The sequence below is a fragment of the Humulus lupulus genome, chromosome 6 (genome assembly GCF_963169125.1).
Source record: "Humulus lupulus chromosome 6, drHumLupu1.1, whole genome shotgun sequence".
In the NCBI taxonomy this organism is placed as follows: Eukaryota; Viridiplantae; Streptophyta; class Magnoliopsida; order Rosales; family Cannabaceae; genus Humulus; species Humulus lupulus.
In genome coordinates this window covers 96184148-96256236 of record NC_084798.1, presented here as the reverse complement: position 1 = coordinate 96256236, position 72089 = coordinate 96184148, and the positions used below count along the sequence as shown (strand labels likewise).

The 72089-nt window shown below is 39.0% G+C and overlaps 1 protein-coding gene and 1 non-coding gene across 2 annotated transcripts; both read left to right on the top strand.

Moving 5' to 3' along the window:
* Positions 1–23002: 23002 nt before the first annotated feature.
* On the top strand, positions 23003–55912 carry LOC133785314 (uncharacterized). The gene is made up of 5 exons (XM_062224562.1): positions 23003–23201; positions 23291–23876; positions 24084–25860; positions 25961–26014; positions 55796–55912. The coding sequence occupies exons 1-5, from the start codon at positions 23003–23005 to the stop codon at positions 55910–55912; spliced, it is 2733 nt and encodes a 910-aa protein (XP_062080546.1).
* An 8772-nt stretch (positions 55913–64684) lies between these two features.
* Positions 64685–64791, top strand: LOC133787494 (small nucleolar RNA R71). Its single transcript, XR_009872513.1, has one exon. It is a non-coding gene; the product is annotated as a small nucleolar RNA R71 (small nucleolar RNA).
* Positions 64792–72089: the final 7298 nt, after the last annotated feature.

Below are 72089 nucleotides of genomic sequence, written 5' to 3'. Positions count from 1 at the left end.
TTACTTCCCGAGTGTTTATTAAGCTTAAAAGGATAAAGCTTATATTCTCAACCCAAGTGTTTAAGCACTCAAAATAACCTAGCAGCTTGCAGACTCTGAACTTAGCTTGATGAATGAATAAATGGCTGGGTACTAGGTCCTATTTATAGAGTTCAAGGATGAAAATATCTTCATTTAACTTGAATAAAATAATGGCTTTTTAATTGAAAAATATTTGAATTATCGTTCAGCAGAGGCTGAAGACTCGGTCAGAAAGATGCTGGACTTATCAAGAGGTTAAAGATTAAAATGAGCTCGGTTTCAAAAACATTCAAAAATCATACAAAGGAGTCGATATATCACCCCTAGTAGGCGATATATCACCTGGGCTAATATGCCCGAGGCTCGTCGAGGTGATCGTGGGAAGTTACGTATTTTTCATATCCCCGTATGGCGATATATCGCCCCCTATAGCTGTGATATATCGGCATACGCTGAAATATTAAACACGAAATTGCACATTTTTAGCCTAATTTGAATTGAGTAAATAGCCTTGACTAAGTCCTCTAACGATTTCAAAGATGCTGACAGACCCTAGGATATTCAAATATTAATCTTAATAAACTTATTCCTAAAAAATACTCAATTATCATTAAACATACATATGACAAGTGTTACTATCTTATTGGGTCTATCTAAACCTTATAATATAATAAATATCACCATCAATATCAGTCATATTAATCAAACCTTAGGTTAAAATTAATATTCTTAAACTATAGGTTAAACTTAGAAAATCTACAAGTGTTACTAAGAGTGTCCAATTAAATCTCAGTCTGAATTAAAATCCACAGTCTTAAAAATACTACAATTATTACTATTGCTACTACTATCTAACTAGCTAAGTAAAGTTCTTGGACTCTACAATAAGACCGGGTATATTTGTAACATCGGACAAGACCGATATTGACAGTTGATAAGATAAGTAAACATACCGTTATTATCTATTCTAGTCATATCATATAGTTTACCATAGGTCAATTCAATCTCAATTCTGAGTGGTTAGTATTCTAATTGATTGTATTATTTGAGTTATTTGACTTGTTCGTGACCAGCTTACCCTACGGACTAGCCCATACTTACATCTTGCGAATTTGGTAGTATAATTGAGTGGGAGTGTTAATCATAGATATGAACATCTATTGCTTCTGATGAAGAAGTGAAACGATGGTTTCCGTTTAGTTTGGTTCAAGGTGTTAAATGATAGAGATCTCATTTCAGTAATTAAAATAGTTTACTAAAATATCATTTACAAGGAACTAAGTCTTTTAAGGATAAAATACAATGAGGGGTAAAACGGTATTTTAGTACTATCTCATTGTAGACCATCTATAGAGGATTGAGTAACAATTTTGGTTGTAACAATAGATAATTAATAGCGTATCTATATTTGTTATAGAGCGTTCTATGAATTCAAGAGTGCAATTCCGAGTCTATAGTGGAGTCTCAAGGAATTAATAAGTTAGCAAATTTATTTGTTAGATTTATGATAACTTATTGGAGCTTGATTTCATAGGCCCATGGTCCCATTGTACCTTAGATAAAATCATCTAGATAGTCTCAATTAATTGATTTAATTATCAATTAGAATTATCAAAGTTGACTAGGTGAATTTGGATAGTTTCACAGAGTTGTATAATTTTGAGAAGAAAAGAGAAATTATGGCAGATTTATTAATTAAGATAAATTGGTATCTAAATTAATAAATAAGTTTAAATTAAGGTTAAAATTATAAATAATTAATTTTATAAAGAATTTAAATAATTATTTAATTAATTAAATCAATAGAAAATAATACAGGCCTTGATTTTAAGTCCAACAGACTTGTAATCAAATGGAAAATTTCACGGGCCTAAAGCCCATGATAATTTCGACATAGGCCTTCAAATTGGCTATTATTTTATTGATTTTTAAATTAAATTAAATGGCCTAATTGAGTTTATAAAAAGAGTGCTTAGAGAGAAGTGAAGACAGACGACATACAAGTTTTATCACTGGTTTTCTGATAGTTTTAGATTCTCTCTAAACACAACTCCTTTTCTAAGCCTCTTATTATTATTTTCTCTTCTTCTCTCTGTATCTATCTCATGTGTTGAAATTTCCCACCCTAGTCTAGGTGATTCTAAGGATACACTGGATGACTGTGAAGAAATTAGAAGAACGGTTCAGTTTCTTGATAATACTTTGCGACAGAAAGGATACAAGAGTTAGAGAAACTGAAGGAAGGACTCTTTCATTCTGCTGCGTATACTGTAAGTATTCTTATCTTTGTTTATCTTTGAATTCAATTTTAGAAACATGTTCTAGGTTATCTCATATTAATTTGTTTAATATTAGATCTACATGAAAATAAATAAAGATCCTCTATAAGTTTTTTCAACAGTGAGGACCTTTGGTTGAGCGTGAGGCGCTTGATAGACGCAAGGCCCTTCGATTGAAGGTGAGGTGCCACCGAGAGTCAAGGTGCCACCCAAGTCATGAGATAAGCGTCTCACTAGGTGTGAGACGTGGGCATGTTCGAGACCACCTTTGGAATGTGTCACCTGAGGACTATAGGCTATGCGCTTTTGGCAATTTTCCTATATTAATACTTGGTGTGGAGCTTTTGCATCAACAGCCTCTTGGTAGCACATAGTAGCCTTTTGCCTCCAACATTTACTTGATGCCTTCGGTGACCCTTAGCCATTTAGTTCAATAAGGGACTAGACCTTTTTTCCTTGGCGGATTTTTTGCATCCACACTTGCCCCCCAGTCTATGAGGAGTTCTTTAGGCCTCCTTGTAGACTTATTATGATGCTACACTTACTATGCTTTGGTGGTAGTGTTGTGTGCCTTCTTTTAAACCAAGTTGTTGACAGTGAGAACTCGTCAATGAAGTTCGCAATGCTAGTGACAATGGTAGCATACTCCAGACTGTCATGGTCACGTGAGTGCATTACCTCCATAGGGGAGTTGTCGAGCATCATGGCATGGTGTTATTGTTTCGTGAGACCTCACAGGATGACTAGGCATAGGTGAAGTGTATGGCACTTGAGAACACACTTTGGAGGGTATGATCAAGCGCTGGGTGAAAATAACTAAGCATGGACTTGCAAGGCCACAAACAAAGTTATTCGGGGGCATCGGGCTGAGGGTTACCTTCCTCCATGCCTTCGAGTCTTCAAGTTTCATCCGTCAACATATAAGGCAACAAAGGATGTCATACAACACTATTAGGTGATGAAGACTTTGCTATGCAAGATGGTCTCACACAGCGAGACCCTCTCACATGGTGAGGCTTGCCTCCTTCTCTTCGCGCATCATCTGTTGACATCTCGGGACCTTCATCGACCTTCCTTTCAAGGATAAGGGTTATATGATGCTTAGGGGTACGTTAAACACTTAGACAAGAATGTTTGGAAGCACTAGGCTATAGTTGGTCTCGTTATGCGAGGGCCCTCTCACTATTTGAGGTCTCTTAGCCTCGTTTTGTGTCTTCGTGACTTCATTCTTCATTAATGTCTGCAAGGTGGCATTTAGGTAGATGTCCAATGAAGGAGTGGAGCTCGATTAAGTTATAAGGTTGAGGGAAACCTTGCCAAGGGAGGGTGCCTTTGCTATGCGAGACCCTCTTACAAGGTGTGAGGTTTCTCGTCCCTTTGTCTACTTGAGCTATTCATTTTGGGCATCTTTACTTGGTGACGCTATAAGGAATGTCTAAGGTAGGAAGTGAACTCAATTGGGAGCCAAGGTCGAGGGAGGATTTCCATTGTTCACACTTGGTAAAGTATGAGTTGAAATGCCTCTCGTTTTGTGAGATGGATATTACTAAAGAGATATCCATAAGTTAACTTTCATTGGGACCTCAAGATGCGGGCACATCGAGATATCCATAAGCTGACTTGCATTGCGTCCTCGCAATGCGGGCGCATCTGAGCTAGGAGATGAATACACAAGGGCATCTTATTGCAACCTCACATTGCGGAAGCATCTCGCATAGCAAGGGCATCTCTCATAGTGAGGGTATCTCGCATTGCGAGCGCATTCCATTTGAAGGCTACTAAATTGCAGCCTCGCATTGCAAGTGCATTCCATTAAAGGCTACTGAATTGCAGCCTCACATTGCAGGCGCATTTTTCCAAGGGCCTACGGCACAAGGACCTCTTATCTCACAACTCTTTCAGATGTACCAATTCACAAGATAATTTTACATGTTCACATAAGTGTAAGGGGAGTGTAAATCCCTTTCTCTTTCTCTCATTGGTGTGAGACTTTGAGAAGCCCACTTTTTTCTTTAGTATGGGACTCTAAGGAGCCTTGTTTTCTTTGATTTGGGACTCTGAGAAGCTGTTCTTTTATCTTTTTTTTGTGAGGAACTTCTGCAAGTCCTCATGGTCATAGTTCCAATAGCTTTATTTTGAAAGGGTTCCATTTGGGACCTCTCTACTGCGTGTGATTCATGTCTGTTGGTGCACCTTGATTACTTGTAAGGATATGTTGACCCTTTGGGTTCTCGCTATCCTTTTATATATTTTTGCGCTCGCGTTTTATTTTGTGCGAGAAATGTCCTTCTCGTCATTATGCATAGTACTATTTTTGCAAGCGTCTTCTTCAAGACCCTTTTTCCCAGCATCTTCTTTGAGATCCTTTTCACAAGTGTCTTCTTTGAGACCTTTTTCACAAGTGTCTTCTTTGAGACCCTTTTCACAAGTGTCTTCTTTGAGACCCTTTTTAGGCTAGGTGACCTTGGGTGACCTAGGATTGTTATGAGGACCTTTTTTGGTCTTTGAGGTGATCTCCCCTTGGGTTGGGACCCTTATAGGGAGATAGTACTTGTGAAACCTCTCAAGCGCCTATTTTCAAGGCCCTTCTTCCCTTGGTAAGGCGACTCAGTCGATATAGACTTAGGGATCTCTTTGGGCTCCCCTTTTGTCTTCTACGACGTGGTCCCTTTGTAGGGTGGGCGTGTTTATGAAGATGACACTTTTGAGGGACCTTTTCACTTCCTTAGATTTTATAAGGGTAGCTAGTCTTTATAGATTCAGATGTTGTCTTATAAGGTTCACCGCTCACACATATATACATTATAAGTATTTTTATATATATTTCACAAGGCTAGACACCTGTTTTGCACTTGGCCAGGCAGTTATTGAGGCTCGCAAGGCTATGCACCTATTTTGCACATGGCTAGGTGCCTATTGAGGCTCGCGAGGTTTGACGCCTATTTTGCACAAGGTTGGGTGCTTGTTGAGGCTCACAAGGCTAGGCACCTATTTTTCACATGGCTACCTGCCTGTTGAGGCTCACGAGGTTGGACACTTCCTAAGTGGTTGATGGGGTCTATCTTGCCAAGCACTTTGTTTTTTGTTCTCTCTAATATTCTTTGATAATTTCATCTAACAATGGTAATATGTGTGTCTTATAAGTGTCCTTGGAAACGAGATATGTAATATATAAGATAGGTGCTTGACATTAGTCATAGTAGACAACGTGAAAGGGTAGTATAATGTCATTGTCATATTATCTCTCTGGAGTCAGCTTGGCGACCTCTTTGAATCTTTATGGGGGGCGATTGCATTGGCTTCTTTGGTTCCTAAGCAACTCAAATAAAGGGAGTCTTATCGGAGGTTATCCTTGATGAATCCCGCTAGCTTCTTCCTTGAAGCCTTCTTGTAGACCTCTTCCAATCTTCAACTTGATCAGTGAGTCCTCTATCACAACGATCTCGTCTATGCAGAATCTTCAGACGTATTGGTAGAAGGGTGATTGGAGGAAGGTTTGCTTTCCTCAAAATGCAAGTTGTTATGATCGTCTTCCACATGTATATACTTTTGGGCTCTTTCGAAGAAGTCGTCTAAGTTTGTAATCTCCTTCTTCAGCATGTTATCCCATAACTTGCTTCCAGAATGAACTCCAGCTGTGATTGCCATCTTGAGCTATGCTTTAGTCCCACTTCCCATCTTAGTTGCTTCCATATTGAATCTGTGGATATAGCTCTTCAACCTTTCACTCTCTCCTTATTTTATGTTAGCAAGGTTGGTACTTGACATAACATAGTCACGGATCGCATGGTGTTGCTGAAGAAATTCACCAGAAAAATTGGTGCCATGACCTGATTGTTCCTAGCCTTAATCTCTTGAACCACTTATACATCGCCCCTTGAGTGTAACAACGAAGCAATGGAAATTTTCTCTGCTTTTGACCCCCCCCCCCTTAACTTCATTAGGTTATTGAAGGTGTCTAAGTGATATTTTGGGTCCGTAGTGCCCTCGTATGGAGTCATACGAGGCTTTTTGAAGCTGGTGGGGAGTTGCTCAACCTAGATCTCCCTTGTGAAGGGCGACTCAAGGTCAAATTCTTCGTCATCTCTGTGCCCCCCAGGTGCAGTGCTAATCTTGCTTCGAGGGCTTTGCATTTTAGTGTTTAATTCCTTCATCTTTTTGTTTAAGGAGTTCCGTGGGTTCTTAGGGTGAATCCTTGCTTTGGTTGCGTCCATTAGGGGAGCTGCAGGGGGTATGGTTTTCACTTCGGATCCTCTTTGGTTAAGTTTATTCCTCAGGTCGGGTGAGGCTCTTTTGGACGCTATCTTGGGTTCACACCTGTCATAGGCGGGGTTCGCGCCAGGTTGCTTCGTTGGTGTAGAATCTTCCTTGCATCCTGGGCGAGGGGTATTGTTGAGTCTAGTTTTTGTCATGTTTAGGTGATGTTTTTAGTAGTCTTTTATTTCGTTTTTCATTCATTTAGTGCGGGTTTATGCTTTGTTTTTTTGTCTTTGTGAATATCAGGAAGAATTGAGCACTTGGAAGAAAATGTCAAAGAAAGGGAAGAAATAACCAAGTTTTTCAGCATATTTCGAGAAAGAATGGATCTCAACATAATTTGGAAGTGTTGGTGAATTTTTGGGATGAAAACTTGAAAAATTGAGAAATCCCTTAAGAGCCACGGCATGAGCAAAGTAGAGTCGCGGCTAGGTGGTGAAACAGAACCACTATTTTAAAGGAGATCCTCGGGCCGCAGCATGGCTAGAGAAGGCCGCGTCATTGATGGGCATCAACCCAGAATTCGTCGACGCGGGCCGCAGCATGGAAAGAGCATTTCGCCCAGAATTTTTGACACGGGCCGCGGCATGGTGAAAGTAGAGCCGCGGCCCGCCTCTTTTAAAAAATTGAATCTTAGGTTTTAATATGGCGAAAAACACAAAACAAAAGGGGACGTACGGACGAGGAAGAGATTCTTGGCTTGAAGATTGAAGGCTTGGAGTATTTTTACATGTTTTTCTTCTTCTTCCTGATGTTATCTTTAATTTTTGTTGTGATTAGCATTATGATTATGAACTAGTTTTCTGTTTAGGATGTTTAATTGAATCACTTGAACTCCTATTATGAACTAATAAAATTTCAATTTTCTTCTTCTTCAATATTATTCAATTCCATATAACATGTTCTTATAGACTGATTATTGATTGGCCATCTATAGTCAGACATACATGTTTTTAAGTCAAAATCTGAGAAGTGAGATTTAAATCTGCTGTGGTTATATTGGACATAATTCTAATTTAGAACGAAAGTATATGAGTTAATTGTGTAACTGTTTATTAAGTTTTCAAGATCAATGCTACCTTTATGGTTCAATTTACCATAGAAATATAGGAAATTGTCACCTAGGTTGAGTTTATAATTCATAGTATGATTATAGGCTGCTGTATCAACTTGTTAATTGAATTAGGTAAAAAGAAGAAGAACTCATACTTTGCATTCGGGAATAATAGGGAGGATAGTTGATGAGATTAAATATCCTAATTGTTTCTTCAGTGGTTAAAATAAAAGTTTTACTATTAGTTGTTATTCCATTTAATTTTCAATTATTGTTTCTGCACTTTATAGTTTCTTTTGCTGTGTTTACAAAAAAATCAAGAATTCTAATTTATCAAATAGAACAAGAAATTAACTAACTGGTAATTGATAAATCAGTCCTTGAGGACGATACTTGGTTTTTACCATTTTATTACAAATTGCGACTGTGTGCACTTGCATAGCAAAAATATCGCAACAGGTATGACTAGTAGAGAATTGCATTTTTTTGTCTTCCATGGGCATGGTGGTTTCTCCATGTACATGTTCCCTCTCTTTATGCTTAGATAGGGGAGCATTAGAGTTTTCGTGTAACAGATCGTTGAGTACCCCTTTCATGTTCTCCACGGCGGCCTGCAAACTTTGGTTTTTCAAGTGTAGGTCACATATTTCCTCTTTGTAGCGACGAGATCGGGAACTTGAACTCACTGAGTGTACTCGTTGGCATTTACCATGTCTCTGTTTAGAGGGACCCAGGTCCTGATGGTTCAGACATGGGGCCACCGGTGGCGATGGCGGAGGGTGAGTTGTACAATCCTTCGTTCGAGTGGTTGTATGTGCTATAGGGTCCGGTGTAAGATGAATGACAGGGGATGATACTTCTGTTGGGGTTTTATGCCCTAATTAAAACCCAAATTCTTTGTAATCTCATTTTATTATCAATAAAAAATTAAAAATCATTTTTTGACTTGGTCAATCACTTTGCTCACATGTTTTATTTTCATGATTATTTGTTTAATATAAACTTCTATTAAATCCTGAGCATATAGCTAATCTTATTTATAGTGACGTAATCACAGTGGAATATAAATATGATTATATGTTCAAAATAAGTTAATCCTAAGATTAGTCAGTGCACAGGATTTACACTGACTTGCCAATCTACGATATGATCTACTTACACATTATAGTGTTATGTTCTTTCCAGAACATTAGCAAAGTAGATAAGATCGGATGTATTTGTTACATCGGGCAGGACCAATATTGACAGTTGATAAGATAAGTAAACATACCGTTATTATCTATTCTAGTCATATCATATAGTTGACCATAGGTCAATTCAATCTCAATTCTGAGTGGTTAGTATTCTAACTGATTGTATTATTTGAGTTCTTTGACTTGTTCGTTACCAGCTTACCCTACGGACTAGCCCGTACTTACATCTTGGGAACTCGGTAGTATAATTGAGTGGGAGTGTTAATCATAGATATGAACATCTATAGCTTCTGATGAAGAAGTGAAACGATGGTTTCCTTTTAGTTTGGTTCAAGGTGTTAAATGATAGAGATCGCATTTCAGTAATTAAATTACTTTACTGAAATATCATTTACAAGGAACTAAGTGTTTTAAGGATAAAACACAATGAGGGGTAAAACGGTATTTTAGTCCTATCTCATTGTAGACCGTCTATAGAGGATTGAGTGACAATTATGGTTGTAATAATGGATAATTAATAGCGTATCTATATTTGTTATAGAGCGTTCTATGAATTCAAGAGTGCAATTCCAAGTCTATAGTGGAGTCACGAGGAATTAATAAGTTAGTAAATTTATTTGTTAGATTTATGATAACTTATTGGAGCTTGATTTCATAGGCCCATGGTCCCATTGTACCTTGGATAAAATCATCTAGATAGTCTCAATTAATTGATTTAATCATCAATTAGAATTATCAAAGTTGACCAGGTCAATTTTGGATAGTTTCACAGAGTTGTGTAATTTTGAGAAGAAAAGAGAATTTATGGCAGATTTATTAATTAAGATAAATTGGTATCTAAATTAATAAATAAATTTAAATCAGAGTTCAAATTATAAATAATTAATTTGATAAAGGATTTAATTAATTAAATCAATAAAAAATAATACAGGCCATGATTTTAAGTCAAATGGGCTTATAATCAAATGGGAAATTTCACGGGCCTATAGCCCATGATAATTTCGAGCTAGGGCTTCAAAATGGCTATTATTTTATTGATTTTTTAATTAAATTAATTGGCCTAATTGAGTCTATAAAAGAAGTGCTTAGAGAGAAGTCAAAAAAATAAGTTTGATAAGTCACAAGTCAAATTTTCTGATAGTTTTAGATTCTCTCTAAACACAAGTCCTTTTCTAAGCCTCTTTGTTATTTTCTCTTATTCTCTCTATATATATCTCATGTGTTGAGAATTGCCCACACTAGTCTAGGTGGTTCTAAGGATACATTGGAAGATTGTGAAGAACATAGAAGATCGGTTCAGTTTCTTGATAATACTTTACGACAGAGAGGATACAAGAGTTAGAGAAACTGAAGGAAGGACTCTTTAATTCCGCTACGTATACTGTAAGTATTCTATTCTTTGTTTCTCTTGAATTCAATTTTAGAAACATGTTTGAGGCTATCTCGTATTAATTTGTTTAATATTAGATATACATGAAAATAAATAAAGATCCTGTATAAGCTAATCTAACAATTTCTTCCTCTTCGCCATTGTCTCTGGGCCGATCTGTCGCACCTCCATTCATCGGCGAGGGAGGATCCCTCTTGGACACCCTTAGCTGGGTTCCATCTAGGTGAACCTTCGCTTCTTGGTGGTCTTGTAGGTGTTTTGAATTCCTTGGCATGTTTTCTTACTAAAATTAATGGAAGAACTATTGTTTGTTAGTTTTTCTTCCCACAACTAACGCCAAACTGTTGATGGTGAGAACTCGTCAACTATGTTAGGTCGGGAAACTCAAAGGTTGGTAAGAGAATAACTAAGTGTTGACTGCGTTTTTAGCCAACGACGTGAGAACGTCAAATACGACGAACCTTCAAGAGAATGTAAACGACAACAGACGGTATAAACAAGAAAAGTAAATAACACAGAATTTTTATAGTGGTTCAGCCCCGATTGTCGGTAATAGCCTAATCCACTTAGAGTTGTGATTTATAAATCTATACTCAAGATCAGATGGACTATGCCAACTGAGTTTCTTCAGTATAAATTGTGAAAATACAAGAATTCTCTCTAATTTCAGCACTTTCTCTCTCTAGAATAGACAGACCCAATTTTATCTCTCTAGAAAGAATAAGCAGAAGGGACCCCTCTCTCATCTCATAAGCTCTCTATTTATAGAGATGGGATCCTCAACTGATATCCCCTTATAATAGGGATATTTTATTATATTTATTACATTTATATTACAAATAAACATTCAAAATTCAAAATGTAACAAATTCCCCATTTGTGGGAAGAATGAGAGATTCCCGCGCATGTTGTTGAAGTTGTGTCTGACTTAGTCTCCTCTAGCTAGTTGGTCCACCTCCTACTCACTACCCATGCAAGTGCTGGTTAAACATGCATGGTGGTAGGACATGCTTTGGGTGGGTTGAACGTGCATGGTTCTCCTCGAACATATACTCTCCTCTAGCATGCCATGTTCCTCCTTGAACCAATCTCCTTGGCTTCTCCTCGGACCAAGGTGGTTCGAGGCAACTTCCTTGGCACCTCACCTTGAACGACATTGAGGCAACCTCACCTTGGACAACATTGAGGGAACCTCACCTTGGACAACATTGAGGGAACCTCACCTTGGACAACATTGAGGGAACCTCACCTTGGACAACATTGAGGGAACCTCACCTTGGACAACATTGAGGGAACCCCACCTTGGACAACATTGAGGCAACCCCCTTTAGCATCTCCCAAACATGTCCGATCGAACAGTGTATAGACTTTCCTTATGAAAGTCTAAGTCTCCATTCTCTTGCATGAGACTCCTCCTCCTTAGCTATTTACCTTGGGCACGTTCGAGCCAACACTTAGAAAACCTTGGGAGGCTTACCTCCTACACACCTTTGGGGTCTCCTAGGACCACACCCTCCTTGGGGTCTCCTAGGACCACACCCTCCTTGGGGTCTCCTAGGACCACCCTCTTAGCCCTCCTAGGAGGCACTCTCCTGGATGCATTCTCCTTAGCCTCCTAGGATGCATTCTCCAATTTTTGGGTATAACACTAAGCACTTAGAATAGACAAGAGGAAAGATAATTATAGATCAACAATGGAGTAAAAACTCATATATTGTTTAATAGCCTAAGTATACAATGAATTTTCCAACCCCTTATTCTGAGGGGTGAAGGTCTATTTATAGCTGGGCTCTAATGGCCCCATATACATGGTGGTCCCTGGGGACAAAATAGTACACAAGTACATTGTCAGGGTAGTAGCACAGGCAGTAGTGGTGTTGGAGGAGTAATGGTCAACTTTAGTACATGTCAGGGGTCTGCAAAAGTACTCCTGCCTTGGTACCATATTATACCTCCACTATTTGCTGGGTACAGACCTCATAAGCGTGCTGAGGGAGACCTTACCATGTACCATTCTGATACTACCACTACTTGTATGGCATGGATGTCATGTCCGTACTCTAACTCCTCTTGGTTGGTTAGTGCATTTCGTACCTGTACAAAATCTTCGAGTGATACATGGGTTCTTACCCTCACAAGGTACCTTATTCTTACAAGCTTCAAATATTGAAACCCTTATATGTTATCACGGATGACGCGGTCCCAAGATGCCTGTGGGGGAAGGACATCATGAGATGTCCCTATGAAAATGAGACGTGATGGAGCCTCTCGGACCTTAGGCTCGATATCTTCGGAGAAAGGTACAGAATCATAGGCGAGGCATTTGCCTCATGATATAATCGACACGAGATGTGCACCAAGTATGAAGGATGACCTCACGAGACTCTTTGTTCAAAATGAGGCTCTGTAGGCAAGGTTGTGTCTCGCGAGACCTTTCATGCAAGGTGTGAGACTAGGTAAGCACCTGCTGGGCGTGAGGCCCCTCGGTTGGACGCGAGCCGTGATGTGCGTGAGACCCCTACTGGGCGCGGGCCCTTCGGCAGGGCACGAGGTGCCTAATGGACGTGAGACTCCTGCTGGGTCTGAGGCCTCTGCTGGGCGCGAGACCCCTGATGGGCTCGAGGCATCTACTGGGTGCGAGGCCCTTCGGCTGGGCACAAGGCACATGCTGGACGTGAGGCACCTACTTGGTGCGAGACCCTTCAGCTAGGCTCAAGGCGCTTGCTGGGTGCGAGGCACTTGATAGGCGCGAGGCCTTTCGGGTGGAGGTGAGGCGCCACCGAGATTCAAGGTGCAACCCAAGGCGTGAGATGAGGGTCTCACTAGGTGTGAGACCCGGACATGTTCGGGACCACCTTAAGATTGTGTCACCTTGGGACTATAGTGTTATATTATTTAATAATATAATGTAATATTATATTATATTATAATTTCCTAGATTAAATAAATGTGACAAAGAGTGTCACATATTGTAACATATAATAGAGAGTTACAATATTTAGATATATGAGATGTATCCAAATATGTAAGATATTTGGTGTTACAAATTTGTGACTTCCAAATATTACCCTTTATTGTGTAAATTTGGTGTTACACAATATTAAGATGAATTTCATAAAAACCACGTGTGAAATGGCTGTTAGAGATATGATTTTAACCCCAATAATGTGTTTTGGGGGTTACAAAATCATTTGGGAGGGTTTGGAACCGTTTGGAAAAACACCACATTTTCTAGTGCTGAAACTGGGTTGTGGCCACGGCCACTGAATGATGGTGGTCGCGGCCTGGGGGACAGAGAGCAGTGGCCGCGGCCACTGATGCCCCTCGCCGCGGCCACAGGTGCATTTCAGGCCAATTTTTCAGTTTTTTTCCAAATGTGTTGAACGGCTCCAAAAACCCAAATAACTCTCAAATCTCAATTTTAATTCCATATTAATCCAATTAAACATTGGTAACAACCATAGGAGTTGGTGGAATTTGAAATTCAAAAGGTGTCTCTAAACTCTATACACTCATCAGGTCAAAATTACGAAAATATCTTTTTTAACGAAAATGGGCCTACAAGTATAATGAATACACATAAACATTCATACACAGTCATATCATTAGATAACTCATATATTCCACATAATCACACATATATTCACACAAAAATATAATTATGTCCTTCTGACACACTAATCAAGGCACTATGCCTTATTAGCAAATTTAGGACGTTACAAATATGTTGCTGACTATTTTATTCATTGTATGTGATCTAAATTCTCTTGTACGCATACAAGATCATATTCTCATAAATGAATATGAAATTTTATGATATTTATATATCTTATTCAAACAATAATTATAACATTCAAATATAATAAAAATGTATTTTTATTTAAATCAAATCCTAACAATAACATGGTTAAGAAAACTTACATATCAATATCTCAGCCACAAATCCCAAATCCTTGTTCCTTTTGATAACACCTAGCCCGTCAAATCAAGAACCAAGGTCCTCCTCCAATTCCTTAAGCCTCAAAATGTTTAGATCAAGAGTAAGAAAAGTGTCTCTTGATCTGCTAACCTAAAACGTTCATGAAAACACGTGACTGACAATCTTGAAAACCTAAACCTAATTTCCCATTTTTTATTATTTATGACTAATCATTCATAAATACGTAATTACCATCATGTCACCCATCTAAACTTCTTTATGCATTCACTAAAGCCATCTTTAGTAATTTTCCTTAACCTAATATAATTTTAACTCTTACAAATTACAATTTCTACCATAAAATTGGTATTTCTATTTTGACTCCCATAACTAATCTATTATTATTTTTTGGCCCCTAACACTTAAAGGAACACTTGTGTAATCATACTGACAGGTTCATAAAATAAAACATACTTAACAATCATACATGACATCACATATCACTTATCATATAAAAACATGAAATTTACCATAATTCTTTTTACTCAAGCCAGATTACTAAAATACCCCTTTCTAGAACAAATGGATATTACAATTTCATTTTCCTAACCTTTATTGTTTTAGTTTCTTGATTTTATTTTTGTTATTGAACTTGAACTTATAAAGAGAGGTGAGATTTTTTACCAAATCAGTCTTCCGCATAGGTTGTTTTGGTGAATTTTGAATGAGGGATATGAGATTTTTTATATATTATTTTATAGATTTTAAAAATATATTCAATTATATTTTATTAGTTGAGAAATAAAAGGTGATTCTGAGGCTTGTTTTGTGCAAATTTTATTGGCTTTATGTTGTTATATAATATAGTTTGTTATGTCAAGGTTTATTTAGTATTGTTATTTTGTTTTTTTCTTTCTTCAGACCAGCATAATTTATCTATACATCTCAATATAGATTAGATTTCTAAACGTTTCCTAGAAGGAAAACTGGATGATATATTAGTGAATTTCTTGTTAAATGTCATTAACTTGTAGACTTTACTATTCCTTTTCAACTTTACGTTTACACTTTCATCAAGTTTGCAAACTTTCAGTTTTCTTTTCAAGTTAAGTATGATTGTCTAAATTTTTTGGGGTATTTCTTTCTCATGCTAGCCGCGTTTTTTACAATGTGACCCATGAATTGGCTTAGCATGCCCTTAGGCTAGACAAAAAACTTATTAGGTTGGAAGTTATCATTCCACCTAATTGTATAATTATGTTCAATATAATTATGTTCAATCCAAATAGGGATACAGTCTATTCCGAAGAAGAAAAATGAATAAGGAGAATTAATTTAATATTTCTAATCGTAGAGACTAATCAAGAACTCTATTCAAAGTATGAATGCAAATCTTGATAATTGAAGAATATGTAATTGAATAATTATAACATGAATTTAGAAATATTTAATCACAATAAAACCATGGATTTAATGAAAGAATAACACAAATTAGATTAAGAGAAAGAAGAAACGTTTGTGGAGAGAAAACCAAGTTACATAAAATCATAAAGATTATGATTTTATGTGAACCAATGGAGATGACAAAAGGTTTGATACAAGTTTAATTTGTTGTCCAAAAATCTCTATTCCTAGCCTCCCCTTAGAGATTTCTTGAAGCTACTACAAGTTAGAATGAGATTGGGATTTACAAGCCTTGATCTTCATACAAGTCAAGCTTTCTTGATGAAGATCTTGGAGAAAAATAGTAACCTTGTGAGTTAAAGAGATAGAGTTTTAGAGAGATAGAGAGTGGTGAGTGATCAATTCACTAAAAACCCAAATGAACCCGTTAATTAGTATAAGAACCAGCATTTGTGTCAATCAATGAGATTAGAGCATTTTAAACTAAGTTTTGGAGCAAAAAACAGGCAATTGTACAATCTCGTACAGACGGCCCAGGCAATGCGTCGCCTGCACCCAAATGATGCATCGCTTGGCAAGCGATGCATCGCCTGACTGGAGGTTTCACTCTAGAGCCATGTGTCGCCTCCTATAGGCGACGATGTTAGGGTTTATGCCCTTAAAGCATGTAAAAATATATTTTATTGATTTAAATTAAAGTACAATTTTATTATATTTGAATGTTATAATTATTATTTGAAAATTTTGTATAAATATCATAACACTCCATATTCATTTATGAAGATATGATCTTGTATTAGTACGAAAGAATTAAGATCATATACAATTAATAAAATAGCCAGCAGCATATTAAAGTATGGAATATTTAATGAATGGTTATTAGTACGATTTACTAAGCATACGAGATGCAAATATAGTCTAGATTCGGATTACTGATGTGGATAGACATCTTGGTAAATGTATTGTATATAATAGTCATTATTTATGGCAGGATCAATATGAATTAACTATCTTCATAAAATTTTCGTTTGCCATAAATATTTAATTCTTATCATAATAGATGATTATTTGTAGATCAGTCTAAATCTTGAGTTATCATAAACTCATGTTTGTGTTTATTAGATCTTTTGATTCCTTTGTTAAGGTCTCTTAGTATAATGAGGCTAGTGACTTTTTTTTTTTGAGTTTCAATATCATGAATGGTTGGGAACATGATTTTACAATAATAAAATCCATGCTTTCCTAACATATCGAATATTGATTCCCTTGAGGGTTAATTCTGGAACTGAATAGTTATTGAGCTTAAATCTATAATTTGATTATAGATTAATTATTCACTAGTGAATTAATGATACTTAAGGAACAAGAGGTAATTAGAAGGGTGAAGCAGTAATTTTGACCAGCACTAATTAACGAACCAAAAAAGGACGACAGAACCACATTTATTGATTATATTAATGGACTACAAAAGAAAACTCTGTAAATATATTTCTATAAATACTTAGAGTGCAATTCCATATTTATAGTGAAGTAATCATGGAATGAATAAATAAGATTAGAGAAATTGGTAGAAATGGCCTATTTTTATGATGCATTTTGCACTATGTCCTACTTTACATAGTTTTTAGTTAAACGACCTCTTTTATCAATGAAACTTTGTTATTACCCTTTTTTCCTTAGAATAATATAATATTAAATTATAGCAAAAATACCCTAAAATTGTCTTCTTCTTCCTCACTCATCTCACCCACCCACCCACAACCACCCTTCCCCATCCCGCCGCCACCATCGCCACCACCACCTGGGACAGTAGCTGGGGACCACTGCCCTTCATAGCCGCCACCACGCCTCTCCACAAATCTGGCCAACAAGGTTAGTTTATATGAGTTTTTATTAAAAATAAGATTTGATTTTTTTGTAGATTAAAAGTGTAAAATGATTTTTTTTTAGTAGATTGAAAGTATTAGTAAGGAATTGGGTTTATTTCTGGAGTTTTATGGAACTTGTAGATTGAAAATCTGAAAATTTTAATGGTGGTTTAAGCCATTTTCGGGGATAGAGAAACCCAGAATTTTTCGACAACCTATCTAATTTTTCGGCAGATTGTATAATATTTCAGACTAGCTGTCTAAATTTCATAATAGTTGTAGTATATTTTTGACCACTAGTCTAAATTTTAGACCACATGTCGAATTTTCAGACAACATGTCATTTATTTCGACCACTGATCGAATTCTTAGACGGACTGTCGAATTTTCAGACAAGGCATCGAATTTTCAGATTTTAATTTTCTTATATAATATTATAATTTTAAGTAATACCAATAATTTATATTTGTGTGTTTTTCGTATTTTTTATTCAGATGTCATCAAAAAACATTGTAATATTATGTGATGGATTATGAAAAAAGAATGAAGACTCGTGGAAATGGTTTTCAAATGGCTCACGATCAAGATCAAGTTTGGTACAAACTAACCTCACTTTTGAGGAGTTAGTTGAACATATTTATGAAGTTACAGAAATTGATCGCAACCTCTTCAATATAGAATTAACTTACAAGGTAATGACGATGGTGGAAATTGAATTGATTGCAATAAAGAATAGTAGAGACGTTGTTAGTTTCTTTACATGGAAAGAGCATGATCTGATTCCATTATGTGTGGGTTTGATAAAGAAGATGGAAAATGCACTCACTAAGGATAAAATTGTTACTAATATTGATTCTAATGCAAATGTTGATTCTATTGCAGACCTTTCTAATGATGATGATTTTGATGATGCTAGTTTAAACGATGATAACGATGTTGGTTTAGAAGATGATGATGATGATGATGACAAATACGGTGATGTTGAAGATGATAATGATGATGATGAAATATTGATACAAGTATTCTAAATTTTAGACTGTATGTCGAAAATGATACAGAACCTCTCAAAATTAATAATAACTCGGCAAACTATAAGATGATTGAGTGTCATGAGCAGCTCCTAACATCAACAAATCTCACATTCTCTCAAGAAATTCCACTAACTTCAAAAGACCTTCAAGAATTTCCTTAAGTGTGTTCTTTAGAGTGACCAAAAGTGAGAGTGAGAGGGGATGAACGTGAATCTGCTAGAGTGTTTAGCCCAAAGCCCCATCTTGACTTAGTCCCAAATCCAAAAAGACTTTTTTTCTCCTAAGAAAACTCAATCCCAAAACCAAACTCATCTAAAATATCGACAGCTAGTCTCAAATATCAACAAACTGTCTAAAAATTTTGACACCTCGTCTGAAATTTTGACAGTCCGTCTAAAACTTTCGACACCTCGTCTGAAATTTTGACAACCTATCTAAAACTTTTGACAGGTTGTCTGAAATTTCGACAAGTTGTTTGAAATGTTTGAAATGTCAAAAAAGGCTCCAATAACACAATAAAACAACATATATCTTAATTAACATTTTTTAAACTTAAACAAAACTTAATCTTAATGAGTGGTAAATATTTCATTCAAACTACTATGATGATCAACTATTATGATCAATGGAACTAATGGATTCTAATCTTTATCAAACTACTATGATGATCAAGGATTGGATGGTAGATATTCTATTGAGGTACTACTATGATGATTATCTTTATAGTATTAGAACAACACTTTATCATGTAGAATTGGATCTTAATTATACCTTTTTGACAATTAGTCGTGAGTTTCGAAAACTTGTCTAAACATTTCGACAAGTAGTCTCAAATTTCGACAGCATGTCTAAACATTTTCACAGATTGTCCAAAAGTTTGAAATGTACAAAACGGCTCCAATAGATATATAACGATATATATATATTAATTATAATATCCTAATTAATATTTTATAAAGGTAAACAAAACTTAATCTTTATGGGATTATGATGATTACAGATTGAGTGGTACATATTTCAATCAAACTACTATGATGATCAAGGATTGGGTGGTAGATATGATATTGAGGTACTGATATGATGATTATCTTCATAGTATTAGAACAACACTTTATCATGTAGAATTGGATCTTAATTATACATTTTTGACAATTAGTCGTGAGTTTTGACAACTTGTCTAAACATTTTCGACCGCCTGTTTATATATATCGACATGTTGTCTTATAATTCAACAACCTATCTAAAATTTTTGACAACCTGTTTGTATATTTCGACAGGTTGTGTTATGTTTCGACAATCTGTCTAAAATTTTTGACCACCAATTAAAAATTTCAATATGCAGTCTAAAACTATCAATAATCAGTTTCAATATTCAAAAAACCTAGTTAAAACATTACATATCAAACCAAGTCCAAAATATGAAATCACACAATATTATCAAAACATTACATATCAAACCAAGTCCAAAATAAATCCAAAAATAATCATTTCTTGCATGTAGTTTTGTTGTGTCCATAACATCCACAATTGGAACACTTCCGTTGCTTTTTTCCCATCAACATCATAAAGCATACCCTTTACTTTCTTTAATGACAATTTAGGTGTAGAATTATTCTTCTCCTTTGGAAACTCTCATCTCGAAGGAATTTTTTTATTCTTTGGTCTCCCTGGTGGAATTAACTTCACTGGTTTGATAACAACTTGAGACTTAATCTCTTTTGGAAGATGTAGTTCTATTTCATGTGGTAAAGGGTAAATAGATTTTGCATAAGCCATCCTCCAAAATTCAGTCGTCTATTTTGAGCATAGCTATATACATCTACTCCACCATACATTGCCGCAGCGACGCCATGAGCACATGGAATCTTATCAATGGCAAACTCTCGACGTGTACAAGAATGTTGCAATCATTGTCGTTATCTTGTGATTGCCATGTAAATAAACTAACAATGTCTCTTTTTTTTATTGCAATTGGTTCAATCTCCACCATTGTCGTTATCTTGTAAGTTAATTTTATATCGAAGAGGATGCGATCGATTTCTGTAACTTCATAAATGTGTTCAACTAACTCCTCATAAGTTAGGTTAGTTTGTACCAAACTTGATCTTGATCGTGAGCCATTTGAAATCCATTTCCATGAGTCTTCATTCTTTTTCCACAATCTGTCACATAATATTACAATATTTTTTAATGAAATCTAAAAAAAAAAAATACAATAAACAAATATAAATTATTGGTATTACTTTGATTGAAAAATTATATAAAAAAAATGAAAACCAAGTTGAAAATCTAGAAATTTGACAACCTGTCTAAAAATAAGACAACTTGTCTGATAATTCGACAACCCGTCTAAAAATTCGACAGGTGGTTGAAAATACACGACGATCTATCTAAAAATTAGACTACTTGTCTAAATTCGACAGCTGGTTTAAAATTTAGACCGGTGGTCGAAAAAATACAACTACTGGCTTGAAATTTAGACAGCTGGTCTAAAATATCAGACTCATTGTTGAAAAATTAGACAAGCTGTCAAAAAATTCTGGGTTTCTATATCTCGAAAATGGCCAAAACCACTATTAAATTTTTTAGATTTTCAAGCTTTAACCTCCATAAAACTCCAGAAATAAACATAAATCCTTACTTATACTTTCAATATAGTAAAACAAGCATTTTGCATTTTAAATATACAAAAAAAATATCAAAAATCTCATTTTTCATAAAAGTACAAAACAAATTTTTGAATAGGTGGTGGCAAAATTTGTGGAGAGACGGTGGCAGCCGCTGATGAGCAGTGTTCGCCGGCGGTGGCGGCGGCAAGGGGTTGTGGTCGCCGGCGGTGGTGGTGGTGGTGGCAGTGGGATGAGAGTGGGTGGTTGTGGATGGGTGTGGGTGGATGGGTGTGGGTGGATGGGTGAGAGGAAAAAGATGATAGTTTTTAGGGTTTTTGTTTTAATTTATTATTATTTTATTTTATGGGTAATACAAAAAATCCATTAATAGTAACATAATTGTAATCAGAAGGGGTTGAGTGCTGGTTTTTCCCTCTCCCATGGCGAAGAAGAAGAAACCACTACGGAGGCCAGTTTCTCCCGTAGGAGACCAAGAGCAACAGCTGAATCTGGAAGAGAATTTGGTAATCGATGGCCTGGACAACACTCGAGTGGAGATGTGCAAGGAAGTTGCTGAAACAGGAGTAGATGAAGTAGGAACTGAAGAGTTCGGGGTTCGTCCTTGTGATGAGAACTTAGGGTTGGGCGATTTTGAGCCTCAAGAAGTCCAGATCGAGGAATTAGACCAGGCTGTGTCGACCTCAAAACGAATGTCATGGGCAGACAAGGTGGAGGCGAATGACTATCAGGCATCAGCTCAGAAGCAATGGCAGAAATTTCAAGCTGGTAATCTCTCTTTTTCAGATCAGAAGCTTGAATTCACTGAACCTCTATTCAGAGAAGGACGGAAGTTTTCTCAAATCGATGCCGAGGAGGTTAAAATGCAATCCGCAAATTGGAGTTCGGCAGTCATATGCATGGTGTTGGGTGCCAACCCACCTATGGCTGTCTTTGAAGGATTCATCAAGAGGGTTTGGGGTCACCTAGGGATAGCTCAGATAGCTAGAATGACGATGGGTTTAACAATGGTAAAGTTCAATGATGATGCTACAAGAGATCATGTCCTTGAACATGGCCTTATCCATTTTGATAGGAAGCCGGTCATAATTCGGCCATGGACAACGGATTTGAGTGCAGTTCGTCTGGTTCGCACTGTCCCCCTTTGGATTCGCCTTCAAGATTTAGGGCTTCAGTATTGGGGTAGCAAATTCCTCAGTGCTTTAGTTAGCACCATAGGTAGGTCAATAATGGTAGACAAGTTTACTAGGGAACGGTCTCGTGTGCAATTTGCTCGAGTTTTGGTTAAGATGGAAATCACGGATAATCCTCCGAAGAGCATTCAGTTCATTAACGAACATGGTCAGATCATGGAGCAGGGAGTTGAGTATGAATGGCAACCGATAAAGTGTAAAACCTGTGCTGGCTTTGGGCACTCAATAGTAGAATGCAGGAAAGAGAAGAAAGTTCATTGGGTTAGGAAAGTAACAGAGGCCCAAACGGAGGAGGAGCAGGGACCTGGGGTACAGCAGGTTGGACAGCTGAAAGAAGATGGGGATCAGGCATATTCAGGAAAAAGCAAAGAGAAGGTGGAACCAGAGGGGTCTTCTCTCTGAGACGAGGAAACTAAGGATGACACTAATGATACAGGTACGGTTACTAATCCGTGGAGAACCCCAAAAAGAGTTGTTGCACATGCTAAGGAGGGACAGAGATTAGATACTCATGCTCATAATGCAGGTCGTAAAGCTAAAGCTCTGAACAAGTTTGAAATTTTGCAAGAAACAGTGGTGACCAACAAGGAAGGCAGTTTGAATCCTAGCTCCTCCTATGGATAGCTACAACATCTTAAGTTGGAATATTAGAGGGCTAAATAAAGTAAATAAACAGAGCCCAGTTAGTGCTTTATGTAATAAATACAAAGTGGGAATTTGTGGTCTTTTGGAGACTAAACTGAAGGGTTGCAGTGTTAGTAAATTCATGGAGAACCATTTTCCAAACTGGGACTATCATACTAGTTCCATCATTGAAGGTCGTATCTTCGTAATGTGGAGAAGATTGTTTGTTAAAACCATTATTTTAGAGGAATCCTCTCAAGCAATTCATTGTCAGGTGAAGATGTTGGGTTTGCAGCAGGAATTTGGGGTCACATTTGTTTATGGTCTTAATTCGATTGAGGGTAGCAGATTTCTTTGGGAAGGATTATAGAGTCCTTATCATATGCCTAAAGCCTGGATCTATCTTGGTGATTTTAATGCCCTCTTTCAGGCAAGGACAGAGTTGGAGGCAAGGCTGTTTCAGACTCAGAGTTACATGACTCTTTAAAATGGTTGGCAGGTGCTCAGATTGAACCTCTTCGGGGTATTGGCTCCTATTACACGTGGTCTAATAACCAAGAGGGTGCCACTAGGATATATTCAAAAATTGACCATGTTTTGAGCAATGAAAAATGGCTAGATTTGTTCTCTAAATCTACAGCAATTTATAGATGGGAAGGCATATCTGATCACTGTTCTTGTCTGGTTTGTTTTCAAAATTCTGAGCAGTTGGGATCCAAACTTTTTCGCTATTATAACTACTGGGCAGAGCACAAGGATTTCAATGAGTTTGTGGTTAATAGCTGGAGAGGCCCAATTACAGCTTATGGTATGAATGCCATTTTTCTTAAGCTGCTGAGGCTTAAGCACTGTCTTAAAAGTTTTAATATGGACCGAATAGGAGATTTACAAGAAAATTATCATAAGGCCAAGGATGCTTATCAAGATGCTCAGCTGCAAGCTCAAGCTCACCCCCTTGATTCATACTATCAAGAGGCTGAGAGGACTGCCGCATGGGAGTATTCTGTTCAGGAGAGGTTATATCAGAGTTTTTTAATTCAAAGGAGTAAGGTAACTTGGTTAAGACAAGGAGATCTGAACACTTCCTTTTTTCATGCGTTTCTTAAGAAGCGTAAGGCTGAAAATGGGATAGTTTCTTTTATGACAGAGGAAGGGCAGTTAGTTGAAAACTATACATAAGTGGTATCTCATTTTCTGGGTCATTTTAAAGCTTGTTTAGGCAGTCCTAGTTCAGCTTCAGGCAGGGTTAATTTGCAGCATATTGACTTAGGTCCGAAGCTTTCAGTTGAGCAGCAAGCTTCGCTTTTGAGACCTTTCTCTAAGAAGGAAATTCGGGAGGCTTTATTTAGTATTCCTAATACTAAATCCTCAGGTCCTGATGGGTATGGTTCCGGCTTCTTTAAAGCTGTTTGGAGTAAGATAGGAGAAGAGATTTGCTCGACTATCTCTTACTGTTTTGAATCTGGCAATTTTCCTTCTAAGCTTCATGAAACAACCATTTCTTTGATTCCTAAGATTGCTAATCCTTCTTGGGCTGTCGACTATAGGCCAATAGCTTGCTGTTCCACACTGTATAAATGCATGGCTAAGTTGATTTGTAAAAGGTTGGCTGCTGTTATTCCCGTTATTGTTAATTCCAATCAAGGAGCTTTCATTCAAGGTCGATCTATTGCTCACAATATCATGATCTGTCAAGATCTTATTAAAAATTATGGGAGAGTTTCTACTTCTTCGAGATGCGCTATTAAGATAGATTTGAGCAAAGCTTACGATACCATAGACTGGCTGTTTCTTGAAGGCTTGCTGAAAGCTTTAAAGTTCCCCATGAAGTTTATAGGCTGGGTTATGTCTTGTGTTAGGAATACCACCTATTTTCTAGTGATGAATGGTCGAGTTCAAGGCAAGTTTAAGGGGGGGAAGGGGCTGAGACAAGGTGATCCTATGTCACCTCTTTTATTTGTTCTCATCATGGAGTATTTGACTAGAAGTCTTCAATATGCAGCACTTAATTCCCTTTTTCGTTTTCATCTGATGTGCAAGAGTTTAAAGCTCATTAATTTGTGTTTTGCGGATGACTTGCTAATTTTTTGCAAGGGAACTCTCCCAGCTGTTAGAAGTGTTAAGAGGGTGCTTGATGATTTTTCCGTTGCTTCTGGTTTGATCATTAATTATGGTAAATCTCATATTTTTTTCGGAGGAGTCTCTATGGCGGATAGAAATAGAATTTCTCAAGATATTAACCTTGCAGTGGGTTCATTTCCCCTAAGATATCTAGAGGTTCCAATGAGGCCTTCTAAATGGAAACATACAGACTGTGAGGTGTTCATTCAGAAATTTAGATTGAAGATTCAGAACTGGGCTAGTAGACACCTCTCCTTTGCTGGCCAGATTCAACTTATTAACTCTGTTCTTCTCGGGCTTCGTAACTATTGGATGTCTATCTTTGTTTTGCCCCAAAGTGTAGTCAAGGAAGTTGAAAGACTTTGTAGAGGGTTCCTTTGGGGATTTTCTCGGCAGAGGAGTAAATTGCATATCCCTTCTTGGCAAAAAGTTTGCCTTCCAAAAGCTTATGGTGGCTTGGGGTTTAGAGATGGTTCCTTGTGGAACCGGTCTGTGCTGGCTAAGTATGTTTGGGCCTTATCTTTCAAGCATAACTTATTATGGGTTAAATGGATTAACTCCATTTATCTGAAAGATAAGAGCTTTTGGAACTATGATTTAAAGGGGGACTGTAGCTGGTATTGGCGGAAATTGTGTCATCTGAAAAAGTACTTCAGTTATGCTGCCATTTCAGCTGCTGATATGAAGGGAAAGTTCCTGTCTTCGAAGTTGTATAATAGCCTCCTGACTCAGCAAAAGGATGAGTATTTTCGGACTGTTTGGAGCAGATTAATCCTTCCTAAACACAGGTTTATGCTGTGGCAAGTGATTAATTCTCAGTTACTAACAAGGGATAACCTTAACAGACTGCATATCCCTTTGATCTCTCTGATGTGTCCGGTCTGTGATGGCTACCAGGAGAATCATGCTCACCTGTTTTTTGAGTGTTTTCTTTCATCTCGGCTGGTTCATCTAATTTTTAACTGGTTGGGTTTTGCAGCTTGGCCTTTGGATTTTAAGGGCTGGCTGGTTTGGCTTACTAGAGATAAGAGAGGTACTAAGGCTAATATAGTAACCATGGTGTTTGCACCAACCATTTATAGCATATGGACCAACAGAAAAAGATATTACTTTGAAGGATACTCCTCCTCTGTTTGGAATCTGGTTCAGGATATTAAATTCACTACTAAACATAGGCTTTACTTAGTGTCTAACAGATTTAATACAGCCCAAGATCAAATGTATATTCATAATCTTCTTTGTAATTAATGACTGGTTCGGCCAGTTATAGTCTGTTGCAGTTTTTGTAGCTGAAGTTAGTTTGTAATTGGTTGGTTCATTTGTTCAATGAAGCTTTTCTATTCTTCTTGATCAAAAAAAAAAAAAAAATTCCATTAATAAAAGAGGTCATTTAGCTAAAAACTATTTAAATTAGGCCAAAGTACAAATTGCACTATAGAAAGATGCTATTTTGCTAAGAAACCCATAAGATTATTATATTAATGAGTTTAATTAATAATTTTGGCTATTGGTATTTTATATTATAGGTCCATGGTCCCCAAGTCGCATTTGTCCTACACTGTCAAGGATAATGATGTCACAAGAATAATTTATAGAGAGAATGGCTAAATTGCATAGGAATTAATTTTTCAGGGCAAGAAAATAATTATGGGTAATTGATTAATTGTGAATTAAATAATTATTTAACTATATAGTTTTATTTTGAAAATTTTCATATAAAAATAAATATTAATTATGTTTGGATTAATATTTGGGAGAGCTTAATTATTATCTTATTATAAAATAATTTATTTAAAACTGATATTTTTTAAGATAAAGTTAATTTTGAATCAACTAATATTTATTTTGAGATAAATATCTTGTAATAAAATTAATTAAACAAACAAATAAATGAAAAAATCAAGGATAGATATATAGTGTACACGCCACTCACTGTATTTGACAGTGAGTGGCCACACACACATATTCCAATCCCTAAGATTTGAATTTTGAATTTCAAATTAATTTTTTTATATTTAATTATTATTTTTTAAATATAATTCAAATTAAATAATTAAAAAGGTTGTATCTAATCAGTTTTATTTTTTCAATAAAGATTAACTAAAGTAGTTAATTATCTTTATAAACTTGAAAAGAAGCGATTATTTTCTCAGTGAGTTGTTTCTAGGTTATCTGACTCTCTCAAAGAAAAAAACGATAGAATTTTCTAAACCTGAAATTATAGAAGTTTCTATAGCCTCTCTATTCTCAATCCTCTCTAGATCTCATGTGCTTAGTACATCTAAAGAGCCTAAAATCAACTTGAGAATCCTACGTGCCCACACACATCCTTTAATGTTAGAGGATTGGCTTAGAATGCTAAGCTATGAGCTCTCATAAGGATAGGAAGATTGTTGATTTTTCTAAAAATCTCAAGGATACTTGATAGGCTACAAGATGTAATCACTATTCCTTGTATGTGTTATTTAATATATATATATATGTATATGTATGATCTTGGATAGTATTAATGATTTTTTGAAAACCCCTCCCTATACTTTTTGCTGCATATTTTGATATTTTTCTAATTTAATATCGACAATTTTTATTAGAGTAGTCTATACATATATATATATTAAATGTTGTGTGGGTTTTGATCATTTTTCATATCTATGTTTGATATATATATATTGAATGGATGGATATATTTTTTGAGTTTATGGTTAAATGATGGATCGTTAATTAGATGGTGTTATTGGGTTAGCAATCGCATTTTATTTTTTCTTAGATCTTGTGTAAGCCATATGGGGCATAGGAATTTTTGTAATTTTTATTTTTAAAATTTGAATGTAAAAATTTTGGTCACAAGAAGAGAAAATGGCCCGAGCCATATGCAAACACCATTTTCACGACCCAGTGGCCTATCCCACCTGATGTGTTCGCCCATTGCACATGGCCACCTGATGCGTGCACACCATGCGCCTGGCCACCTGATGTGTGCGCTCCCCTTGCGCTTGATCCCTTGATTCATGTGCGTCTCAAAGCCAGCCTAGCCCAGTGCCCCCTACGCCTAAGTGCCATGTCGAGCCCCTTGTGGCTCACCCTCCATGTCATCGACCTTATCCTTAGGGCACCATTCATGGTGCTCAACAAAATCCCTATTTTTGTGTTGATTATATTTTCTTTAATTGATTTTTTTAAATTGCTTGAATTTGAAAAATGAATTATCTTATTTTATTTTGATTAGAAAAATAAAATATATTTTAGTTGGTTAAGACTTTATCTTAAGTTTAAATAATTATTTGAATTTTATTCTTTTAATTATTTAAATTTAACCAAGTTAAAAGGATGACAAGAATTGCTATTTAATTAAAAATTATTTTAAATTAAATAAATTAATTTGAAAATTTGTTTCCAATTAATTATTTGGGCTGAATGGATTCCTAAGAATTATGAAGATGGGATAAGAGAAGAAAAGCAGTTTGGAGTCTTGCAAACACCTGAAGCCCATTTTATAATTTATATTTCTATTTTTTCCAAGGGTTGTAAATTTAGAAATACCCAATAGTATTCGGTCCATCATTTATTGTTTATTTATTTTATTTATTTAAATATATGTTAATTAATGTTTGATTGACAATAGTGCCGGCAATTCGTGTAAACGTGTCAGATTCGTGTCGACACGATTAAGGTAAACACGAACACGACACGATTATTAAACGTGTCAAAAATACGAACATGACACGATTATTAAACGAGTCAACACGACACGAACACGATAACACGATTATGACACGATTAATCATAACTATGCGAAAAAAATCATAAAACCTATACAAATTATTCGTGTTATCGTGTCTGACACGATTATGACACAACACGATTATTAAATGGGTCAACGCGATTATGACATGACACGATTAAGGTAAACATGAACACGACACGATTATTAAACGTGTCAAAAACTCAAACACGAACATGACGTGATTATTAAACGTGTCATGTTCGTGTTTACCTTAATCGTGTCGTGTCATCGTGTCGTGACCCAAATTGCCACCCCTAATTGACAACATGATCACATTAGTCTATTACAGGTTATTCATGAAACCTCACACACTTTTGATTAATCATGCATCTTTTAGAAACATGATGATCTAGGATTGTCCTAAGTGTTTATATGAATTGTTTTAGTGAAATCAATTGCATATAAACTGTTAAGTCTTAAATTAGTTAAAACTTGGTAAATCACACAATAATAAATGCAATATTTATTATAGGCCTTTAAGAAAACTAACTTTATATGAAAAGTGTTTTAGTAAAGTTAGATGAATGTAATGGATAATTATTTAGATCTCATTAATTGTAGAAAGAAACTCTTTTATAATTATGTTTTTTGTAATTAATTACATTTATAGGGTTATTAATAAACTAGTAATTAATTTAGAATTAATTGATTAGTTTAATAAACACATTTATTCTAAAATAGCGAGTGGGAGAAGGTTAATATTGGGAATACATTTTACAGGACCATAAATATTTTCATGTATGTTTCATATATTAAAAAAATTAACATATAAAACAACCTAGAAACATATTTCTAATGAATTTCATTAAGTAAATCAAATAACCAAGTTTAAGAATCTTACTTTTTACACAGCGGATATTGAGACTCCTTCCTTCACTCTCTCTAACCCTTGTTCATTTCTGTCGAAGAATAATGACAAGAGAGTCAACTGGATCTTTTAACTACACTGTCTTCCACAATTACTTTAGATCACCTAGACTAGAGTAGGCCATTCTCAACACATAAGACAGGAAAATTATAGAAAAGAGAGAATATGAGCGGCTACAATAGGTCTCTTGAGTCTAAGTTTTTGCTTTTTCACTTCACTACTTTCAAATTTTCAAAATCCTAGACTTAAGTATCTATTTATAGGAACACTTTAGAGTTAATTTAATTGAATTAAATAATTAAAACAATAGCTTAAAAATCCCTATATGGCTGAATATTATATATTTTGCCAAACATTGGGATTTTCTATTTTTAAATTCAAAGAATAAAAATCTTTAAATCCAAATATTAGTATTTTCTATAATTATATAATGAAACAAAATAATTATTAATTAATTAAATATAATATATAATAAATATAAACTGATTTCGTTTAACGAAATTTTATAAATATTTTATTACAAGTTTATATACATAAATATATATTTAAAATTATATTTAAGAATTAATTAATTAATTAAATCATTTATTCAAATTAACTCATTATAATTTGAACCTTGATTTAATACTATTTATCAATTTGACACCAATTTGTTATAATTTATAAATTTTCCCAAATTTCTCTTTTCTTCTTAAAATTCTACATCTTAGTAAAATTGTTCAAAATTGGCACAAATTTTTTTTGACAATCCTAATTGATAGTTAAATCAATTAATCAAGACTATCTAGATGATTTAATCAAAGGAATTGTGGGGACATGGACTCATGAATTCAAGCTCCAATAAGTTACAGTAAAATTATTATCGAATAATTTCACTACCTTATTAATTTCTCGTAACTCAACTAAAGACTCGGAATTGCACTCTTGAACTCAGAATTGTTTACACATAAAGTAAACACGTTATCTATTGTTACAACTATAATTTTTCATTCAACCCTCTATAGATGATCTACAACTGAGTCGGGTACAAATTACTGTTTTACCCCTCATTGTATTTTATCCTTAAATACCACTAAGCTCCTTGTAAATGATATTTCCATGAACTTTAATCACAGAAATGAGTACTCAATCATTTAACTTGTTGAACCAAGCTATAAGGTGATCATCATTTCACTTCTTGCTAGAAGCTATGGATGTTCATATCTATGATTAACACTCCCACTTAATAATATTACCAAGTCCCCAAGATGTAAATATAGGCTAGTCCGTAGGGTAAATTGTTAACGAACAAATCAAAGGACTTGAATAACGCAATCAATTAGAATAGTAACCACTCATAATTGAGATTGAATTGACCTATGGTTAGCTTATGATATGACTACAGTAGATAATAACGGTATATTTACTTATCTATCTAAACTCAATATCGGTCCAGTCCCATGTAACAAATACATCTGATCTTATCTACTTTGCTATTGTTCTGGAAAGAACATAACACTACAATGTGTAATTAGACCATATCGTAGATTGGAAAGTTAGTGTAAATCTTGTGCACTGACTAATCTTAGGACTAACTTATTTTTTAACATATAATCATATTTATATTCTATTGTGATTACATCACTATAAATATGATTAGCTATATGCTCGGGATTTAATAGAAGTTTATATTAAAAAAATAATAAAAATAAAACATGTGAGCAAAGTGATTGACCTAGTCAAAAATGATTTCTATTCTTTTATTGGTAATAAAATGAGATTACAAAGAAATCGAGTTTTAATTAGGGTATAAAACCCCAACAAACTCACACTTGCACTAATTAAAACTAATGTCTTAATTCTACTAATCTCATTTTCATGATATGCTTATCAAATGTAGCTTTTGGTAATGTCTTTGTAAACGGATTCGCAAGATTGTCTTCAGATGCAATCTTCAAAACTTTCACATCTCCCCTGGCCGCATATTCTAAAATTATGTGACACTTCCTTTCTATCTCACATATATCTGGTCTAGTACACAACATAGCATACATCATAATTGAAGATGCGTAAGGAACTTTTCTCATTGCATCTTCCTCTTAAGGAGTCTGGGGAGACTGCTTCTTTGAAAGATGAATCCATGGTGGGACGGTAGACGTCCTTTCTTAGAATTTGACATTGAGAAGCGTTCAAGCACTTTATCAATGTAAGCTTCTTGAGATAGAGCTAAGAGTTTGTTCTCTCTATCCCTAATGATCTGGATACCTAGAACAAAACTCGCTTCACCCAAATCCTTCATCTGAAATTAAATGCTCAGCCAATACTTCACATATGATAATTTCTTAACATTGTTTCCAATGAGTAAGATATCATCTACATAAAGAACCAGGAATACCACTATTTGATTTGCCCTTGCTTGATAAACACAAGGCTCGTCAATATTTTGTTCAAAGCCATAGGTTTTGATTATCTCATCAAACATAAGGTTCTAGGAACGAGAAGCTTGCAAGTCCATAAATGGACATATTCAACTTGCAAACGTTTCCTTCTTGTCCAGCTACATTAAATCCTTCTGCTTGATCCATATAAATGACTTCGTCAAGCTTCCTGTTAAGAAAAGTTGTCTTGACGTCCATTTTCCAGATCTCATAGTCGAGAGAGCACTACTATGGATTGGAGGATGCGAATGGACTTGAGCATGGCTACCAGACTAAAAGTTTCATCATAGTCCACGCCTTCTCTTGGGTATAACCCTTTGCCACTAATCGAGCTTTATAAGCTTCGATCTTTCCATCAACACCTCGTTTCTGCTTGTAGATCTACTTGCACCCAATGGCCCTAAAATCACTAGGTGCTTCCACGCGGTTCTTCGGCAACAGGTAATTAAGAGAAGAAGAGAAAGAGATTAGTACTTAAAAGTAGAACCGCCGCAGATATGAAATCTTTGTGAGAAGAACTAGGTGACCCTAAACACGTTTTTTAAGTGGTTCGAAGGTTAAAATCCTTCTACTCCACTAGTCAATATTATTGATCTTTTCTGGGTAATTGGTTTACAAAATATATAGTTCTTACAAGACTATTTTTTCCCACCCCTATCAATTCCCAGGGTCTCCATATTTATAGGAGAAGGCACCTGGAAATTGGTAGGGAGGTCATCCCGTGACCTTACCATTTGTCATATCAAGTCTGTGATATTCATGATTACTTCCTAAACCTGACACACAAGTGTGGTCTAGTCAGTATGGAAGGAGATAATGGGCCGCACGGCCCAACCCATCCGTGGGTGTCTGAATACGCACGTTCCTGCGGCGTGTCCGAGAAGTCAGGGGGATATCGGACACGTGATGGCAGGATTATGCACGTTTATCTTGCGTGTTGACTTCCCATAGGGTCAGAGCTTCCTGAGAAGCTCGCTACCGGAGCAATCCATAACCCGAGCTGATCCTTCAGTGGTCGTCGGATGTTGTTCCCAGCTCCTGGAACAGCATGATGAGCAGGAAACTCCATCCCCTCGAGCTAGAAAGGGCCCGTCCTGAAGATAAAGCCTCTGGCCTGTGGGAGCCTCGGGCTAAATCATGTTTAGTCCGAGGATCGTCCTGCTAAACAGCCCGTGGGAAATCCAGGGCGTACATCTGCCCCCCAAGCTCCTGCTCGTGGTCCATGACGTCAGACATGGGAGACCACAGTTGGAGCTTTTAGACTTCTCCCACAACCCTTCGCATTCCATGCTTTTCGCATGCGTCTGATACGTGGAACGCCGTGGGTGGCGACGGTACATTCTACGAGAACCGCATTAAATGGCCTAGCCTACTGTCCAGCCGTCGTTTCACATTTCGAGTGGAGGGTCTCCCAGGAGCCTTTTACACGTGATCCCCCCTTGTATAAAAAGGGGGTGGTCATCCCACGCACGGACCACCTTACCATTCAGAACCTCTCAAATTTCCTTCTTTTCTCTCTGACCTTCCGAAGAGCAAAACCCTCATTTCCATTGCTCTCATCTTCTCCGTTCACGAAGCTTAAGCGTGCGAGTTCCTTCAAGGCCTTGGAGACTACTGTGCCAACGAAGCCCCTACCCGCGCAGCAACCTCGCTCACCATCCAACCCTATACTGTAAGTCTTCTGTCCCTATTTATTTTTGAAAGCATGCCACTGTAGCCTAGGTAAAAAAATTTACTGTAGCCACATGCAGAGGTTTTCTGGGTCGCGCGGATATGGAGGGTGATGGCCCTTCTTTGATTAGGGCACATTTGCCATGGGACATCGCCTTAGAACATGGGTTCCATGATTCTTTCTTAGGAACAATTTCTGGTAGGATCCGTAGGAACTTTGGGTGCAAAAACCGGGTAGCTTAGGGAATACGCCTTAAAAGCGGTTTTGCCACGCCTTGCCTGTTGAAACTTTCCCCCCAAGGCAAAAAAAAATTTTCTTACTCTGAGCCATCTGACACATGAATTCCGAGTAATCTGGGATCTGTTGAGGGCATAGGCGCGTGTTCCTTGGAACGCGTGGCACCACTCTCCACGGGCTGGGCTTACCCCAGCTCGTGTACTTAATGCTTGCCTCACTCTCCTGCTTGGGTCGCCTTTTCTAAAGTGTTTTCTTTTGTTCGATAGGCGACCAGATGGCTCCAAAGAGAAATCTGCCACAGAAGAATGTGGGAAGTTCGGCCTCCCAGAAGGATAAAGGAAAGGCGGTGGTGACCAGCTCGCCAATTCCTCACTTTGGACCGGCGGTGGAGAAGCAGGCCGAGGTGGCTCCTGACGCGTTTTTCGAGGCGGAGAGAATCGTCTCGAAGATAACCAGCCAGGCAAAGATCACCAAAATCTTCCTTAACCACAACATTCCTCTGGGGAAGACCTCCGTGATCGCCCGACCTGCTGCGGATGGGGAGAGGAGCTGCACGCCGCTCGACGAGTCTTTCGCGGCCTGGAGCGGGGAACACTTCAAGGCAGGGGCCTTCCTCCCCCTGGATCAGTATTTTGCTGATTTTCTGAACTACGTGGGGTTGGCCCCATTTCAGCTCCCCCCCAATTCCTACCGTCTGCTGGCGGGACTGAGGTATTTGTTCCAAAAGCATGAGTGGGAGGTCCCCACTCCTGCTGATATCTTGTATTTCTTCTACCTCAAAGCCAGCCCGGACCAGCGGGGGCGAGGCGACGGGTTCTATTACTTAACCCGCTTCCCTAACACAGCAGCAGTGATCGAGTTGCCGAGCCATCCAAACGACTTCAAAGACCAGTTTTTTATGTCTACTGGGTTCCGAAACTGCGATCATCATTATTTCAACCGCCCTCGTAAGTAATCCTCCATTTAGCTCGCCTTTTAACGGTTATCTTATTTTAGCTCGTCCCTTATTCCAATTCTGATTTCAACCAACCTTGCAGCCATCTACTCGAGGACCGAAAAGTCCGTGACCCTCGGGGGTCAATACGACACACTGGCGAACCTGCCTCCCAGTGAGAAAGACTACCGCGTGCTCGTGACGGACGAGACGATGGTATTCTGCAAGCTGATTTTCCCAAATCAGACTTTGAATTTGAAAAGGCCCCGGGGGCCTCCCCCAGCCCGCGACAACAGGCCGATCGTCGCGGAGGAGGTCGCAGATGACGAAGGCGAGGAAGAAGGTGAGGAAGTTCCTCTGGTGAGGAACAGGAAGTGGAGCTTGGAGGTCGCCCAGGGGATGATCGAGGAGAGGGCCCAATCCGGAGCAGCCGCGGGTCCTTCCGGTCAAGGTAACTTTTACTTATTTAAGAACGTAGATAGGGCCACTGCAGACCCCCGGCTGGTTAGGTTCAACCCTAGGCAGCTCGTCCATCGTCACCCAAGGAATCCGGACCTGGACACGCTTCTGCTCCACTGCGTTGACCAGCTCGTGCTGGACAACCAAGAGAGTCGGCCCAAGGGTACCGTAGTAGTAGATAATACCCTAGCCTTTAGGTCGGCCATTTTTGAGGAGTACGGGACCAATTTACGCACGTGGCCTGCGCTCCAGAGGGGCGTCTACGCTCCGGGGATTAGGCAGTACGTAGAAGAGTCCAGCCCCGATTCAGAACCGGACCTAGAACCTTCGCTAGTTCGTGAGATAATCGTCCTAGGCTCTTCCAGCTCGGGGGGTAGGGCTCCCTTAGTATTTGCTTTCTTATTGCCTTTATTTCTGTATGATTGCTGATAACCGTGTTTTTTGCTCTTTGGCAGAAGAGATGTCTCAGCTCGGGAATAGTCTGCGGGGCGTTGTGTTTGGTGGGAATCCCCCAGCGGGGCCGAGGTTAAAGAGGCTTCGCGAGTCCAAGAGCTCGACCGGGGTCTCCACCAAATCCCCAGCTACGGAGAAGGGGAGAGACCCGTCATCCCAGGTCGCGGGGGCGAACCTCCCTGTCGCCAGGACAGGACTCATGCATCCGCCACCCCAACGATCTCCACTGGCCGCCCAGGACGGGGTAATAGAGGTCGGGAATCTGGCCGCGGCAGCCCCGGACGTGCGTATCCCGGTCGACCCCCGGGCTCTGGAGAAGATGCCCGAAGCATTCCGGGGTACGGTGTACGAGTCGGCCAGCTACGCCGTCAGCCACTATTACAATATCAGGGAGAAGGAGCTCCGGGCCATCGAAACAACGAGCCCGGTCCGAGTTATAGAGTCCGCTATGGACATGACTTTAACGGTAAAGTGCCCCCTTCTTCTAAGGCTTTGACACTCACACGCCGCTTTTCTCCTTCCAGCTTGCTAATTTATCACTCTTTTCTTGCAGGGCATGGCTGCCGCCTATAGAGGCATCGTTAGGACCAAGGCCCAGCTCGAGGGTTTGGAAGCAGATCGCCAGACTGCCCTCCAGGAGTCTCAGGAGGCGAGAGACGCCTTGGCGGCCTCAAAAGCCGAGCTAGAGAAGGTCCGCTCGGAGAACCAAGAGCTTAAACGCTCCCTGGCCGCATCCGAGCTAGAGAAGCTTCGCTCCGAGAACCTAGAGCTTAAAAACTCCCTGGCCGCATCGCGGGCAGACCTTGAGGTGGCGAAGGCCGAAGTCCAGACCTCCCAGACCGCCCTGAAAGACGAGCGGGTCGTGTCGGAGCAGTCCTTACAGGACCTATTCTATCACTGCTGGTCCCACAATCCGGACGCGGACTTCTCCTTCATGCCGCCGGACCTCTGGGCATTCCTGTTGCCGCGGCTTCAAGCCCGCCTGAATAAGGAGGCTCCTCCATCGGAGACTGGAGAGGCCTCTGCCGCGGCGGAGCAGGGTGAGACCGCGACCTCCAAAGGGCCAGCTGATGGGGCTTAGGATGCTTCTTGTTTTCGTATTTTGAACTCTTTTTTTTTTTTATTGTAATTCTCTTTTTTATGTGAGGCGTTTCCGCCTCGAGACAATTTGCTCAACCAGTTTTACATATATATTTTCATGTATTTGGTCATAATTTATCTCTTTATTTTTATGAACGTAGTTCGAGTTAACTTTATCCGTATCCCGGGCTCTTTAAATAAGATCCGCGTTCAACAATTTTCTAGTTCACTCCTAAGTTTTCTGACCTGGTTAAGACCAGGAGCTTATTTTGAAAAAACTCAGATCGCGTCAACTTTTATCCGTATCCCGGGCTCTTTAAAGAAGAACCTCGGTCAACAAATTTTAGCTAACTTCTAAGTTTTATGACCTGGTTAAGACCAGGAACTTATTTTGAAAAAACTTAGTTCGTGTCAACTTTTATCCGTATCCCGGGCTCTTTAAAGAAGAACCTCGGTCAAAAAATTTTAGCTAACTTCTAAGTTTTATGACCTGGTTAAGACCAGGAACTTATTTTGAAAAAACTTAGTTCGTGTCAACTTTTATCCGTATCCCGGGCTCTTTAAAGAAGAACCTCGGTCAACAAATTTTAGCTAACTTCTAAGTTTTATGACCTGGTTAAGACCAGGAGCTTATTTTGAAAAAACTTAGTTCGTGTCAACTTTTATCCGTATCCCGGGCTCTTTAAAGAAGAACCTCGGTCAACAAATTTTAGCTAACTTCTAAGTTTTATGACCTGGTTAAGACCAGGAACTTATTTTGAAAAAGCTTAGATCGCGTCAACTTTTATCCGTATCCCGGGCTCTTTAAAGAAGAACCTCGGTCAACAAATTTTAGCTAACTTCTAAGTTTTATGACCTGGTTAAGACCAGGAACTTATTTTGAAAAAACTTAGTTCGTGTCAACTTTTATCCGTATCCCGGGCTCTTTAAGGAAGAACCTCGGTCAACAAATTTTAGCTAACTTCTAAGTTTTATGACCTGGTTAAGACCAGGAGCTTATTTTGAAAAAACTCAGATCGCGTCAACTTTTATCCGTATCCCGGGCTCTTTAAGGAAGAACCTCGGTCAACAAATTTTAGCTAACTTCTAAGTTTTATGACCTGGTTAAGACCAGGAGCTTATTTTGAAAAAACTCAGATCGCGTCAACTTTTATCCGTATCCCGGGCTCTTTAAGGAAGAACCTCGGTCAACAAATTTTAGCTAACTTCTAAGTTTTATGACCTGGTTAAGACCAGGAGCTTATTTTGAAAAAACTCAGATCGCGTCAACTTTTATCCGTATCCCGGGCTCTTTAAAGAAGAACCTCGGTCAACAAATTTTAGCTAACTTCTAAGTTTTATGACCTGGTTAAGACCAGGATAGGACTTAGTTTGTGATAACTCTTATCCATAGATAAAAATTAACACCTAAGTCGTTAAGGAGACCTGGATATATCCGGGTACCATATGCCCCCCAAGTAACTGGGAAAGGGTCTTTCGTTGTTACTTTAAAATTACCCTTGCAAATAACGAGAAACATTTGATTTTTATTTATACATGGGAGGTGACCTTCTAGGTCTTACACATGTTTATTGATAATATTTCTTTAGGTGGATTGCATTCCAAGTCCGCGGGACCGCCCCTCCACCAAGTCGAGCTAATTTATACGTCCCTTCTTTGATGACTTCGATGACCTGGTATGGTCCTTCCCAGCTTGGTCCCAGAACCCCATCTTTGGGATCTTTCCCGGCCAGGAAAACTCTCCTCAAGACCAAATCGCCGACGCTAAAGGCACGTCTTTTGACCTTAGCGTTGAAGTAGCAAGTGATTTTCTGTTGATAATGGGCGAGCTGGAGTTGTGAATCCTCTCGCCTCTCATCCATCAAGTCTAAGGAGTGGCATAGGAGCTCGTGGTTCTTGTTCTGTTCGTAGGACCGGACCCTGTGCGATAGGACCTTTACCTCCACGGGGAGGACCGCTTCACTTCCAAAGGTTAGGGAGAAAGGAGTGTGACCCGTGGGAGTCCGATGTGAGGTCCTATAGGCCCACAGAACTTGGGGGAGCTGTTCTGGCCAGATCCCCTTTTCCTCATCTAGCCTCTTCTTGAGGCTTGCCTTCAGAGTTTTATTGACAGCTTCGACCTGGCCGTTCGCCTGGGGATAGGCCACGGATGAGAAACTTTTCACAATTCCGTTCTTTTCGCAAAATTCGGTGAACAGGTCGCTGTCAAATTGAGTGCCATTGTCGGAAACGATCTTTTTGGGTAGGCCGAATCGACAAACGATGCTTTTAACCACGAAGTCTAGCACCTTTTTCGATGTTATTGTCGCCAACGGCTCTGCTTCGGCCCACTTTGTGAAGTAGTCAATGGCTACCACGGCGTAACGGACCCCGCCCTTTCCGGTGGGCAGGGCGCCTATTAGATCTATGCCCCAAATGGCGAAGGGCCAGGGAGACGATATCATTTTTAGCTCGGTCGGGGGTGCTCGTGCAACCGCGGCGAACCGCTGACATTTGTCGCACTTTTTTACGTATGAGATCGAGTCTTTGGACAGAGTCGGCCAGTAAAAACCCTGCCGAAGGATCTTCAAGGCCAGGCTTTGCCCCCCAGTGTGATCTCCGCAGAATCCGTCATGAACTTCCTGCAGGATGGCCTTCGCCTCACTTGGAAGAACACACCGGAGGAGAGGTAATGAATGCCCACGTCGGTACAACACCCCCTCGACTAGCGTATATCTCGGAGCTTGATAAAGGACTCGCCGTACGTCGTTGCGCCCTTCGGGTAACTTGCCCTCGATGAGGTACTCAACAATGGGAGTCATCCAGGTCGGCCTGATGTCAATCATCTCGATATCCGCTCGATCTCCGTCTATGCTTGGTTTGTCCAAGAACTCAATTGGCACCAACCCCAGGGTTTCTGCCTCCCCCGAGGTGGCGAGCTTGGCGAGAGCATCTGCATTGGCGTTCTGCTCCCGAGGTATCTGCTCGATCGACCCTTGCCCAAACGTAGACAATTCGGATTTTACCTTAGCCAAATAAGAGGCCATCTTGGGACCCCGCGCCTGATACTCGCCTAAGACCTGATTCACCACGAGCTGGGAGTCGCTGAAGCACTGGACAGAGCTTGCCTTTAGCTCGCTAGCTATCCTAAGTCCGGCTAACAAGGCCTCGTACTCTGCCTCGTTGTTGGACGCCTTGAACCCGAACCTCAGCGCCGAATGGAATCTATGTCCTTCTGGGGATATCAGAATGATTCCGGCCCCGGAGCCGTTCTCGTTAGATGAGCCATCAACGAAGATCCTCCACGATGAGCCTGAGGATGTGAGCTGCTGTGAATCTTCCGATGGGATCTCACGGAATCCCGCGCATTCTGCCACGAAGTCGGCCAAGGCTTGACTTTTTATGGTAGTTCGGGGAGTATAGAAAATCTCGAACTGACTGAGTTCGACCGCCCACTTTAGCAAGCGTCCCGAGGCTTCAGGCTTTTGCAAAACCTGCCTTAGAGGCTGATCGGTCATGACGTGTACAGAGTGGGACTGGAAGTATGGCCTGAGTTTTCGCGAGGCCGTGATTAGGCAGAACGCCAGCTTTTCCATCAACGGGTACCTTGACTCAGCTCCGAGGAGTCTCTTGCTGATGTAATAAACCGGTTTCTGAGCCCGGTCCTCTTCTCGCACTAGAACGACACTAGCTGCGTCCTCAGTCACGGCCATGTAGAGGAAAAGAGGTTCTCCTACCCTGGGCTTTGATAGCACAGGTGGCTCAGCCAGGTGCGTTTTTAGGTCGAGGAATGCGCCCTCGCACTCTACTTTCCATTCGAACTTCTTGTTTCCGCGGAGCAGGTTGTAGAAAGGCAGGCACTTGTCGGTCGATTTGGAAATGAACCGGTTCAGTGCCGCCACCCTTCCTGTGAGTCCTTGGACATCTTTCCGCGACCTGGGGGATGGAAGCTCGAGCAGTGACCTGATCTTGTCGGGATTTGCCTCAATTACTCGGGTATTGACTATGAAACCCAAGAACTTCCCCGATGCGACACCGAAAGTGCATTTCTGAGGATTGAGCCTCATGCCATATTCTCGCAGTATGTTAAAACATTCTTCCAGGTCGGCAACGTGGTTGGTGGCAGTCTTTGACTTGACAAGCATATCATCGACGTACACTTCCATGTTCTTCCCGATCTGATCTGCGAACATTCTATTTACCAGCCTTTGGTAGGTAGCTCCGGCGTTCTTTAGACCGAACGACATGACCTTATAGCAATAGACATTAGTCGGGGTCATGAAGCTGGTGTGATCCTGGTCTGCTGGATTCATCGCGATCTGATTGTAGCCCGAGTACGCGTCCATGAAGGACATGAGCTCGTGCCCCACCGTGGCATCCACCAGTTGATCGATCCTCGGCAACGGAAAGCAATCCTTGGGGCAGGCTTTATTCAGGTCGGAAAAATCAATACAGGTCCGCCACTTGCCATTGGGCTTTGGAACTAACACGGGATTGGCAACCCAAATGGGAAATCTGGCTTCGCGGATAAAGCCACATTTTTTTGAGCCGGGCCACTTCTTCTTCAAGGGCCTCGGCTCGGGTTGTCCCTAAACGCCTCTGCTTTTGAGACTTTGCAGGGACGCTTTTGTCTAGGTGGAGCGTGTGCATGATTACGCTCGGACTGATCCCTATCATGTCCTCGTGCGACCATGCGAATACGTCTAGGTTCTTTTTCAGAAACGCGGTCAGATCCGCCTTTCTTCTATCGCAGAGGTTCTTTCCGAGCTTCACCGTCCGTGAAGGGTTTTGTTCATCGATGCCTACCTCCTCGAGATCTTCAATAGCTTGGAGCTTGGACCTATCCTCGCCTACTCGGGGGTCAATGTCCTCGCTTAAGGCGAGCTTTTCGTCTTCGGAAACCCGAGGTTTTTCAATCTCAGGGGCCGCCTTGGGTCCCTGCGATTCCTCTTCATCCTGAATGGCCATCGCCACCTGCCCGGGTTTAGATTTTCCCTTCATGGAAATGTTGTAGCATTCCCTGGCAGCGAGCTGATCGCCCTTGATAGTGCAGACCCCTGTCGAAGTAGGGAACTTCATGGCGAGGTGCCGGACGAATGTGATGGCTTCGAAAGCAACGAGCGTTGGTCGGCCCAAAATTGCATTGTAGGCAGCGGAGCAGTCAATGACTACGAATTCGAGCAGTTTGGACACTGTTCGGGACTCGTCGCCTAGGGTGATCACCAGCTCGATTGTTCCTATCGCTGCTGACCCTTCGCCTGAAAAACCATATAGCATCATCGAGGTTGCCTTTAGCTCGGAGACGGTCAGACCCATTTTTTCTAAGGTTGAACGGAATAGGAGATTCACCGAGCTCCCATTGTCCACTAACACCCTCCTTACTCTCCGGTTGGCGAGCTGGACTGCTACGACCAAGGGATCGTTATGAGGGAATTGGACATGGCCCGCGTCCTCCTCCGTGAAAGTGACTGGTTGTTTCTCTAATCTTTGTTGTTTTGATTGACGCTGTTCCGGGACGAACTCCCCTCCATTGTGGGCCTTCAACTCATTTATGTACCTCTTATGGGCGCCTCTGCTCGTGCCAGCCATGTGTGGCCCTCCAGAGATGGTGGAAATCTCTCCCTCGACCACGGGGGGAGGGACGTCCTGATCTACTCGAGGTCCAGGTTGACTGGCTGGGATCTCCGGAGCGGGTCGACCTGTGGGGACCCTGTTCCGCGAGTATTGCGCCAACGGACCTGCTCGGATGAGAGTCTCGATTTCATCTTTGAGGTGCCTGCAGTCGTCGGTATTGTGCCCGACGTCGTTATGAAAACGGCAGAATTTGGAAGCGTCTCTCTTTCCCTTAGGGTGCTTTATTGGCTCCGGTCTTTTCCAGGGGACTCGCGTAGCGTTGGCCAGGAAAATATTCTCTCTGGTTTGGGTGAGCTCGGTATACGCTGTGAACACGGGCTTGAATTTATCCACGGACTTATTCTTCTTTTGACCGTGCTGGACGTTTTCACCATTTCCTTTTCTTTTTCCGCCACCGGGCTGGTTGCTCTGCGTGACGTCGGGAGTCGCTACTACGATCTCTGTTCCCGCCCCAGCGGGCTTCTCGAGGACCTGGCTGGTCCCCACGGCTGAAGCTTCAGCTTCCTCCAAGTTTATCCATTCTTGGGCTCTGTTAAGGAATTCACTAACTGATCTGACCCCCCTCCTTTGAATATCCTTCCACAGATCTCCGCCTACTAGGATCCCGGTCCTCATAGCCATGAGTTTGGAGCTGTCGTCGGCATCTCTGGCTCGAGCAGCGACATTTGCAAATCTGCTCAAGTAGGCTTTTAGCGTTTCTCCAGGTTGCTGTCTCACGTTAGCTAGGGAGTCGGCCTGGACCCTGGCGGCCTGAGAGGCGCGGAATGCCCTCTTGAAGTCAGCCGAAAAGGTCTTCCAGGAGCTGATTGACTGCCTTTTACTTTGTTTGAACCACTGCCTGGCAGATCCAGTTAGGGTGGAAGGAAAGATCAAGCAACGAAGCTCTGGCCCGATGTTATGAGCCATCATTAGGGTGTTGAACATCCCTAAGTGGTCAGATGGGTCTCCATCCCCGTTGAACTTTGACAAGTGAGGCATACGAAAGCCAGAAGGGTATGTCGTTGCTGCTATGTTGGGGGCGAAGAGCTCCATCTCATCCCCTGAATCATATTCGTCTTTTTCTTTCTCTGACAGGATCTTCTTCATCAGCTCCTCCATTTGAGTTAAGCGCTCTAAGGTTTTGTCCTGAGATCCTGGGTTATTCCGGGGCTGTTCAACAGCTCCGGACCCGTTGTACATATTAGGCGGGTTATTGCCCCTCCTATCTGGAGATAGGTCATTTGGGGCATTCCCGCCATTACGTACTTCGGATCGGACCCCAACTGAGCGGGCCTGGCTACCATCCCTAACTCGATCCTCTCTGTGAGAGTTGAGGCGATCTCGAAGGTCGCCTCCCTGGGTATTATGGTGACTTTGTGCTGAACTTAGTCGCTGTCGCAGGTCTCCTCCCGAAAGATCACTCCGTGCACTACCGGTCCAGTGACTCCTGCTGGACAGGCTCGATGTGCGTCTTTGGCGGTTCCGACCTGATCCTTCCCCCGGCACCCTGCTGCGCCGGGAAGGCCCGGCCGATGGCGGGTCTCTCCTACTATTTATGTAGGCCGGGATGTCTCGGATGGTTTGAGGAGACGGATATCTGATGGGAGAAGGAGGATGTCTGACCGGAGAGGCGATCCTAGTGCCGTCTGGACGGACTAAATTTGGTGGGGGCCTCTCGGCCCTGCCAGCTTGATGGTTTCGCGCTGGGCGATCTGGACGAGGAACTGGACGCTCTTCGGGGACGGGCTGACGTCTCCGGATCTCCTCGGCCCTCCTTTGGGAATTTCCCCTATCTCTTCTGGGTGTCCTCGAGGAAGGCTGAGAGCTAGGGGTTGATGTCCTAACCGAACGGCTGTACTGCTGCGGTTCGGTCTGAGGCATTTCCCTGAAGTTCGCCTCTTGATGGCGTGATGAAGGGGTGGAGTTGGCTGCAGGGAGTCTACCCGAACGGCTATGCCTGGATCGATTACTCCGGCGAGACTTAGGAGCCTCGCCTTGCCTCTTTCCAACGTTACCGTTGGTTGTGAGAGGGGGTAGTCGACTCAGAATATCCTGGATTTGCTGTCCAGCTGCTGCTAGTTGGCTCCTCAGTTGAGCATTCTCCATCTCCACCGCAGTATAATAACCTGGATTCGGATTAGGCGGCCGGGGCGTCGAACTACCAGTGTCGTCTTGGCCGGCCGGCTGCTTTCCTGGCCTTTGCTGGACTTCAGGTACTTGCTCCTCGGGGAGGGCAGCATGGCGGGCCTCCTGCCCATCATGCTGTTCTGTCTCGTTGCCATGTTTGGATCAAGTGGTCACCATAGTTGTATGTTTTTGGTAGTACTAATTGGATTCTCTCTCAATGAAAGCACCAAACTGTTGACGCGGTTCTTCGGCAACAGGTAATTAAGAGAAGAAGAGAAAGAGATTAGTACTTAAAAGTAGAACCGCCGCAGATATGAAATCTTTGTGAGAAGAACTAGGTGACCCTAAACACGTTTTTTAAGTGGTTCGAAGGTTAAAATCCTTCTACTCCACTAGTCAATATTATTGATCTTTTCTGGGTAATTGGTTTACAAAATATATAGTTCTTACAAGACTATTTTTTCCCACCCCTATCAATTCCCAGGGTCTCCATATTTATAGGAGAAGGCACCTGGAAATTGGTAGGGAGGTCATCCCATGACCTTACCATTTGTCATATCAAGTCTGTGATATTCATGATTACTTCCTAAACCTGACACACAAGTGTGGTCTAGTCAGTATGGAAGGAGATAATGGGCCGCACGGCCCAACCCATCCGTGGGTGTCTGAATACGCACGTTCCTGCGGCGTGTCCGAGAAGTCAGGGGGATATCGGACACGTGATGGCAGGATTATGCACGTTTATCTTGCGTGTTGACTTCCCATAGGGTCAGAGCTTCCTGAGAAGCTCGCTACCGGAGCAATCCATAACCCGAGCTGATCCTTCAGTGGTCGTCGGATGTTGTTCCCAGCTCCTGGAACAGCATGATGAGCAGGAAACTCCATCCCCTCGAGCTAGAAAGGGCCCGTCCTGAAGATAAATCCTCTGGCCTGTGGGAGCCTCGGGCTAAATCATGTTTAGTCCGAGGATCGTCCTGCTAAACAGCCCGTGGGAAATCCAGGGCGTACAAGTTGAGTAACTAAGCATGCATCTAACCATTTCCAATACAGTTATGTTTCGGTATTCCGCTACACAATCTTGTTGCGGAGTACCCGGGGCAGTAACTTGAGATAAAATCCCAAGTTTGGTTAAATGATCTTGGAACTGCATATCCAAATATTCTTGACCCCTATCAGATCGCAAGATCTTTAACGTTTTACCTAATTGGTTCTGAGCCATAGCTAGGAATTCCTAAAACTTTGAAAAAATTTCTCATTTCCTATGCATTTGGTAAGGACATGAGTATCTAGAGTAATTGTCAATGAAAGAGACGAAATACTCAAAACCACCCCTGGTTTTCACATTCATAGGTCCACAGACATCTTAATGTACTATTCCAAGTGGTTCTTTGGCTCTATCACCTTTTGCAGAGAATGGACGCTTGTTCAGTTTGCCTTCTAGACATGATTTACAGACAGGTAATTCCCCTAAGGTGAGTTTCCTCAAAGGTTTGTCCTTTATAAGTCTTTGAATCCTATTAGCTACTTTGAATAATTAATTATTAAATGCGAGGGGTTTGTTAGGTCGTAGAATATAAAGCCCGTTTTCCAAACATGCAATACACAATTGTGATCCATTGAAGGAAATAGATATATTAGAACTTATGAAAGTCATAACAAATTGTTCTAATTGCAACATGGAAACTTATATTAAATTTCTACTAAAATCCTAAAGAATACATCTTTTAAAATTAAGTATTTATTTCTGAACTTCATACGAGCTCTTCCTCTAGCTTGGATCGCAACGAACGCTCTGTTCCCAACTCTAAGCTTTAAGCCGCCTTCGTCCACTTCCTCCCACGATTCAAGAAGCTGTAAAGAGTTGCAAACATGGTTGGTAGATCCAGAATCAATAATCCAAACGAATTTATCATTCTCTAAAACACATGTTTCTAAGATAAATAAACTATAGTCATTACCTTTGTTTTTTACTGCGAGAAACTTGGGGCAATCTTGTTTCCAATGCCCCTTTTCATTGCAGTGAAAGCATTTACCTTTACCTTTCTTGTTCTTCTTTTTCTTCCCCATAGGAGTCAGTGCATCTGGTTGGTGTTATGTCGACCCTTCTTCTTGTTTCCAGATTTTAAAGAGGAAGCTAGTTTCATCCTTAGCTAGATCAGAAGTAGCACCAGCAGTTTTCTTTTCTCCTCCCTTACTCGGTCTACCCATGATAGACTCAAAAGTATGAAGCTCGTTCATGAGCAGCGTCAGACCATAATTAAGTTTATTCATCACATAGTTGGTGGTGAATGATAGGAAAGCTGGAGAGAGACTTTGAAGGATTAAGCCAACTTTAGTCTCCTCATCTATTGTAGCTCCATGCAGTTCAACTTCCTAAAAGTAGTTCGTCATCTTGATAAGGTGATCACTAATAAGCTGAGATGGTGCCATCCGAGCATTGGCATATTTCTTGGTGACCTAAAAATGAGTATGTACAGACTTTGCCCCGAATATGTCTTGGAGCTGATCCATGATTTCGTAGGTCGTCTCGACATTCTCCATCTTTATCTTGAGAGTGTCAACCATACTAGTCAACATGTAGTATTGTGCCTTGCATGCCAATGCTCGTATTTGTCTCTTATGGCCGTGGTAGCTCCTTCAGCTAGAACTTCTAGAGATTCCTAAGTCATGACGAACTTGGAGTTGTCACCAATAACAACAATGTTGATGTTCTGCTTCCACTTAAGGAAGTTTTCTCCAATGAGTTTCTCCATCGAAAGTTGAGAAAGGATGGGAGTAGACACAACCATAATTAAAACTACCAGTTATAAATAAAATAGAAATCAATCACTTTTGCTCAATAAAACTTCCATCCACACAAATTTTAAGAAATATCACAACATATACCAAATATATGCAAGATATAAGGAAAAATACCAAAAACAATCATATCTCTGTTTCTTTAGGTTTTTAACTAGTCTGTGATATCATTGTCCCGGTTGGCGAGAGTTAAAAAATACCATTACTTAAATAGAGTTTTAAACTCATTTAATAATGGACACCATTATTAACAACCTATTATTCGATAAAAATAAGAAAACAAAATTTCTTATTTTATGAGCTAGCCCCACTGTTTTGATAATCATAGATTTAGTTCTAGTAATCACTATTGGGGTGAGTCTATTAGATTTTGATCGATAATTATCTATCTTTTGAAATCTAACATTGTCAAAATAACTAATCAACACCTTCTATAAGGGTACGAATCAAAGCGTCTCGAGGCCTCGTTAAGATATCGACATTGTTAAACTAACGGTGGAGATCGAATACAATTCTTAAAACAATCTCATTATATAATTAAGTTAAGTATTTTTATTATCAATTTTCGAAAATTAATGACTAAGGTTCTTCAAAAAAATTAATTTGTAAAATAATTTTTAAAACCAAAGTCCTATCATTTTCTATTAATTCTAAAGTGTCACATTGAAACAAATTCAATTAAATTAGAATTGATTTGTTCTAATTAATTATTAGGTTCAACTATCTAGAAAAATAAACTTAAGACAATTAAGTTCAACTCAGGTAAATGGCCCTTAACAACTGAGTTTGTATGGAGGAGGGTTGGGTTTAGTATGTCATACCCTCTACTAAGGTCTCTTAACTTCCACACAAAGCCCAAAACGCAAGAATTTAAACCTCTGTTTTATTAATTGTTATCAATTGATTAGGCCCACTATAATCATGCAAAGCAAATAGACATTCACAAGTTGAATCACCCACAATAGAGGAATTTAAACTTTACATTTTCTAACAGGCCCAAATAAAACTTATAAATTTATGAATATTTTATTTGGCAACCAAAATCACATATATATACAAACACATGTGACACTATATGCATCTAAGTCCAATTGTAAAAGTCACATATATTGCATATATGTCACATAATTGAATAACCTAATCATATTACTAAATGAGTAATATCTATGTGTTTATGCAAAAATACCATAATTAATTAATGTAAAATTTATCTACACAAAATTCATAATTAATTACAATTTTACAAAAATAATTAAGTCAATTTAAATAAAATCCATCAACAATTAGCTAAGTTAATTTAGATTTTATTTATCAACAATTAACTCAATTATGTTATTTTATTAAATATATTAAATTAATAAAATTAAATTTAGTATATGTGGAATATTTGATTTTATAGAATAACTGCACAAAAATCTAATAGATATGGGATATTGGCAGCGATAATACACAAATCTTTTCAAAAGTTACATTTTAATACCCAAATCTTTTTTTTTTGGCAATAATACATGATAATACACAAATCTTTTCAAAAGTTACATTTTAAAACTCAATTTTTTTTGCGGCAATAATACATTCGGTCTAAAAATCGGTGCAACTGTTGGTACCCAGACTTAACGTTTGACATAAGCGCACAAGTGGCACAATTTCATTGGTCCATGTTATTTTAATTACCTAAATATTATAAACATTATTTAAAAATTAATAAAAATTATTTAAAATTTAAAATTTTCAAAAAGTATTTATAAATAATTAAAATAAAATTTAAAATTAATATATCCTAAATCTGCTAGATCAACTTAAACTAATTTTTAAAGGTGTTCTTCAACGCTTGAAACCCTAATGCAAAATCTAGAATAAAAGGAAAACTTGAATTTATCAATTAAACAAACTCTAATCATTGATCAAATTCAATTAAAGACAAAAACTATTTCAACATCATAATCAATATTAAAACAAAAATCATAAATCAATGTATAAAACTATTATTCATTCACAACACCAATATTTAATTTTACACAAACATGTATATATTTAATCGATAAACAAATGGGTAAGAACAAAATAAGAGAAGAAGCGGTTGAATCAAGAACCCAGAAAAATGGTACCCAAAAATTTAAACCCAAAAAAATGGTATGAGTTTTAGAAGAAAAAATACAAAAATAAATTTAGATCAAACAGTGGAATTCATCTTCCTCATCGGAGGCATCATCCAACCACAATCGCAAGGCCTTCATCTTTGTTCAGTCTTGCTGCACGGGTCGCCAGCCACGACACAACCTGGTCAAACCACCACCACCCTCCTTCAATGCTTGCATTCGTAGCAAGATATATGTGAAGTGAAGGTAGATATGCACTAGTAATAAGAAGAAGATGATAATGACGATGGAGATGATGAAGATGCGATAGCAACCCTTAGTAATAACAAGCATAGATCTGCAACCCTCGGTCTCACCCAAAGCCTCTGCGACTCTTTCCTTCACCCAGATATTTGATGTTAAAATTCATTCTCTCCAGGGTATTCTTGAACAAGATGTTGGCGGATGACCCATGGTCGATCATTGTTCAGGCCACAATCATGTTGGCAATCTGGACTTCCACAACCAAAGGGTCATTATGCGGATGACGCACATGACCAGTGTCTTCCTCATTGAATATGATGGGCTCACACTCATAGCAAGGTTGCTTGTGTTAGGAGTATGTCCTAAAAGCATGTAAAAGACATTTATTATTTCGATGAATAAATAAATACAATAGTTTATTATTGTTATATTTAGATTATGAAATTATTGTTTGAATAATTTTGTAAATTACAGAAAAATTCCATATTCATTATTGAGGATGTGATATTGTATTAGTACGAGAGAATTAAGATCACATGAATGAATAAAAATAGTCAACAACAACAAATTGAAGTTATGGAATTCTTTAATTGGGGTTGTAAATACGGTTTGCTGAGTTTCATCTTGATAGATTCGGATTATTGATGTGGTAAGACATCTCGGTAAATGTGCTTTATATAATATGATTATATATGACATGGACCGACATGAATAAAAGTCTTTATCCAAAAACCATTTAATAATAAAGACTTGTAATTCATATTATAACTGATGATCATTTATAGATCAACCTCAATCCTGAGTGTTCATGAACTCATATTCATGTTTATTAAATCTTTTGATTCATTCGTTAAGGTCTCTTCATAGAATGAGACTAATGACTTTTGTTTTGGAGATTTAATATCATGGATGGCTGGGAACATGTATCAACAATACGGAATCTAATCTTTCCTAACAGATCGTATATTAGTTCCCTTAAGGGTTAATTCTGGAACTGAATGATTTTGAGCTCAAATCTATAATTAGATTATAGATTAATTATTCACTAGTGAATTAATGGTACTTAAGGAATAAGAAGTAAATTAGAAAGGTAAAATAGTAATTCTTCCATTCTAATTTATGAACTAATTAATTAGAGGGTTGAACTATTGTAAGATGGTTATATCAATGGACGACTTAAAATAAGATTTCTGTAAAAGTATATCTATAACATAAAGAGTGCAATTCTGAATTTATAGTGGAGAAATATCAGAATTAATAAATTAACTATTATAATTAAAGAGTTTAATTATTTAGTTTCAATTATTGGAGCTTAATGTTATAGGTTCATGGTCCCCGAAATGGCTTAAACAAACACTGACAAAGATAAATACAAAAATGGGCAAAAGGATTTATTTGATAAGTAAAATATTTTTCTAAGCACTAAACATAATTATTGTATAATTATGTGTAATTAATTAATTGATAATTAATTAATTATTTAATTTAACAAAAATATAATTAATTTTGAATTAATTTATTTTTGGGATTTTTGGTATTTATATAATAAGAAAAAATTGGGAAAAATCACATGCCTTCCTTGGCATGTGGGCTCGTGTAGCATAGTACACAGTCACTATGCTACACGCATAAGAAGCTCATGGCAGTTTCTTGGTTCCACAATTTTAGTTATTTAAATATTAAATAATAAGGAGATATTGTAATATGATTAAAATATTATTATTTAAACAAAATCTAATAAATGATTAGTTATTTTCAAATTGTTTAAAATAACTAATATTTTATTTTTAATATATTGGATATATTAAATATAGGATATCGGTTTTTCAGAACGATACTTTTCAGGGATAGAAAATATATCGTGAAATCTATTTGAGAGAAAGGGAACAGTGATACAAGCATAGGTCACTGTTCTTCACAAACTTAGGTCCAAACTTTATCAAATCTCATGTGTTGAGAATATCTGATAAATAGATTTTGCCTATTATTTTGTATAGCGAGCCCACACTCGTTCTTTGTGTGCTGAGAACATTTTGGAAGATCTTGGTGTGAGATCTCAAGGATTTTTGCCATACAAAAAGATAGCAAGAAGGAAGGACTTTTGGTAATTTTCTATTCATATCTTTGATTCAATATATATATGTATGTGAAGAAGTAGATCTAGAAATCTTGTGGGATTAAATTAACAATTTTGATTGTTGTTCTACTGCGTATAATCTCTGATTTGATCTATAAAAAACCAACAAATGGTACCAAAGCCATCTTCACACACACATATATATATTGAATCTGTATGGGTTTAGTTTTATGCATTTATTTATTTTTGATGAATGAATGAATGACTTAATATGATTGAATGCATGGGAATGTTGAATCGTTAATTGTATGGTGTTTTGGGTTAGGATTTGTTTATGATTATGGGGCATAGGATTTATGTAATTTTATTCGGTTTTCGACACCATAAAATTGTAATTTCGATCACACAAAAGTCAAAACGGAGCCTGGGATTCAGAATTCAGCCACCGTTCCTCCAACGCCGCCTTCTGAGCCGCTGCTGGGGACGTCGTATGGATGGGTCCGTACAGATTCGTATGGTTTCGTACAAATTGGCCCCGGCAAGACCAAATGGTGCCATGTGTCCCCGTCTTACTGATCCTAAATTTTTTTTTCTGAAATTATTCTGTTATTTTTTTTTACTTTTTAAAATGTTAAATATCCTATTTATTACAAATTTGATATTTAAATAATGAGATCATTTTGTTATCCTAACAAACTTTTTTTAATACATTATTTAATACAATTTTTAAAAAATAACAAATTTTAATTAAATTTATTTTTGATTTAATTAAAAGTTGTTTTAATTAAAAGGAAAATAAAATAATGATTATTTAAAAGTTTTGTTTTAATTAATCAAGATAATTAGAAAAAAAATTCTTATTATTATTTTGGAACAACGACACATGTCCTACCGAAAGTAAAGTAAAGAAGCCCGATGATGATCAAGCCGGTTTTATTTTATTTTAATTTTATAAAGATGATGTAAAATTAGAAATAACCAAAAGCACCCGGTTCAACATTTATTTTTTATTTATTTATTTAAATAATTGTTTTCATGTGATTGATAACTGTTCATGCATTTTGTGCCATACATAAAAAATCCACACAGTCATTATCATGCATCTCATTGGTAGAAACATGATTATTAGGATTGTCCTATATGTTTATATGAATTGTTTTGCAAAACCAATTGCATATAAATTACTTAGTTTTATTCTTTGAAAACTTGGTAAAATATCACACCGGTTTTAAGTCTTTATGACTTTATTTCTTTAAACCAACTTTATTTTAAAATTATTTTTTAGTAAAGTTTAGATGAACATAATTGGTAATTTAAAATTGGATATGGACCTAGAAACTCGCCCTCTTTCCAATTTTAATTATGTTCATAAAGTTTAAAGAATCTATAATTAATTTGGAATTAATTAGGTTAAAAACACTTATTTCAAAATAATGAATGGGAGATGGTTGATATCTCAAACATAACACCGTGAGATGTGAATAGCGCCTCGCAACGACTTTGTTTTCGTCCCCCTAAGGAAGGTGTCTAGACATGTCAATAGCAAGGTTATATTACTTACAAAGATAGGAACTAATTATGTATTTTAGGTTTGACCGACCCTAAGGCGGCATGTTTTAAGTTATGTCATGAACTCTGAAATAATGGGTTACACTCACAAAGTTATGATTAAGCTTTTGCAGTGGATAATCATAACTTGACCAAACTAAGCGGTACTTTAATGTTTAAAATAGAAAATAATGAGTTATTTTAAAATTTAAACAATAAAGATAAGAACGTCTTATAAATTCTCTAAGATTAATTTGATCGACCCTAAGGCGGCACTTTTGATTGTTAGAAAGTTTTATCGTGGAAATTAAACTTTATTTTATGTGTTTTAATTATGCTAATGCATCACGTTTAATTTCTGAAACTTTGATATTTATTTTTCTAAATATAATAATATTTGTATTTATTTATTAATTCTCAGAAAAAATGTCTATTGGTGAATTACACACCGATGCTTTTCTCAAATCCTTGGTTTTTGAACCTGAAAATATGCAACACTGGTTTCGAGGCATGTTGACCATTTTTTCTTATAAAAAGATGATGTCAACAGTCTGTGAAAAACCTCCAACAGAACCACCTCTGGCTACTAGCTATGAAGCAGAAGAAAAATATGCAAATCGGATGAAATCCGATCAATTGGCACATTATTGCATGCTTTCAACCATGCCTGATGAAACAAAGGAAAAATATATACACTATAACTTAGCACATGAGATGTGGCGAGCAATGACAGAGGAAGTATTTGTTGAGTGTCATCGTTTATATCAAACGAAAAAGTTAAATAAGATTTACATATATTTTTCAACTTTGAATTATAGAATTCAAATACAATGAATATTAGATTCAAAAAATTTTGGATAGTAGATTCAAAAATATATGTCACTAAACTATTTTCCTTTTGTTTTTCCTTTCCCAGAATCAGAACCCTGAAAAGGAGGAAGAGACTGATGAGGATTTTGATAGCGAGTAAAGAGCTGGAGGAGTTGGAGAGTATTTTTATTTAGTAATTTTATTGTTAGTTGAACAATTTAAATTTCTTTATTTTGTGTTAGAAATTTTAGATTTCTTTGAACGAAGAAAACTATAGTCTAGAAATTTAGTTTATTATTAGTAATTTTGATTATTAATGTTTAGAAAACTATTTCTATTTTTGCATAACATTTATTTCTTTATTAATAAAGTAGTTATTATTTAAAGAAATTATCTGTTTACTTGCTATGCAAATGCTTTGGGATAAACAAAGTTTACATACTTATAATGAATGAATTTTTTTTATAATTCTGAACTATTTAAAACAGCTAATCCTAGATCTATTAAACTGATTCCGATAGTGAAACATATCTGTGGCACTTGAGATTGGACCATATTGGTCTAGACAGAATAAATAGACTTGTAAAGGATAGTCCTTTAAGAGAACTATCTATTGGATCTCTCCTTGTTTGTGAATCCTATCTAGAAGGGAAAATGACGAAGAGACCTTTCTCTGCTAAAGGTTCAAGAGCCACAGAACCACTTCATCTAGTACATACAGATGTTGTGGTCCACTTAATGTACAAATAAGAGGAGGTTATGAATATTTCATCACTTTCATTGAAGATTATTCAAGATATGGTTACCTATACTTGATGCAAAGAAAATCTGAAACTTTTGGAAAGTTCAAAGAATTTCAAGCAGAAGCAGATCTCATAGGTCACTGAGATCTCATAGAAGATATATCGTGAAATCTCTCTGAGAGAAAGAGAACAGTGATACAAGCATAGGTCACTGCTCTTCACAAACTTAGGCCTAAACTTTATCAGATCTCATGTGTTGAGAACATATGATAAATAGATTTTGCCTATTATTTTGTATAGCGAGCCCACACTCGTTCTTTGTGTGCTGACAACATTTTGGAAGATCTTGGTGTGAGATCTCAAGGATTTTTGCCATACAAAAAGATAGTAGCAAGGAAGGACTTTTGGTAATTTTCTATCCATATCATTGATTCAATATATATGTATGTGAAGAATTAGATCTAGAAATATTGTGGGGTTAAATTAACAATTTTGATTGTTGTTCCACCGCGTATAATCTCTGATTTGATCTATAAAAAACCAACAGCTTGGGAGTATGCTCCTGGACAGCCAGTACATCATCTTCCTGCTCGTATCTAAGGGAACGAGCATATTTTTCTCGTGCCTCATCAGTATTACTAGCCAAATGTGGTCCTCCACATATTATATCTAACTGACCAGCGACTGGTGGTGGTAAGAGAGGTTGATTACCTTGATACTGTTGCGGGGATTGTTGCTAAGGATGTTGGTCGGCAATCGGCCGTACATACCTCTTAAGATGAGCATTGTTTTGTCGAATGAGGAATTCTATATCTTCCTTCAGGTGGTTACATTCATTAGTTTCATGACCATAGTCGTTGTGAAACCGGCAGGACTTAGTCATATCTCGTCTATTAACGTCCTTCCTCATTGGTGGAGGTCTTCTGTATGGTACAACCGTCTGTGTAGCATTGAAAACATCTGGACGTGGTTCCAACAAGATGGAGTAAGTAGTAAACTTAGGAACATACTCTCATGGTTTGGGCTACTCTGTAGTTTTAGGCTTCTTATTGTCGTTCTGATTACTGCTACTTCCAGCCCCATTACCACGGTTGTCGTTTTTGGCCCCATTTTTACTCTCTCCAACTGTGTTAGTGGTATTTCCAGCTTCTATTTTTCCCTGCCCACCAACTGTTTGAGTTGGATTATCTACCTTCCGTTCAGCTTCTTCAAGCTTAATAAATTCTTTTGCCCGATCTAGGAATTCTTGAGTGGTACGCGCAAACTTCCTCTTCAAGCCGCTCCAAAATAGGTTTTTTACTTTGACTCCTGAGTTGATGGCTATCAATTTACCATCATTGCTCAGGGATTTCACCCTGGTGGCCTCCTGTATAAAACGTTGAATGTCATCATTTAAAGGTTTATCGTTGTTTTTTTTTATGTCCACTAGGTCATTCGGTTCGGCCGGAAGGGGCCTTGCCGAAGAAAATTGGGAATAGAATATGCGTACAAATCCATCCCATGATGTAATTGACCCTGTCTAAAGCTTGAAGAACCACTATTGGGCGATTTTTGATAGGGTGGTAGGGAAGATCCTGCACCTGGCATCATCCCGAACCCCCTGGAGATCAGTTTGTAGTTCAAAGTTGTGAACATGGGACATTGGGTCTTCCCGTCCAGTGTACATCTTCCATGTTGGCATCTTGAATTTGATAGATATGGGCAGCTGGTTAATAGGTTCTGAAAATGAGGAACCTCTATGCCTCTCCATTTCAATGTTCGTCAACTTGGGAGTTACTAGGTCTCTTACCAATCGTGTTAACAGATCCAACTGGGCCTAGCTGTTTGGGTCTGTAGCTGCCTGGGGCTGTGCTGCATTACGGACCTCATCCATTCTCGGGTCTCGAACAGGCTCAGGTGAAGCTATGTTATTCGAGTCCTAGTTTTCCCTACTGCGATTGAGAGCATCTCGTATATCTTCACCTCTCCTGGGGCCCATTCGGTTGAATACAAAGTTTGGTCGTGGCCTTCCCCCAGCATTTTGGCTATCTGCTAAGCCTGGTACTAAAGGTACTCCCTGGAACCCTCCAACCCGGGGTGGCTAGTTGATCGGGATATCCTGCCCTTGTGGGACAAATGGTCCTTCAAGCTGGTTAACCCTTCAATCCTGATTATTCTATTGGCGAACTTGACTCGTTGCCTCCTCATGATCATATCCATCGCCATAGTAGGGTCTGTACGCACTACTAACCTCTGGCTCCTCCCTTTTGGATCTTGGTCGGTACTCCTGGTGTTGTCTGTACTAACCAGGCTGTTGTTGGTTGTTTCGGGGCTGACCACTCCTATTCAGTGCTAGTACCAAGATTTCTATCACAGTCATTGCCTTGAGATCTCGGCCGAAAGTTTCCTGCTTGATCCTATCCCATGAAGCACCTTGGAAGGACCTGTTCATCAGCTGGTAAGGGATGCCTATTTTTTTTTTGCTTGGGTGCCCTGACCAGATCGGTGACTCCTGGTCAGGGAAGCTAGAATGGTGCCAGTTCGATGTAGTTCAAAAAATCTACGAAGTACTGGTCCAAAGGGAGAAAGGCACCTACCTTCAGATGCTCGTCACTCCAGGCCCTAGAGTCATCCTGAAGTGGAGTGCAGCTCCACTCTCCTTCCAGCAGAGGATGGGCAACAAGACCCTCGGAGCCCAATTCGATCTCGTGACTCAGCAAAATTTTATTCACATTACCCTGAGTCATTATCCGGGATTCGATGCGCTCAGCCTCAAAAAAGGTATTGGGGTCAACTACGATCCCTATCCACTACTGGGCCGATAAAGGTATGGCAACTCGGGGGTTTGAACTTGATCTATTCGACCTAAGATATACATGAGCTAAGATATCCCCTAAAAATAACGCGTGTGTCTGCTCGCGTTTAGTAACCACGTGCTGTAAACTTGGGAAATCCCTTGATACTTTGGGATCCCTTGATCTATTCGACCTAAGATATACACAAGCTAAGATACTTTGGGATCCAATAACTTTTTGGAAAGCGGTTTAATGCAAAAATGCTCGAGATATCGTCACCCTTAAGCTACCCAGAGCTGAACCTAAATTTTTACACACATATACTCAAACAATCCTCTTTCAAAACCTAGAAAAATTACATGTTTCTTTATGCACATTATTTCTAATCAGACCTAGTACTATTGTTTTTGGCCCAACAAAAACCCATATTAAACTCGAACATAACCGAAGTAAGAAAATATACTGGAAATTTTCATAAAGCTTATTGAAAAATAAGAAGATGAAATTTAAACCAGATATAGAGATACTTACAGATTGGATGTTCGGTCGAGGGAAGTGATGACAGCCCCAAAGATAGTAGCCTGAAAGCTTCTGGAGAATGAGGGAATGACGAAGATTTTGAAGGTGTTTTGAGAAAATTTATGAATGCAAAGGTGGTGAGGTTCAGGTCTATTTCTCCTATTTATACGCAAACTTCGAGAACTAATCTGGTCTGCCCGATTAGATCAGTTCGGGATCTAAGGCCTAGATTAAATAACACATGTTGTGGCAAAAATTTGACAGGACAGTTGTCACATTACTCGAAACCCGAATAGGCACCTGTTACAGACTGACACGTGTTTCGCACTCAAGTAGTGGGTGGGCATGGTTTCACATAACAGAAGCCTAAAAGCCCCTGCTGTGTGTGTCACAAGGTGACGTCATGCTCGCGTAAGAGCTTGGGGAGAAAATGTTGCACCCCAAAAGAAAAATACGAACTGAATCACTCAGCACGGGGTACAGGTGGCAGATAAATGCATGAAGAAAGCGTACAGATAGAATATCTAGCTAACTCTAGAGTAAGCAACTTGACTTCAAATTTATAGCTTACGACAACCATATAATCTTCAGATTGCCTCTTGTGCCGACAACCTAGTTTGAGATGTGTGATGGCCAGATTGCCTTCTTTGAAACTGAACTTAACCTGTATCAGGATAGGTTAGTTCTAAGGCATTTAGCTGAAGGAAGTGACCAGCTTGCGGAAGCCTGGTCATGACGCACAGTGAAGGATCCCAAAAGACTCAGAGATTCCTTATACGCTCATTAATGCCCAGATTTTATTACACATTTATTACCCGAGATAACGGATGAAATTCCATAGGCAATCATATCCCTGTGTAAATGGGAGGATATCAAAATTTATTATTTACCATATTTATGTACGAGGTTACCCAAAGTTATCCAGGAAAACCCTCTATAAATACCAAGGGAATGGATAGAAAAATGGATTGATTCTTGATATACAAAAACTCTGCTGAAATTGTCAGGAACAATTTCACCTAGAGTCCTAAAGAGATCAATAAGATTGTCTCGTGGACTAGGTGGATTTTAACCACTGAACGATGTAAAAATGTGAGTGTTTGTGATATCTTCTATTTGATCAACCACAGTTTAGTAAAAAAGCCTAATATCTCTATTGTTGGATTTCTTAATCCACTGTTGGCAAAAAACTTCGTCAACAAATAACTGATCAAAAGGCACAATTTTCCCATTTTGAATCAGTTATTTATAAGGTTGAAACCAATTATTGGTTGCTCGTACATACAAGATTTTGTCCATTTTATTACGAGATATTTACAAGGGAATGTGCTAGTACATTCAATTTGCCAATTCTTATTATTATCACAAGTATTGCTTAACATGTGTGGTTCAGCTATTTGTATATTTTCTATGTGATATGTTTCAAACAACTGGGTTAAGTTCAAGTAGGCTTTGGTTATTTGGTCAACCGTATCATCTGTGGCCAACTCCAGCTCCTGATTATCATCATGATTGAGAGAGATTTCTGGACTAGGTGTCTCAGGGGAGGCAGTTGTAGTAACCTTGGCCTCCTCATGAGTGATGCATTTAGCAATCTCCTTGTCTCGGAGATTGGTTAGTAGATAGTCAAAGTTGTCCTCCTTATTGTTTTTCCAATTAATGAAAAAATAATTGAAGGTCGCACTCTTGAACCTGGTCAGGTCCGAGGAATCTTGCTCCTTCTCTTTGTCTAGCTCCTCCTCTAGCTGCTTCTGCTCCACCTCGAGCTTCTGAGCGCGCTTCTCAAGGCTTGTCTTAGCTTGCTCGAGCTCCTCAGTTTGGTGCGTCGGCTTAGCCTCCTTCTCCTCAAACGCCTTGATCACCTTGCTCTTGTTCTCTTTCTCTGTGATCTTATCCTTAAGATCCTTCTCAAGCTCTTGGCATTGCTGGTTGTTGCGATAATTTTGCTATGCAAGTGCACACAGTCGCAAATTCGTAATAAAATGGTAAAACCAAGTATCGTCCTCAAGGACTGATTTACCAATAACCAGTCAATTAATTTCTTGTTCTATTTGATGAATTGAAATTCTTGATTTTTGTAAAATACAGCAAAAGTAACAATAAAGTGCAGAAATAATAATCGAAAATTAAATGGAATAAAAACTAATAGTAAAACTTTTACTTTAATCACTGAGAAACAATTAGGATATTCAATCTCATCAACTATCCTTCCTATTATTCCCTAATGCAAAATGTGAATTCTTCTTATTTTTACCTACTTTAATTAACAAGTTGATACAGCAGCCTATAATCATACTATGAATTATAAACTCAACCTAGGTGACAATTTCCTATATTTCTATGGTAAATTGAACCACAAAGGTAGCATTAATTTCCACAACTTAATAACAGTTACACAATTAATTCAGATACTTTCGTTCTAAATCAAAATTATGTCCAATATAACCACAGCATAATTAAATCTCACTTCTCAGATTTTGACTTAAAAACATATATATATGACTAAAGATGGCCAATCAATAATCAATCTATAAGAGCAGGTTATAAGGAATTGTAGAAGATTGAAGAAGAGGAAATTAAAATTGCATTAGGTCATAACAGGAATTCAAGTGATTCAATTGAACATCCTAAACAGAAAATTAGTTCATAGTCATAGTGCTAATCACAACAGAAATTAAAGATAACATCAAGAAGAAAAGAAAAACATGTAAAAATACTCTAAGCTTCAGCCTCCAAAACCAGAACTTCTCCCTCGTCCGTACTTCCGTTTTCCTCTCCTTTTCATCATTAAAACCTAGGATCTCAAACTTTAAAGAGGCGGGCCGCGGCCCTACATACACTATGCCGCGGCCCGTATCACAATTTCTGGGCAGAAGATCCTCTCAATGCCGCGGCCCTCTGAAGCCATGCCGCGGCCCGAAGACTTCCTGAAAAACAATGCTTCTGTTTCCCACCTAGCCGCGGCTCCCCTTTGCTCATGCCGTGGCTCTTAAGGGAATTCCCAATTCTTCAAGTTTCATCCCAAATTTTCACCAACACTTCCAAATTGTGTTAAAAACCATTCTTGATCGAAATATGATGGAAAACTCGGTTATTTCTTCCCTTTCTTTGGCATTTTCTTCCACATGCTCAATTCTTCCTGACATTCACAAAAACAATCAAACAAAGCATAAACCCGCGCTAAATGAAGGAAAAACAAAATAAAAGACTACTAAAAACATCACCAAAACATAATAAAAACTAGACTCAACAAACTCCCCCAAACTTAACCTTTACTCGCCCTCGAGTAAAGACCAAGTTAAACTAACAAAAAGAAACAAACACAAACGAACAAGCTAAACCATCATTACCATCTACAGTGCTTTGCCAAAACTCATGAAATCTCAATTGCAATATTTATAACCAGAATTTCAGCTCAATTGCCTTAAAGTCCAACTTATACAATTCAATTAGGGAAATCAATAATATATCATGAAAATGACTACAACACTTGGATTCTATCATATATGCTCAACTCATTCCAGACAATTCCACAAACCAACTCTACAATATGCTTGCATTACTTGACCTTCTCCACTAATGTCAACAACACATGTTTTGAAATCAAAAGGACTTTCACAGGTTATAGTGTTAGGCTTAGGTAAGGGTAGATGAAATTCTCATTTAGGCTCAGTCGTTAGCATAAGCATAAAAAACCTTGAAACCCACCAAATTTCTCTTTACCACACCAAAAATCACCCTTTTATACAATTAGAGAGAGAGATTACAACACTTTTCATTATTTTCTTCTTTTCTTTTTGCTTCATTTTTTTTTTCTAGCCTTATCACCTTTTTTTTTTTTCAAATCACACTCCCCCAAACTTATTATTTTTTATATATATATGATCAAGGAGTGTGACAAAGTGATATTTTTATATTTTTTCAAAGACTTCTCTCTCTCTCTCTTCTTTTTGTACAATCATACTATATTCCAATCATACCAATTCCTTACTATTTTTCCTTCTTCTTTCCCACAAATTATATGCTTATGATAACAAAAGGAAAGGAAAACACAAATAAAGAAGTTAAGAAATTTAGGCTCAAGTAGTATAATCAAGAACAAAAACCAAGTTTAAGGCTCAAAAAGGGTAACTAAGAATAATTAACTCAAGGTTGGCTTGAAAGGCACAATCGATCCAATAAAATTGCCTAAATCACTTTTCTAAACACATGTCATCACGAATTTCACCTCAAAAGCCAAATAATGCAAGTTCTATTAGATTCAAATTGTCATTCCACCAACCCTAGTCAAACACATATAATACAATCCAAAATGTTGTCTTTTCAAAACATATTAAAAATTTCCCACAAAACTTTCTAAATTCAACTCTAAAACATTTGAACCAAGCACACAGTTGAATTCAATTTCCTTTTCACGAGCAAAGACAAAGCAACTACAGACAAGAATGATGGCTTAACATTTACACTAAACAACACAGAAAAAAAAAACAACGCAGAAAACAAAAATAAAACAAAATAAGCTCCCCCCAAACTTAAGATGCACATTGTCCCCAATGTGATAAAGAAAAGAACAAGGGAAGAGAACTTACCTGACGCCACATCAGTATGGCGGAGGAGGTGGTGGAGGCAGTGGGGGCTTGAGGTGGTGGCCACCCTTTGCATCCTTAAAAGCCATTGTGCCATACGAAGAGAATTCCTTTCCACTGTTGAGAATATTGAAATTATCCCCAATGTCATCGAAACCTTCAAACTTGCCACACAATAATCTTTTCATACGATGTCGAACTGTTCGAAATCGTTCTTTGGCCTTCTTCTTCTTCATACCAATTGAATCTTGACCATCATTCACCACATCAACTCTACAACAGGTAGGAATTGCAGTTGCTGCAAAAACATTAAAACTTATTTCCTCATTTTGGACTCGCAACCTTAACTCCCCCTTTTGTACGTCAATTAAAGCTCGTCCTGTGGCTAAGAATGGTCTTCCAAGAATGATTGGGACATTGGCATCCTCCTCCATATCAAGTACAATGAAGTCTGCTGGGAAGATGAACTTGTCCACTTTTACCAAAACATCTTCAATAATACCCCGAGGATGTGCTATTGATCTGTCTGCCAACTGAAGAGTCACTGTTGTAGGTCTTGCTTCCCCCAGCTCCAATCTTTTGAACACAGAAAGCGGCATTAGATTAATTCTCGCCCCCAAATCGCATAGAGCATTCATGCTCTCAAAATTCCCAATAGTGCAGGGTATTGTGAAACTCCCAGGATCTCTCAGTTTCTGAGGAAGCTTCCTTTGCAGAATGGCGCTGCACTCTTCAGTGAGTGCCACCGTCTCATAGTCCTCCATCTTCCTCTTCTTGGATAGTATTTCCTTCATAAACTTCACATAACTTGGCATTTGTTCAAGTGCCTCGGCAAAAGGTATGTTAATGTGAAGCTTTCGAAAAATATCTAGAAATTTCGAAAATTGTTTGTCAATAGTCTTCTTTTGAAGTCGCTGAGGGTATGGAATCTTGATGTGGTGCTCATAACTCAGTGGTGACTGATTCTTCTCAAGGTCTTCAATAACCTCTTTTTCTACCTTACCCTCATTCTCAGCTTCAACCTTTGGTGCAGGTGTAAACTTCTTGACTGGTTCTTCCAACTTCTTCCCACTCCTCAAAGAGATTGCATTGCACTTCTCTTTAGGATTCACCTCTGTATTACTTGGCAAATTTCCTTGAGGCCTATTTTGTAACATATTTGCCAATTGACCAACTTGCATCTCAAGATTCCTGATGGAAGAGCGAGTTTCTGTCATAAACTGTGTTTGAGTGTTGGTGAGGGTCAACAATGCAGCTTGTAATTCATTAGGCCTTTCAGGTGGAGCTTGATTCATTGACTGTTGAGGCCTAGGCTGTTGTGAGGAAAAGGCTTGATGCATAGGTGACTGAGGCATATTATTATGAAATTGGCCCTGAAACTGAGGTTGCTGGCCCTGATTATTCCTCCAAGAAAAATTAGGATGATTTCGCCACCCTGGATTGTAAGAATTGGCGAATGGATTATTTACTGGCCTTTGAAAGTTTTCCACCGCTTGAACCTGAGCTTGATCCATTAGAATGTTATTATTCATACAGATAGGGCACTGATCAACAGAATGAACACCACCACACATTTCACACCTCACTGCCATCTGAACTGCATTAGCAGATACACTGCTCTGTTGTAACTGCTTTGTCAGAGAGGTTACTTGGCGCTGTTAAAGCAGTAATTGCATCTAGCTCATGCACCCCAACTATCTTTTTGACTCCTGATGATCTCTCCTCAGACCACTGATGGTTGTTTGTAGCCATGTCCTCCAGCAGCTCATAAGCACCAGTTGCGCTCTTGCTCATAAAAGTGCCACCCGCTGCAGCATCAATAATGGTTCTGGTTGTCGGACATAAACCATTGTAGAAATTCTGTACTAGCATCCACTGTTCAATGCCATGATGAGGACATCTTCTCAGGAGTTCCTTAAACCTTTCCCACGCCTCATACAATGACTCTCCGTCATTCTGGCAAAAGTTATTTATCTCTCCCCTCAATTTAGCAGCTTTGGACGGAGGGAAGAATTTGGACAAAAATTTCTGAGCTAGATCTTGCCAGGTGACGATAGAGTTTGGCTGCAGAGAGTTCAGCCAAATTTTTTCTCTGTCCCTTAGAGAAAATGGGAAAAGCCTGAGCTTGATTGCGTCATCACTCACTCCATTGTATCTGAAAGTCCCACATAACTCCAGAAAATTGGACAAATGGGTGTGAGGATCTTCAGAGGGTAACCCATTGAATTGCACAGAAGACTGCACCATTTGTAGAATAGCGGGCTTTATTTCAAAGTTGTTGGCTTCTACAGTTGGTGGGCGTATACTATTTTGTACTCCCGTCAGAGTGGGTAGCACATAATCTCTCAGGCTCCTCTCAGCATTAGTCTGAGCCTGAACCCCTTGTACAACTCCAGGAGTTTGAACATTCCTGCCATCCCCTTCATTCTGTGCCATCTTTACAGATTTATGGGCCTCTCTCTTGTTCTTTCTGATTTGATTGCAAGACTTCTCAATCTCAGGATTCAGAGGAACAAGTGTGTCCTTTCCTTTTCTGCCACGCATATACCAAAATTCACCTGAGATAGAAAAATTTAGCAACTAAACAGATTAGAAGCAAATAAATTAAAATCAAATTAGAATAAAAATTAATTAGACTGATATTGATAATTATTTTCAGTCCCCGGCAACGGCGCCAAAAACTTGTTGCGATAATTTTGCTATGCAAGTGCACACAGTCGCAAATTCGTAATAAAATGGTAAAACCAAGTATCGTCCTCAAGGACTAATTTACCAATTACCAGTCAATTAATTTCTTATTCTATTTGATGAATTGAAATTCTTGATTTTTGTAAAATACAGCAAAAGTAACAATAAAGTGCAGAAATAATAATCGAATATTAAATGGAATAAAAACTAATAGTAAAACTTTTACTTTAATCACTGAGAAACAATTAGGATATTCAATCTCATCAACTATCCTTCCTATTATTCCCTAATGCAAAATGTGAATTCTTCTTATTTTTACCTACTTCAATTAACAAGTTGATATAGCAGCCTATAATCATACTATGAATTATAAACTCAACCTAGGTGACAATTTCCTATATTTCTATGGTAAATTGAACCACAAAGGTAGCATTAATTTCCACAACTTAATAATAGTTACACAATTAATTCAGATACTTTCGTTCTAAATCAAAATTATGTCCAATATAACCACAGCATAATTAAATCTCACTTCTCAGATTTTGACTTAAAAACATATATATATATGACTAAAGATGGCCAATCAATAATCAATCTATAAGAACAGGTTATAAGGAATTGAAGAAGATTGAAGAAGAGGAAATTAAAATTGCATTAGGTCATAACAGGAATTCAAGTGATTCAATTGAACATCCTAAACAGAAAATTAGTTCATAGTCATAGTGCTAATCACAACAGAAATTAAAGATAACATCAAGAAGAAAAGAAAAACATGTAAAAATACTCTAAGCTTCAGCCTCCAAAACAAGAACTTCTCCCTCGTCCGTACGTCCGTTTTCCTTCTCCTTTTCATCATTAAAACCTAGGATCTCAAACTTTAAAGAGGCAGGCCGCGGCCCTACATACACTATGCCGCGGCCCGTATCACAATTTCTGGGCAGAAGATCCTCTCAATGCCGCGGCCCTCTAAAGCCATGCCGCGGCCCGAAGACTTCCTGAAAAACAATGCTTCTGTTTCCCACCTAGCCACGGCTGCCCTTTGCTCATGCCGTGGATCTTAAGGGAATTCCCAATTCTTCAAGTTTTCATCCCAAATTTTCACCAACACTTCCAAATTGTGTTAAAAACCATTCTTGATCGAAATATGATGGAAAACTCGGTTATTTCTTCCCTTTCTTTGGCCTTTTCTTCCACATGCTCAATTCTTCCTGACATTCACAAAAACAACCAAACAAAGCATAAACCCGCGCTAAATGAAGGAAAAACAAAATAAAAGACTACTAAAAACATCACCAAAACATAATAAAAACTAGACTCAACACTGGTAGTTGAGATTGTTAGAATCCTTAAAGTTCTTTATGGATTCCTGTGATTTCGTCAGTGACTTTGCAACTTTTTGGGCTTGAGTTCGAGTATTAGCCAGTGTCATCATACCCTGCAAAAACATAAAATTCACAATCGAGCAGGAGACTTGCGTAAAAAAGAAGTATAATTTGTTAAGATTGGAATAGATGCTTACCAACAGGATCTCGGACATAGCATGACCAAGGCCCATGTCGACGGTCGAATGCTCGAGATCGGTGAAGGCCTCAATGCTCAGATGGTGCTGAGCAAGCGATTGGGTCCAAGAGCTGATAACATCTGACGCAACCTTCGACCTCTCTATTACTCACTCAACGCCCAAAGCCATGGGCAAGGAGGCTGGATGGTGGGTTGGTGGAGGCTGAATAGCAAGGGAGCCCCCACCAGTAGAGAAAGTCTAGTCAGGAGGAGTTTGGCTGGGCACCACCGAAGAAGTTGGAGCAGAAGGATCGCTCCTAGGCTATTTAGCAACTGGCTCTTTGCTCGAGCCATCTCCCAGGGTCGCCTTTCTTCCTCCCTTGGTCGAGGTGGGAGGATAGGCGTAGAGGTTGAATATATCAGATTCTGACATGGCTGTATAAAAAAGCAATGCGTTAGAAGAAATAAAGTGTAAAAAGAGAGCAGTACACTTGGAAATATCAAATGCTTGAAAACATAAACACATAGCCTACGTCTACAATTAACTAAAACAAAAGATTTAAAACACTTTATTATGTGGGAGTTCCTCATCGTCGTCTAAGGAAGAGAAGGACATATTGAGGAGATCTTCATCCTCCTCCAGCACTTGTTTACCATTTCCCTTATCTGTGGAAGGTGCTAGAGCCCTTGGGCGAGGAGCATCCTCTTGCTCCCTTATATTTATCCATGTTTCCCTACTCCTCTAAAGGACAGGGGTCACCTTGGGCTGCTCATATTTCCCATGCTCCTCGCCAACTTCCTGCTTGGCAATTTTTCCACCAGCCATACCATTGGTGGTGTCATCATCATTTGTATGGTGGGCCTCTAGCATACCAACCCGTCTAAGGTTGTCGCTGGTTACGAGCAGCCTACAATTCTTCTACTCCGAAGTGAGAACATTTAGGGCCACTGCTTTTTTGAGCATTCTGTAATGACCCAAATTTGCTAATAAGGCTTAAGGGCCTTGATTAGTGTGCCTGGAGGGCATAATAGGATTTTGGGTGTGACTTTAATGAGTTAAATGCATGATTATGATTTAATGCATGTTATATGACTATTTGATTATTTGAGATGCATGACTATGTGAATTAGTATGCATGTAGACCTGATTATCTTAGAAAGAGCATAATTGTAATTTGGCCATTTTGGGCATGACTGTGTTGATATATGTGATTTGTGACTCGAGACGATCCTAGAATGAGCGGGTTAGCGGAAAAGTCAAAGCGAGAATTTATACCCGGGTTGGGGTTAAGCATGGGGAGTTTAAATGGGAATTTGGAAATATATTGAGGTTAATCTTGATGATGAGGAATGTATATTTGGTGATTAATCAGGTATTGGGTAGCAAGCGGGAAATTATTAGGAACACTCGAGGAATTAGTGGGAATTGGGGTAAAATGACTAACATGGCCCTACATGGACAAAAAGGTTTAGAATTAATAGGGAGGGCATTTTGGTCTTTAGGCTTGTTAGAGATAAGTTAAAGGTAGCATTATACTTAGTGGAATTGGTAGAAAAAGAGTTAAGGCTAAAAAAGAAAGAAGAAGGAAGGAAAAAGGAAAGAGAGAAAACAGAAGGGTTTGTTCCAAAAAGAATCGGTTTGAGGCTCTCCCACCATTTCCCTTCATTTTTCTTAGAGTTTAGCTGAGTGGTGAGCTAGGATAGGCTGAGCATCAATGATCCTAAGCTATACTTGAGGATTGGCAAGGGATTAGCAAGAGCACATTAGAAATTTGAGGTAAGTTTTTGGAAGTTTCAGTTTTAGAGCTTGATTGGTTTGAGCTGTGTATTTGAGCTAAATAGATGGGGATTTTTGGGGAAATCAGGCCAAGATTGAGAAGGAGCAAGCTAAGGAGGTCTAGGGTTCAACTCAAGGTCGAATTTACATCCACGGTATGATTTCTAAGACCTTATCTTTGATGTTTGAATGAATTTCTGGTTTTAGGGTTCATTATGGTAGATCTTGAGTTTTGGGTTACTTGAGCTTGGGGTATGAGTTCTTGGGATGATTGGGATGAGTGTGAGGTGTTGATAAGTTTGTTTTTGGGTTTGGGAAAGATTTGGACAAGTTTGGGGTTGAAATGGTAGAAGGAAATCGCAGGAAGCGATTTTGGGTGTTGCTGGTCTGCAACTAGCACTACAGCGCTAGTCTTTGGGCGCTGTAGCGCTAGGCCCTGTTTCTGGGGAGGTGTGGTTCTGCTTGTAGCGCTACAGCCCCTCTTTAGGGCGCTGTAGCGCTGCACTGTTCACAGAAAGGGATTTTTGGGCTTTTGTTGAGGGATTTTGACCTAGGGTTCGGGGCTCGATTCCACCACTTTGTTTTGGGGATCTAGGACTTCCCGGGGGCTCGAGATTGGTCCCGAGGCTAGGTTTTGGACTTGAGGTTTGGTAATTACTTTGAATTATGGATTTTTCTTAGGTAAGCGCTAGGGCTCGAGTAGGATCGTTCTCGAGGAGTCAGGTGATCAAGACTATCGAATTGAAAGGTAAGAAAACCGTAACACCCGAGAACAGGGCATGGGCCCACAGTGTTGTTGCAGGGCAAGGCCCTAGATTCTATTATGTGCAAATGTATAACCTTAAATGAATTATTATATGTTTGACTGATTATTTCGAAATGTACTATATGTGTAATTATAATGAAATGAACGGCTAAGGCCGAGAGCGGCGAAGGCCGAGAACGGCCTTGGGGCCGGAAGTAACACTTAGCACATGGAGTGCTTATAGCCAGGGTGGGACCCAATGGATACATGAGTTATCCTTACGGTAAGGACCGAGACCCCAGGCTTTGGTAAGGTCTCTGGGGCGGCATGGCCGTGCTTGTTCAGTCTGATGGTTTCCCTATTTATCAGTGGATTATATGTCAGCTATATTCTATGCATATGTTATATACTGTTTGAGTTTTCTTGCTGGGCTTCGGCTCACGGGTGCTCTGTGCGGCAGGTAAAAGCAAGGAGTCAGTCAACCGGCCATGATTATGGAGAGCGTGGGGGCGGCGCGTACATGTTCGGCCTGCCCGACTGCTTTGGTTGGGGGCATTTTGTATATGGCTGTATTAACTTATTCTTTTGATAGTTAACCTGGTGTAAATCTATTTTTGAGTTGTAATTATTTTGTAAACCTTATTTTTGGGATCCCAGATGTTTGATACTTAATGTTTTCAATGAAACTAAACATTTTCAAAGATTACAGACTTAAACTCTGGTTTAGTCACACTTTTGGTTTTAGAAACCTTGTAGAGTCTGTTAGTTGCACAAATTCTGTTTTAAACTCACGTGGTAACGGCTCTAAGGTAGTAGGGCGTTACAACTTGGTATCAGAGCGAGCCAAGGTTTATTGGTTCTGGAGATTGACCGAACATGTACGCACGCTGCCATTGAAAAGCTCGACTCAGGGTTGATTGGTATGGTTGATTAATATATCTGAATATGTTATTGAATGCCTTGTGTGCCTGCTTAGGTTATTATGAGTATGATGAGTTAAATAACATATGCATGATGCCAGGGCAAGGCCCGTTGTGTGCTATATGATATCTGTATGTTATTTGGTTGTTGTTGAGATTGAGAGGTGGAATTGGACCTTGTTATCATGCCTGATGAACGGTGTCACTGATTGCAGGCATTTAGTTGTAATGCCTCGGCAATCATCGAGACTTCGCGGCATTCGGACCGAGGATGACAATCAGGGTCAGGACCCTCCACCTGCCCCTCAGAACTGGCAGCAGATATTAGCCGAAATGGAGGCTAGATTGAAGAGAACAGAGGAAGAACTTAGTCAGTTGAGACAACCGGCTCCTCCACCAGTCACCGGGTTACCACTACAGCCGTGTGTAGCACCAGCTCCGGTTCAGCCTATGGTTGAGAACAGGGTGGAACCTCTGTATGAAAGATTCAGAAAACAGCAACCTCCTACCTTTGAGGGCGGAGCAGACCCACTGCAGGCTGAGCAGTGGATGAATATGATTTCTGTAATCTTGGATTTCATGAAGGTTGAAGGGAAGGAAAGGGTTGATTGTGCCAGCTATATGCTTAGAAGCGATGCACGAATATGGTGGGATGTAGTAAGGCAGCGAAGGGATACTGCAACTATGACTTGGGAAGAGTTCAAGAGCATTTTTAATGAGAAATACTACATTGTAGCAGTTCGATCTGCGAAGGCCAATGAGTTTATCAACCTGACTCAGAGCAGGTTATCTGTCACCGAGTACGCCCTGATATTTGACAGATTGGCGAAGTTTGCGCCAGAGCTAGTGCCGACTGATGCGGCCAGGAGGGATAGGTTTATACGGGGATTGAATGTGATGATCGCCCGTGATGTGAGTATTACATTGGCTCCAGAGACTACTTATGCACAAGTGGTGGATAAGGCCCTTACTGCTGAGAGGGCTGAGGATCAGATCTGGAAGGATAGCGCTGCTAGGCGCGATACCAGGAGGACAGTGCCTCCTTCTTCTGGGCCTAGTCAGGGCAGCGGCCCCAGTGAGCAGAAAAGAAGAGCACTAGATTCATTTGTTCCTTATGGTTCCGATAGGAGGGTTCGCGGTTCTGTTGGTGGCCGTCAGGGCGGAAATGACAACTGGAGAAGCTTTCCGATGTGTCCTCGATGCAGGCGACGGCATCAGGGCGAGTACCGGACCAGGGCATGTTTTACTTGTGGGAGCACCAATAACTTGAAGAAAGACTGCCCACAAGCCAGGAAAGACGAGCCAAAGCAGGGAGACAGCCTCGCTCCTACTAGGGTTTTCACTTTAACTCAGACTGAGGCGGAGGCCAGTCCCTCAGTTGTGACAGGTTAGATTTTTAGCGCCAGTTCTTTGTATACTGCATTGATTTATTCGGGTGCTACTCACTCATTTATATCTGCTAGGGTGATTGATCAGCTTTGTAGACCTAGTATTTTGTATGCTAGGGGTTTTCAGACTTTATTGCCAACAGGAGAACTGGTAGTCTCTAGGAGGTGGGTTAGAGCATTACTAGTAGTTATAGACGGTAGGGAATTGTTTGTTGACCTGGTTGAACTAGATATGGACGATTTTGATATAATACTAGGAATGCATTGGT

Excerpts from the sequence above, each read along its gene's own strand:
- LOC133785314 (XM_062224562.1), top strand. The coding sequence starts at position 23,003 with ATGGAGAACCATTTTCCAAACTGGGACTATCATACTAGTTCCATCATT. Across the intron at positions 23,202-23,290 it reads TGGTCTTAATTCGATTGAGG|GCAAGGACAGAGTTGGAGGC; the intron begins GTAGCAGATTTC and ends GCCCTCTTTCAG. Across the intron at positions 25,861-25,960 it reads TGATCTCTCTGATGTGTCCG|CTTGGCCTTTGGATTTTAAG; the intron begins GTCTGTGATGGC and ends TGGGTTTTGCAG.